Genomic DNA, 55,662 nt, shown 5'->3' with positions numbered 1-55,662 from the left:
GTTGAATGTAAAATCTGATATTTGGAAATTGATGTTTTCTAAATTATATAAGCAATACAAAACACAATACAAAATAAAGCTTACATTTTAATTGGTTTTGGGGTAAGGGACCTGGATATTGGATAGGGGACACAGGGGGCCCAAAAAAGGTTGAAACACTGACTTTTGTTATAAAGCATTAAGAATATTTATGGTGCTTATAACTATAATTATACAGCAGATTGATTATAATGCATTGTTAGAATGTTTATAATGCATTATAGACACAGGATTCATCGAGTGTTATCAAATTATTTATAGTTCTGTTCTCTAGTACGCCAATACCGATATATATCTGCAATGAGCAAATATCGGTTGATATTATCGGTCTGGCTCTACCATAGGCTGAGTCATATACTGTATGTACAGGAACATTAGTATGAGATTCGCGAACGACCTAAATCCTATCACTACTAAGGCACCATCAACATTTACAATCAGTTCACTTCCTTCATACACTGAAATATAAACAACTGTGGCAGTTTCAAGAGTAACGACTCTCCTCCTACCTTACTAGAAAAACTGTTTTCTAAATGTCTCTCAGTGAAAATGTTCAACCAGTGGTGGAAGAACTACTCATATTTTTCACTCACAGAAAGTAAAAGTAGCATGCAATACCACAATGTAGAAATACTCTGTTACAAGTAAAAGTATTCAAAATTAAGACTACAAAAGTATTGGCATCAAAATATACTTAAGTACCAAAAGTAAGTAGTCATTATGAATGACTTTATAATGTTTTTCAAAATCTTTCAAAATGTGTCTACCTTTTTCAAAATAGCCGATCTACAAACTCACAACGTGCCACGACACATTGTGAGCTTGTAGATCGTCTATTTTTTTAAAGTATAAAGTGTGGCCTAATTGGTTAATGTATGTTTTGTAATAACAATCTAAATCTGCAATCTCCCCGGTGAACCCTGATCTTTCATAATCCCGTCCAATCTGCTCGGCAGTCAGGTAACGGCGTCTACATCTGAACGTGCGTCACTCAAGCGGCTTGCTTCGGCTACTTGGCAGCCCTCTCCCTCCTCCGTAATCTATCTGATGAGCGGGATTACGTTCCTGGTTGTCCACGCGGCCTCCCTCGGGCGGCGACACTCAAGTCATATGTTCGGATCCCCCTCCAGAAGGGTCAGGTCCTGGGCAGTGCCCATGAACATGCTGCGGCCGCGCTCCAGGCGGCTCTTCTTGTCCGTGAGGCGGAAGGCCTCCATGAACTCGTCGATGTCGATCCTGCCGTCGCGGTTGCTGTCGATGGAGACGGCCAGGTCCGAGATGGCCTTGTCCGTGATCTGCATCTTCAGGTAGACGCTCAGCAGCTTCCACGTCTGCCGGAAGTCCTCCATGCTGATGAAGCCTTGGTAGAGGGAGGGAGACAAGAAAAGGTTATAGGAAATCCTCCAACCTCCATGGTGATAAAGCACTGGCAGAGGGAGAGAGAGAGAGAGAACTATAATAAAAGGATGTTGGGGACGGGGAATGCATAGAAAAGACAGGAGGGTCGGTGAAGTGAAAAGAATGATAGAGAAGAGAGGAGGGAGCACAATTTGTCACTGTCAGACAGAAACCTTGGTGCAGGACAGAAAAAGGAGGGGAAAATGCAGGATTGATAATTTAACCAAGTTTCAATCTTGTGTTTTAGTTTTTTTCTCCTGCTCTCACTCTACCATTATCCTCTCTCTTCTCAAGGAAACTACAAAAACAATGTCACCCACTTCTTTACCTGTGATGTGACAATAAAGCTGATTCTGAACTGCCCCCCTCACCCCCCATAAAATGATGCCCTATTTTTTCTTTTGTCATATGACACAGTGCCGCGCAAAAGTAGTGAAAACGGACAATCTACAAGCTCACGCACTGTGATAAGATGCTATTTTTGAGATTTCTGAACGTTTTCATCCATAATGACATGCCCAGACAGCAGGTTTAAAGTGGTTATGTCTGTCTTTGGGTTGTATACACATTCAACCAATGAAAAGTTAAGAAGAGCTTGTGACTAAATAATAACTACATTGGATCCACTGCAACACAGGTTTCCTGAAATGTCATGGTTTTGGACATGCAAGGGCTCCTCCTGACGGCAACAATATGCGTAGAGAATCAGGGGATGAGTGATAGAACGCGGACGAGGGATGGGAGGCAAGGGGGGGCTTAGTAGATCAGTGGGTTAATCTCTCTCTTATCTTGGGCGAGTCAGCAAGCCCACCAGCTGGCATTCTTACAGGTGGATTAACTGCGTCATGACATGAGCTCCATTTTCACAGCAGACGTATACTGTAGCAAGTTGGTCACAACATACCTATATGTGAGGCCAGTGGTGGAAAAAGTACTATTTTTTTACTTAAGTAAAAGTATCAATACTGCAATGTAGAAATACTCGGTTACAAGTAAAAGTCAGAAATTCAGAATTTACTTGAGTAAAAGTACAAAGGTATTGGTATCAAAATGTATTTAAAGTACCAAAGTAGAAAGTACTTATTATGTAGAATGTCCCATTTCACAAGTTTTCAAATGTATATAATGTATAAGCATCTTTTGAAAATAGCCGATCTACAAGCTCACAATGCGTTGCATCGCGATGCATTGTGAGCTTGTAGATTGACTATTTTCAAATGGCTGAGATGTATATATGGCTGAAGTGGGTAATGTATCTTTTGTAATAATAATCTAAATATACAAAGTAACTAGTAACTAAAGTTTTCAAATAATTGTAGTGGAGTAAAAGTATAATATTTGCCTCTGAGATGTAGTGGAGTAGAAGTAAAAGTAATGCAAATTGGAAATACTCCAGTAAAGTAAAAAATACCTCAAAATTACTATACTATACTATAACGTGTTTTTGGTAAGATGTTTTACCTGAGTTGTCCTTGTCCACTACTCTGAATATGGTCTCCAGGGTGGACCGGTGTTTGTACAAGGTCTCCAGCAAACTGTTTTCGATGTGCTGAATGGGACAACATAAGGAACATCACCAGACAGAACAAAGAGGATTTTAACCACCAAAACATTTTCAAAGATTTTCACAATTTATCTGCATAGAATGTGCAGTATACGGTATATACAGTATACTGTATAATTATGAATCATTTTTCTAAAATAGGCTAGCTGATGTACAAGATCATAACTTGTTGCATCACATCATCATTGTGAGCTTGTATCATACTTTCTATAACGACATGCTCCCCAAAAATAAGGATGCCAGGGTTAAAGTGGTTAATAACATAAATGTACGTAAATGTGCCCATGTACTCTCCTTGGCAAATACAACAAAAGAAAACAACAACAACAATTCTATAGACATAACATATTATCCAGTAACTATGTACACACAGTTAGGTATTGATTTGTCATTACATCTGTGCCTGGTTCTTTGATAGCCAGTTCATCGAACCACCGGTTGTAGTTCAGCATGCCATCGCTGGTCTTGCAGGTGGAGACCAGCTGAGTACGCAGCATTCTCCAGGGCAGGCCCAAGTGCATCACACTCTCCACCGCAGACGCCCAGTCGTTCAGAGACACCTGGCCTAATGTGCAGGGAAAGGGATTGACAGGGAGATAAGATAAGATAAATACATTAAAAAGAATCGAATCAGGAGGATTTCGGGATCCACGTGGGAACGGCGTGGCTCCGATGTGGATCTTGGATTTGTGGCCAGCCTGTGGCGTCAGTCATCTATGACGTCAGTCGTCAATGATGTATGACTCCAAATTATGGGGCAAGGATTCAGCCTGCTCAGAGCCCCATGGCTTCCATTATAAAATTAAAGTGAAATATACAGACAGACAGACCCTCTTCTAGACGGCTCGCCTCTGAGGAGCAAACTTTTGAACAGTTGCCCAAAAATAGGGACACCAGGGTCAAAGCGTCTCTAGACTAAAGTTTCACATGAAACTGTCGATGCGTTTCTGTACTACTGAGACAAAAGTAGGATCCAAAGGTTTTTGCTGAATGGGGATTACCAAATCATTAAAGTACAAGAGAGGAGTGCGCTCACATTACTTGCCCCCTAGACCCCCTGTCCTTAAAGGAATCAAAGCGGAGAGGTGTGGTTGAGAAATAAAACAAAGTAAAACACGATCTGCTGGAGACTGCTGGAGACTGAATGTGAAGGGGAAATGCACACGACACACCTGTGTTCTCTTTGTCTGACTTTTGGAAGGCACCCACGAGGTCGGACTTGTGCGCAAACAGCTGCTCCCGCAGGCCACTGAGGGCTGAGTGCTCTGTTCGCCCCACACTGTAGAAAAGAACCACATGTTCACATGTTTGTGTTATTTTGATTAGTTTTTTCTAGACCACAAATGTTAAGAATGTTATTTAGATAGCATGTTGTTTAGACAGATAGATGCTAGGCCTGATGTTTACCTGGTATCCTAGTTTCTCTGAGGCGGTACATTGTTCTCTTTGCACTATGTGACTAGTATTTACCCTGTTGTTTGTTGACATGCTTACTCTGCTCATTCTGATTTCACATCAGTAAGTCGCTCTGGATGAAAGAGTGTCTGCTAAATGCATGAGTATAAAGTGAGCATTAGTGTCATAGGACCACAATGGAAACAAGTCCCCAGGACTTTTATGTGATATCCTTTTAGCACACGTGTGTTCCGTGCTGTTTAAATTTTCAGGTAATAAAAAAAGAGTTAGGAGGTTTTTTCCATCATTGTTAAGAACAGCGGAATGGACCTCCAAGTTCACAATGAGGTTGGAGGTCAAAAGGGGGTGGAGCCTGGAGTCAGCAAAACCAGCTAACTCCACCCCCTTTGGGGTTTAGCAGACAGTTTGAGGATCCAATGGAGTTAGCTGGTTTTGTCAGAAGCGCTTTTTAATACTTTTCATCGGTTCAATATTTTTTTAACCAACACACAGACGTAAAGGGTGTTCATTACCACTGATTTATGAAAAAAAAGCTGGTTTCTGCCAGACAGCGACAATATACAAAATATATAACAATTAAAAAAGTGTTGTTCCAGTTTACCTTTGTCTGACAGTGAGCTCTCTGGTCATACTGCTAGCCTGGTACTGGACCACATGTGGCAAAAGGTCTGGCCCAATTCTGAGATAGGCCCCCCTGTTACTCCCCTCTTCATAGTAGTTGGATGCAGAAAACAAGGTAACGACCTGAAAGAAAAGAAGAAGAAAAAAAACACATGACTTTGACACTGACATGTTGTAACAGGTTACTCAGGGAGTGCATTTGGGACAAAATAGTTTCACCCAGACCAGTGTCATTTTATTTTGTGGCTTTTAAATGGTTACAGACCACGCATTATTTACTGATCAATCATGGAAATCATCAGGGTTGGATAAAGTACTTTAAAACCATACCTGCGTATGAAATCGCAGTAATGAGATGTCCATTGTTATACAGTCAGTATCTTTCTTTGTTTTTTTAAATGTAGTAAAGTCAAAGTGAAAGTGGTGGCGAATATTATAAATTATAGATCCTCCCAAAGATTACTTAAGTACTGTAATGAAGTACTTGTACTTTGCTACTTTACAAGGTGTACACCACTCTATTGCCAAGTATAGATACAGTACTACCACCATCATCCTACAGTACATGGACATGAACAGGACCCACGTTCACGTCACAGAATCCTGTGCACATCGCAGAACATGCATTCAGACAGCAGATACAATGCCTGATTTATAGTTGCACGGATGTCCTCCTGGACCAAAAATAGCAGATCTACAAACTCACAATGCATCGCAGGGCGGCATCCACACACAACTATGTATAAATCAAACCTAAGACTTGCAAGGAGTTTGCATGTTCTCCCTGTGTCTCCTAGGGTAGGTACCCTCACAAAAACATGCAGTAATCCTGGTCACTATACTGCCTCCCCCTGGCCAGCCGGGGCGCCTGATGGAGGGGAAATTAACTGGTTGGAATAACGTGTTCCTTCCACGCGCTACGTCCTACCAGGGAAACTCTCCCCTGTCAGGTGACAAGAAGGTCAGTTGGCTCTCATGCATTGAAGGAGGCATGAGCTCGGCCCTGGCCTCCCTAGGTTGGCATAGGGAAGGTAGTGCCCAGGATTACATAGACAATTGGCACTGGGTGTAAAAAATAGGGTTACAAAATCATGGGATAAAAATTTAGAAAAAAAGACTTGCAAGGGAGGGGGAGAGACAGCTTGTTTCCAAACACAGCGGCTTGCCTCCCTAGTTCCAGAACAGCGGTTCCCAAACTTTTTCACCTTTAGACCCAACAGAGAATTTTGGTGTCTCCCTGGGACCCAAACGTTAAAAAAAAAACACTATGAATGATTCACTTAAGTCCTATTTCAATAACAGTCTAAATAGAAGATCTACAAGCTCACAATATGTTGCATCATGACAAATGTTTTGAAAACCTTTTTTATCTTTTGGAAGAAAAGAAAACTAGAAAAAGTGCTCCTCGGAGCACAGGTCTCCGCCAGGTCAGGTACGTTATTCTGGCCTCCTGGTGGCGCTATAATAGGCCAATGTGAAAAGGGTGCCATTTATTCTTAGGTCTTTCACGGCAATCAGACACTGCATTCATGATTTGAGGCATTTGGTTCCAAAAATGTGTTTTGCTAAATTAGACCTGCTGGTGGCACTATAACAGGCCAATGTGAAAAGGGTGGCATTTCTTCCTCTGCCTAGTGGGAATGTGCGTGTGAAATGTCACGGAAATCGCAAGCTGCATGCATAGTTTGAGGCTTTTTGTTCAAAACGGACCAATCCTGCAAACTTTGGAAGCCAACCATAGGCAATAAGGATGGAATATGGGAAATCGGACAGATCCGTGTTGATCACATGACTATAGAGATACTGTGTACCGATTTGCATGACGTTTGGATAAAATCTGTAGGAGTAATGTTAAAAAATGGGTTTTGCAAAAATCGGCCTCCTGGTGGCGCTATAACAGGCCCATGTGAAAAAATTGGGGCAGAGGTTCTGAATTGGCATCCAGGGAGTGTGTGTGCACAGTTTCGGAGCGACCGGGCCAACGGTGCCGGAGATTAGCTGCTAACACACAGACAGGACGGACACACGGACGGACGGACACACGGACGGACGGACGGAGGGTAAAACATACTCTCTCGCCATGCCTTCGGCCTGGCGGAGACAAAATTTTTTTTTTACTTCTTGTGACCCATAAAAACCGAAATTGGCCCCACAGCTCTCTCTCTCTCTCTCTCTCTCTCTCTCTCTCTCTCTCTCTCTCTCTCTCTCTCTCTCTCTCTCTCTCTCTCTCTCTCTCTCTCTCTCTCTCTCTCTCTCTCTCTCTCTCTCTCTCTCTCTCTCTCTCTCTCTCTCTCTCTCTCTCTCTCTCTCTCTCTCTCTCTCTCTCTCTCTCTCTCTCTCTCTCTCTCTCTCTGTGCTCACCTTGCGGTTGTGGCAGAACTCATAGCCCTCTTGTTTACACTCGTGGGAGCGGATGATGAACTGGAGGTTGTGTCGGCTGAGGAAGTCCTCGGTGACGTCAGGGCCCCAGTAGCAGCCACCGCCCCTCACCTCGTTGGGCACACAGCCGTCCTGGCTCATGGGGTCGCTCCACAGCAGGTCCAGGATCTGGTGGCACACAGGATGACATGGACGAGGTTCCATTTGAGTTATGCGTGTATTAGCTGGACATGAACCGAACCCATATTCTGGATACCAAACAACCTACTCTTCAGCGAAAATTGCAGATCTACGAGCTCACAATGTGAGTGTAATGCGACACATAGAGATCTTGCTATTTTTGGTGAATAGATTTTATGTAGAAGGAAAGAAGAAGCAGGCCTAGTATAGATTGAAATTTAAAAATTTCAATCCATTTTTGAATTGATTGAAATTGGTTGACAGAAGTGTCTGTGAATGGCACAGAGGCTTCAAATTGGATGTTTCGGCTGTTGTCTGTTTTTGTGTGTACACAGTAAGTGTTAATTTAACAAGTGTTAATTCAACACTCAGGATGTTGTCCATATACATTTAAAAATGTATGCCCTTGCAAACTGCAGAACATATTTTGTCCTAAATGCTGCTGTAGACTGTAACCAGGTTAATGGGATGAAAATGGCTCAGTATGTACAATGTTTTTATTTTATTTAATCTAAAAGTACATCCAGTCACCTGTTTCCACTCGTCCGTGGTGCTGTCACATATGTCCGTGGACTCAAGGGACGGGTCCAAGGAGATGGAGGGGTTGAGCTGCTCCTGCGACTGGCTGAAACCGGGCGTTTTAAGGCCGGCCTGCCGCCGGCGAACCTCCAGTTCCTCCTCCACGGTCAGCTTTTGGACGCGTTGGGACATGTCCTGGAGCGATCGGTTATGGAAGCTGTCGCGGGCTCCTCCCAGGGGTTTGGCTTTGTAGTTGGGGTTGAGGGACGCCCGCCGGTCGGACATCTTGTCAGTAGACCACACGTCCGCGTCGTCTGTTCCGTCAGAGTCCACAGAGACGCCGGCCATGCTCTGGTACCTCTTCTTCGGAGGCCTCAGACAGGAGACGTACTGGCAGGTGATAACAGCAGAGAGCAGGACGGTTGTTTATTATCTCACACCTTAAACCACTTCCACCCTTATTTTATAAGATTTCCAAAGGTTTTCCAAACTTTTCAAACATTCTCAAAAATGTTCAAACATTTTCACGATGCCAAACATTGTGAGGTATTTTCGCCGTGCAACACTGCACAATGAAGTACAAAATAGGGCTTAACACATTCCCTGCCAGAGGGTTTTTTTTATTTTACTTCCCCCAGTGCCAGTGGTTAAATTAGTTTTACACAGGAGCCGAGATACAGGATTTTAAAGTAATAAGTTAACCAAGGAGTGAATGGAGCTAGAAATCTTTGGATCGTGATATCTCTGGTTCTGTGTGGATAATTTTTTTTTTTTTTTTTTTTTAAACGGTTATACTCGTGATTGGTATATTGATGGCAGTAAACGGGTGTATTTTTCATCAACGGTTATACTCGTGATTGGCAGGTAAAGTGTTCGGCCAGAATAGGGCGTCCCTATTCTGGACACGTCATGGCCATATCCATGTCAATATCTCGGTGCCTGGACTGCTTCAACGGAACAAGATCTGAAGGTCCGGATGGCACTTGCCTGGAATGCCTTGCATGGGATGAGGAGAGTGTGGAAATCTGACATGGGAGACGACCTCAAGAGGCAGGTGTTCATAGCTACAGTGGAGTTAGTGCTGCTGTGTGAGACATGGACGCTCAGAGTACAGCAGGAAAAGGCCCTGGATGACGTCTATAATGCTATGAATGGCACTTGGTGTCACATGGGCGGACAACATCAGAAACGTGGACCTCTACGGGGGCCTCCCACAGGTCACAGACAAGAGAGAGAAAGATGAGGTCGGCTGGGCACTGCGACAGGCACCCAGTACTAGTGGCGAGCAAACAGACACTGTGGGATCCAATACTACAAGGTACAGCTAGGAAGGGAAAGAGGTGCACCATCTACAGTGGAGCTAACAACACTGCAGAGCTCAAGACCTTGATGCTAGACAGGAGGGTGTGGAGGGCAGCGATTCAGGAGTCCAGGGTTGGTGTTGGCTAGCCCGCACTCTCGCATGCGTGCATTCTGGACATGTCATAATAGAATGTGAAAGACTTTCAGTGCTAGCTAGAAAAGATGCTATTTGGAATATTCCTGCACCATTATACAGTACATCAAAACACCGATCTGTTTCACTCCACTGTATGATTAAAACAAACCTATTGTCTAATGTTTCTATCAAGAACTGAATCAATCAACTAGAGAATATACAAATGTCTCCACTGCTACAGAAGGGACTAAGCACAATTTAAAGAATGTAGTGAGTGACACAATATGACCGTCCTATAATGATTGCTATAATAATGAGCTGTGAAATGTTTTTTAGTCCACAGCTGTTGTTTCATCACTTCCAATTACTCTTGACTATCCTGCATCCTGTATGAGTTCTCTCCTGATTGGATAAAATTGGTATCCCAGCCTGAGCATTTCTTTTTCTTTTTACTTAAGGGCCGGAGAGACAGGGAAACCCCTGTTACTGAACAAACAGCAATGAATGATACTATTGGAATACAGAGCTATTTAACGTAAATTTTACATAAATGTCACTTAGACCACCTTTAACAGGTGTTAAAAATGTTCATGTGAACTTTGAATGTGAATTCTGCTTTTTCTGCTAGCATTGACATGGAACTTGAAGAGAATGAGATATTGATACTGTATATACTCTAACGCACAGTACAACATCACAATCTGTGCCAAGTAATAGTGCAATACAAATTCATGCTTCAATATCTAATATACTATGTGCAATAAAAAATTATAAGTTCACACACTGGTTCTCAGCTCCACTTGTATATAGCCCTTCGTTCAACGTTTCGATCAAAAGATTTCATCAGCAATTAAATTCCTGTCAAACGAACAGCTATAAACACGTGTAGCAGAAAACCCTTGAACGGACGTCATTCTTTTTTATTGTTGATCTGCCGTTTTTCCAGCACCTGGACACTGAATAGGATGTGCATGCACTATCTCTCTTTTCAGTATCTATATAAGGGTCCTTACTTTCTGTCTGTCCAGTCTTGCGATGAGATTGAGGTCTGTGGTGTCTGAAATTCCTCCATGAAGAACCACCACCTTTTGGTCAATGATTGTCGCTAAGGGCAACCAGCTGAAGATCTTCTGTAACAACTTCAAGATGCGTTTGCCATGCATCTGCAGGGAGGGAGAGAGAGAGAGAGACAGACAGACAGACAGACAGACAGACAGACAGACAGACAGACAGACAGACAGACAGACAGACAGACAGACAGACAGACAGACAGACAGACAGACAGACAGACAGACAGACAGACAGACAGACAGACAGACAGACAGACAGACAGACAGACAGACAGACAGACAGACAGACAGACAGACAGACAGACAGACAGACAGACAGACAGACAGACAGACAGACAGACAGACAGACAGACAGACAGACAGACAGACAGACAGACAGACAGACAGACAGACAGACAGACAGACAGACAGACAGACAGACAGACAGACAGACAGACAGACAGACAGACAGACAGACAGACAGACAGACAGACAGACAGACAGACAGACAGACAGACAGACAGACAGACAGACAGACAGACAGACAGACAGACAGACAGACCGACCGACCGACAGACAGACAGACAGACAGACAGACAGACAGACAGACAGACAGAGAGATAGAGAGAGAGAGAGAGAGAGAGAGAGAGAGGGAGGGTGACGGTGAGACATAATGTTTTATTGACTAAAAAAGCTATGGATTGCAGTTTCAAATACTACGTGCGGGGTTTGTAGGCGATGTTGACTCCTGCAGTTTATAGTTTGTGATTCCTATGTCGGCAGCAAGGATAGAGTTTGCCACTGTGCTGCTGTGCATGAGTTTCATAAGCAGGATAAGGACCTTACGATTTCAAATCCATGTGATAGAAACTTACCCTGTATTTACTCAACACCTCCTTAGTGAAGCCATACCTAAAGCAGAGTACATAAAAGAAAAAGAAAACAAAACTGGAATGACTGAAATGGCAAGGCGAAGATGAATGTTTTCTTATTTGTGCAGTGAGATAGCATGAAAGGTAACGGGGACAGCACAAAGAGGTCCAGGGAACTTTTTTGAACCAAATTTGAACCTATAGGCTAAATTTTGTTTAAATGTTCAAACCTTTTTAAAAAATAGCTGAAATATAAGCGCTGTGAACTTGTAGATCGGCTATTGTCACCATACAACATCGTCGTAACAAAGCATAAATCTGTATTAAAGCTGCAATACGTAGCTTGTAACAATCCTTTTTTTTTCAAAACCGGGGCCACATTTTCTGCTGAGCCCGTTTGGGCAGAGGATATATTGTGCTTGTAAGCTTTATGCAATACCACTTGTCAACCAGTAGTGGTCCTACCTGACCACAGGATATACATGACTCAATAGAAGAGCAGGTCAATCAAGTACAGTACAACCAATGCAGCTGTACATGTACCATACAGATTGGTCAAAATGTTTTATTCTCTAAAAAGTTATGGTATGCAGCTTTATCCCATAGTGGTTGAAACTGGTTTGAAATGGTTTGATTTGTATATGGGCTGTACCTCAGGCCATCTTACCTCAGGTTGACCATATGGTCTTCATGGTTTCCTCGGTTGAGTTGCACTTCATGAGGATACAGTATCATGAACGAGAAGAGAATGAGAAGGATCTCTATGGAGTCTTTGCCTCTGTCCACAAAGTCCCCGTTAAATATATACGGCTTCTCCAGGGATGGTATGCCATTCTAAAGCAGACAACACAGGCAGGGCCGTATTAAAGGTCTGAAACTGTCACCTGACAGTGAGGAGTTTCACCAGGAGAACGGAACGCATGCACAGGAATACGCTGTTCTTCCAAGATCCACACCCCACTAAACATGCGCTTTGAACAACCTGTAGGAATCAGAGATCAGCTTCCCTAGCCAAGTCGGAGGCACCACAGAGGATTCAAACCTACAGTATAGTCTCCGCAGTGGTGGGCAGGAACTTTACCCCTGCGCCACCTGAGCGCCAATTTGCAGAGCTTTTGAAAGGATTATAGGATGTTATTGCTAAATAGTCCTACTGTATGTATGTTTTGTATCAGAGCAAAGCAGGCTATTCTTTTTTCTTACATGTTTTTTATGATTTCCATTAGGGCTGACCAAAAATGTATGCCTTACAAATGATACATAAAACAATTAGACATTGAGGTACTTTACATTTCATAAAGTTCCACTTAAAAGATTACAATATATTTACCTTGTAGAATATTAACAGCAAGTCATCCAGTTGCCCATGCAAGTCACCTAGAATGAAATAATTCATGAATAAATTGAACAACTACAACTAGACAGTATTATGTACCCATCTACTGTATATTACTCATGTCAAATATGCTGTGTACAGCAAACCTTTATTCAAAGTATGACTCCCCAGTATTATTAAGGGCCTCCCACACCAAGCACTATAACTATAACTATATCATTCACATCTTTATAGTTATAGTTACAGAGTTCGTGGTGGACAGCCAATTATTAATCAGCCTTTACTTCAAAACTCACCACAAATGGTGATTTCCTTAGTGTGGCAGGTAAAGACTCGGCTGATATTTGGCATCATGCGGAGCACCTTCCATGTTTCCAGGAGAATCTGGAGGACGTAGCGAGAGTGCAGCTGCTGCTGGGACAGAGGCTTGGTTAGGGTCAAAGACAAAGTCTTTCTATGCCAATGAGAGATGGAATAAAACCAAAAGACTGATTTATACTTTAGGTATTTAGTGATATGTTATTACCATAATACTGACATATGAAAAATAACCTGCTTGTCAGTTACTTTGTCATGGCCTGTTGTGTACCTTGTACCACGTGTGGCATCTAAAATGGTAGTTGCCACAACATGATTCAAAACTATCGACCACAACACATTTTGGATGCTGGTCGGTGTAAACTCATGAAGCACGCAGGTGCACCTACTCTCTTGTTCCTGAAGGCCTCAACAAGTTGCGTCACTTGTTCCACGGTAAGGGGGAATTCGAGGTGAGGCCCCGAGTAGACGTCTGGAACCTCTATGTTCTTGTAATCGAAGTGCCTCTCCCACTCTGGGTCCCGGCAAACATCGTTCTCTCGGAAGATGTGACAGATCAGGTTCCCTGGAAGGCCAACAATAGTTTCAGAGAGGTACTGTACGAATGCAGGCTCGAAATTATGAAAGATATTTCAACAAGAGAAACTCTTACGTTCATTGCTAGAGGGTGTGAAATTGTCCATAAGGTAGCCAAGGAAATTGTACAGCTGCATAAAGAACAGAGATGGTTATTGAGTTCATGGCTTATGAAGCCTGAAGTTGTACAGTACTTGGATGTGTATCGTGTTCTGCACCAACAATAGCAGATCTACAACGCGTCACCACACGACAAGTTGTGAGCTTGTAGATGTGCTATTTTCGGTGCATGACACTAACAGGCAATCAGACCATATTCTAGTTACTAGAAATCTTAGTCTTTTGCCAATGATTTTGGGGCCCACTTGTATACCAGTGGGCCCTGGCCCAGAGGTTGGGAATCGCTGTTCTAGTATCATTGAGATCTACTGTGGATTGTGTGTGTGTGTGTGTGTGTGTGTGTGTGTGTGCGTGTGTGCGTGTGTGCGTGCGTGCGTGGGGCCTTTCTCACCTTTATCTGCGACTGTTCGCCAGAGTACTCCATAGACTGGAAGATGTGCCAGGTGTACCTGCGTCTCACCTCTGTGCGCGCTACATACTGTCGGTACCACCGCTGGATGAGCACTGCAGACTTTATTGCTGCAACATAAGAGCACACAACAAGAGTCACACACAACATGTAGTTATGCCCACGTACTGTTATCAAATCCTGAGCGTCAATATAACTCAGAGAGTGTACAAATGTAACCAAATGGCAAACAGGTCGATTTGGTTACACTTGTAAAACAAATTGATAAATAAACACTCAATACTTTTACTCTGTATTCTATGGCTACAAGTATTTCCAGTTTGCTTTTCATCACTAAACTAATAATACATTTTTCTATGATGAACAGATTTGATTAGATTTATTTTTAAAGAAATCCTACGACAAAAAACAAGCTATAGCTATCTGGCACAGGCTATAAGCTCTGTTTATAAAGTCCCGGGTTTCCCGAAGGCCACAGAAATGTGTATCCAAGATTCGAACCTAGATCTTCTGCATGGGAAGGGACACTAAACCTTAACCACTAGCCTAAGAGGGAATCCCCCCTTGGCCAGGGGAGATATTAGGCTTTTGGGCTTCAGGTCAAATGAAGCTATGGGAAAATGATCCGCAACAGGAAATGGGTATGCCACCTTTGGGAAACCTGGGACTCCAATTTTGCACAGAGCCTAATAGGTCCTGTTTCACTAAACCCTGGCTAGCAGCCTAATACCCTGACCCACCATATTATGACATTAGCCAATCTAGAGCTCTGCTACACGCTACATGCTAGACAACAACAACACAAACAAGGTGTGGAGGTTTGGCTTACATGTGCATGCTAAATGCAGCAGATTATATGAGAGGAGAAAAACAAATCCACAGATTCTTAAATGAAACCCACACTCAAACACTGTAAATAAATCTTTGGTTATCAAGACATATTAAAATGGATTGTGTAAAAAACATGGTTGACAGTTGAGCATTTACCTGGGACAGGAGCTATGATGTATGTAAGAGAGACAGGGCAGAGAAACAAGGAATACCTTTGGTTAGAGGTTATAGGCTAAACATACTGGACAGTAGGTCATGACTCAAGAGGAGATCGTGAGACGGGCTCTCTCACAAAGTGTAACGCCTGGGATTCAAACCCGGGTCTCCCCCGTGGAAAACAAACATCTTAACCACTAGCCTTAAGGGGAATTCTCCCCTGGCTGGGGAGATATTAGGCTTTTGGTCACCAGGCAGAGGTTCTGAGCCACTACTGCTACACTCGCCCCCTTTTTACCTCCCCCACCGCGAAACCCACCAATGTAACGCCCGGGAATCAAACCCGGGCCTCCCGAGTGGAGAGCCAACATCTTAACCAGTTGGCCAAAAGAGGAATTCTCCATGACTGGGGGAGATATTAGTATTTACGTCATCAGGCAGAGGCTCTGAGCCACGACTGCTACAAAAGCATGTTCTATAATTCATGAAGATGCCACTCAATAGACCTCTCTCTGAATGAGGTTTTTGGCCTCTGTGTGTCCATGTTACCTTTTTCTTCTTGTTTGAAGAACTCTTTGGATTTTGAGACTCCACATCCCATGGCTGTTCCTGGTCAAAGCACAAAGCACAAACATACATCACATCAGCACAACGCTGGACGTGCGGTGCAGGCAAGGAAAAATGTCGGTGCAGCCTGTACAGGAGGAAAACAGGAGGCCGGAAGTTGTAATCCTGTTATCTGTCGGCTGACTCCTAACCTCCCTGTCCTCAATCCTTCAGGAGAGGGAGACCTGCATTTATACGGAGGCTTACACAAGGAAAACTATATAACCATTTTGATTTTGATTTTAGAGTACCCATATTAAGCGAAGAATGCAAACAGAACATGGTGTTCGTGGTGCCATTAAGTCTTAATGCATTAAGATTTGGGAGATCAACTTAAAACAAATGCAATCAGATTTATCCCACCTCCTTTCCTGTCACTTTCCTGTTCCAGGAAAGTGACATTCTTATTTACACAGACATCTCTGCAGGGGAAAAAATTTATAAAGGAAACACTGTCGTCATCATAAACTAGAAGATCCATAAGATAAAGTGTACTTACGTGGTCACTTAATCTGTCAAGTCAACACGTTCCCAAGTTCTTCGGCTCAATGTTCCGTCTCAATGACGCATTTGTTCTGTTTCATCTTCCACCAGTGACTGGTCTTTCGACCAGTCATTCTTCAGTTGTCTGAATGACAGAACTAGCAGGCTTCATGTGTGCTTCTCCTTTTGGTCTGTTGTGTAGGCTACTAAAGCTTGTTTGGTCTTTAGTCCTTGGTGTAGCGCAACACAGGCACAGAGCCACAAGTGGATTAGTTTGGCTAATGACTTGAAGCGACTAGTCTTGTCTTTATATAGGATAATGGCACTAGGCAAAACCGATGACAATTGACATAGGTTAAGCACCATTTTGGTCAGTTGGCCCTCACTGGACATTGCTTATTTTAGATTACAGCTTATTTTCTAAGTTGTTAGTGTTGTGTCTTTGTTTTTGATAAAACTATGAAGGTTTACCGTTTACCTAGACATGGTTCACATGACACTCGTTTCAGGGCTACTGTTTACCTAACCTAGAATATGGGGTCCCGTTCCCCGTTCACTTCACGCTTGAAGGAACCCCCCAGAGTACTGACATTTTGAACAAAGGCTGTTATTGACATAATTATGTTGTAGAAAGGATGTTGTCTACTTTACCTAGATGCAATTTGACCTAAACAAAGTCACCTTACATTGTGCAGTGTGATTTTCTTTCCTTTTTTTTCCTATGTGTGCAATGTTTTTGTTGCTAATCCAGCCCACTGACAAGCTCCATGTTTCCCGCAAGGCTATCATGAGAACTTAAATGTGTCATTAAAATCTAACAACAGTTAAAGGTAGGGTGAGTGATATTTCTTGGCTAAAATAAAAAATGTTTTGTCAAAAGGTTTATCATGCTCAATACTCTGATAGTCATTGAGTATAGAGTGGTTGTTCAGTAACAGTCTCTCCAGCTCTTAAGTAAACAGAAAATACATTTACAGGCGAGGTGCCAAATTCAGCCAATCAGGAAAGAGTACCCATTTATCAGCTTCAAATTTACAGAGTTCCAGTTTAAAAATTGTCTGCTCATTTATTTGTCATCACTTCCAATTTCACTTGTTTATCCTTTATCCTGAATGAGTTCTCTCTCCTGATTGGATAAAATTGGTATCCTGACCTGAAAATGCACAGGGAGTCAATCGACCCCTATTACCGAACAATAACACTCTATAGCAATGATTACTATCAGAATATAGAGCTATTTAACACTTATTTTCTGTTTGCTAATTACAATCACAGTGATGTATGTTATTTGCACAAAAGACTGGGGTGTTCTGTCTTATTGTCTAGGCTACTCAATTTATGTAGCCTATACATTAGTATGATAGTTTAGAAGCTTGGACCTGGCCCCCATGCAAAAGTATTGCCCACCATATGGGGTGGTCATGTAATGTAACAATATAAAGAACCTTGAATCATTCACTTTTAAACTTTAGACTATTATCAATAATGATAATAATAATAATAATTCAGAAATGTATTACTAGCTGATGATAAATCCTGAAGTAGGCTATTTTTTAACTTAAAGGAGTAGCCTAGTTCAATTACACACCCCATGATGAAGCCTTGAATTCATGGAGATTTTTTTTTGTTTTTGTCACATTCCTGAGCCAATAATTTGATGCCTGGTCACCAAATTATTCGCTCAGGAATAAGACAGAAAAAAAAGGCTTCATGGTGTGTGTAATTGATAGAAAATAAGTACATTTTTGGGTGAACTATTCCTTTAAACCGTTCTACAGACAGTGACGGTCAGCCTGCAACAGTACAGCTCTTGAACGTCTCCCACTCTGCGGACCCCGGCCAGCTGTTGTGTTTTGTAACCAGCCGATAGTGTTACACAACATTGGAGTATGATCCGCATGGCGGTGTCGGTGAGCAATACGTTATTTTAAAATATGCCTAAAAATCGTTTACTATAACTTTTAAGTAGGCATATCAAAATATTAGACCTTTAGCCCTGTAGTTTAAGTCCGTTTGGTAACGCATTTATTCAATGATCAGTAATCAGCTAGTGTAAAGTAGCCTTACATCTAGCCTTAGATATAGATCAAGACTCTCGTAGATGTATTTGATCGAGTCTGACTTTTACCTTCGTATCTATGAGAGTATTGGCGACCCCCTCACCAGTAAGTAATAGCCCTAACCTCGCATCACCCGTTATAATAAAAAGGCGTCACCAGACTGTCCAAGTCGGAGGAAAGCCTGGTAGGCTGGTATTCGTTCTAAAACTATCCGTGTATTCCGGTTTGGAAAAAAGGTAAAATAATGAATTGTGGTTCCGATGGTTGGTTCTGGTTGGCGTCGCATTCTTTATGTTCCCCACCCCACATAATGCGAATCAGTTAGTTTAATCTCGCCAGTCGCGCCACGAGTTAGAATAGAAAATGGACACACCAAACCATTATTATTATACCAAATGAAATGAAACGATTATACTAAACTAAAGTTTTAAACTAGGGGAATCATTTTGGAGATGCACGGCGCCGGAGGTTCCGGTTGTTGGTTCCGGCCACCTGATGACGTAACGTTCCGACCGGATCAGAAACCCAAAAATGCTATTGATCCCAGGTTAGTAAAGCCCGTATTTCTCCGAACATGTACAAATGCAACATATAAGGTGCTTACCCGCTTGCCCCAAATGTTAACTAGGTGTCCGTTGTATTTTTGCAATGTGGTAGTCCATATATTTCAATAAAGAAGTGTTTTAATCCCGTCTGTGGCCGATTCTGTCCAAGTTCCCAATGGGCGGTAGTGACGGGGCGCATCCGGTGAAAACCGGAATTACACTCTTGTAAACAGAAACTTATCGAGGGGGGAAATGGCGTTAGGCCACAGACGGGATTAAAACACTTCTTTATTGAAAAATATGGACTAATACATTGCACAAATACTCCGGACACCTAGTTAATATTTGGGGCGAGCGGGTGAGCACCTTATATTTTGCATTTGTACATGTTCGGAGAAATACGGGCTTTGATTCCAGGCCAAACTGGGGGGGGGGGTATGTAAAAATATAAAAATCGATCAAATATATCTACGATAGTCTTGATCTAAGGCTAGGCGTAAAGTAACTAAGTACATTTACTACAATTTTGAGGTATTTTTTACTTTACTGGAATATGTCCAATTTTCAGTACTTTTACTACTCCATTACATCTTAGAGGCAAATGTTGTACTTATACACAATAATTTGACAACTTTAGTTACTAGTTACTTTGTAGATTTTGAATATTATTACAAAACATACATTAACCGTTCAACCCAATATACATTTCTGCCATTTGAGTTCCGGACTTTTACTTGTAACAGAGTATTTCTACATTGCAGTATTGATACTTTTACTTAAGTAAAACATGTGAGTACTTCTTCCACCACTGATGATGGTAGTTTTGCTACACCTGTAGTGGATGGATTGAATGTTGTCCCGCGGGCTGTGATTTGGAGAGTGAATTTATATTCCGCAGCACCACGGTGTCGCCTGTCAAAAGCAACTCTTCCTTTTCGACAGGCCACACCCATGGCCACAACACGAATGTTTTGGTCGTGACGTGGGCGCGGCCTGTCTCCATCGTGTAGACTGTAAACTGTAAACAAGTTCCTGCATATAAACCTGATAAGACTGTTGATGGAATTGACATGAGGTAACAACCACAACTCCATTTACATGAATCAAAGTATAGAATAACAGTGGTGGAAAGTAAAGTAACTAAGTACATTTACTCAAGTACTCTATTTTTTACTTTACTGGAGTACTTTTACTTCTACTCCACTACATTTCAGAGGCAAATATTGTTCTTTTTATTTCACTACAATTATTTGAAAACTATTTGAAAATTATTTACAACTTTAGTTACTTGGTGGATTTTGATTATTATTACAAAACATCTATTAACCACTTCAGCCCTATATATACACACGTTACAAGCTCACAAGCTCACATCTTGAAAACAATGGGACAATCTGCATAATGAGTACTTTTACTTTTGGTACTTCAAGTATGTTTTAGTGCCAATACTTTTGTACTTTTACTCAAGTAGATTTTAAATACAAGACTTGTACTTGTAACAGAGTATTTCTATATTGCGTTATTGATACTTTTAGTTTACTTCCACTTTACAAAATCCACCACTGTAGAATATAGGCTACTGGTCAAATATTACTCCACTAGGCCTACTAGAACTACAAGTGAAAGTTACTCAGTCAAAAGAATAAACAAAAACAAAAGCTAACCCTTACCCTTTGTGATTGTTGAGATTTTAATTTAAATTTTCCTCTGAATTCTATTTCATATATTTGTTGAAATATAGAGTGAAATAGAGCCTGGCTTGCGAGGCTGTTGTTAATAGATTAATAGTGTGGTTAATAGTGGTTAATAGTGTCAACATATCATATGTTTCATATTTCACGTATTGCTTTACTGTATCTCAGTAGGCCTAGATGTAGATCACCAGGCAGTAAGTAGCATTGAGCAGCCTTCTTTATTGTACCGTAATAAAATTAAGCGTACCTGCTTTGAGTTGCGAAACTGGGTGGGAGCAGCCCCGCGGCTTGCTTTGCTTGGCTGCACAGACCCACATTGCTCACTGTACTGATTAACTTGCGCTGCAGCCTTGACTGAGTTGTATTTGTCCCAGAGTGTGAAGATGAAGATCGCTGTACTTGGAGCCACAGGGCAGACAGGACAGCATCTGGTGGAGCAGGCTCTGCAACAGGGACATGAGGTCACTGCCATAGTGAGGAACCCTGGGAAACTCACCGCGCGCCATGACAACCTCAAGGTACCACGGTTCAAGGTTCTTTATTTTGTTACGTCTTGTGTGCAGGTGCATACGGGTAAAGTGTACTTTTCTTCGGCTCCTCTGGCAGCAGCAGCAGCAGCACATTGACATGATAAACATCAATAGTGATAGGAAAACAATGATGATATTGTAAAATAAGTTTTTCTTATGCTAAATTCTTCTACTGTGCGGTTACTTTTTACGTTGGTTCTCTACTTGCTGGGTCCATCATGGTTTATAGGTGCTGAAGCTATATGCAGATCTTACAATTTCACTCTTGTGTTATGAGATGTAACAAATACAAATCTTGATTCTTTAAGTAATTACTCGCACGCAAGTGATAATAATAAGATATACAAAATTTAACTTTTCCTGGTTAACTGAGTGTGGGTTAAAAGTGCTTCTGTTCACAGACAAGTGCAGATTATACAGTAACTTGTAGGTTGGCAGAAACCTTGTCATTGTTCATTATTGCTGCACTAAACTTTATGATTTCTTTGCTATTGTTTTACTATTGCTGCTACAATGCTGAGTTGAGGAACCAAAGCCAAATAATTTTACTCTTACGTACTTATTCATAAGAGTACATTTGAAAAAATAAAAACAATTCTTGAATCCTACACTGCATTCACACTTTAAGTCATTTTAACCCATTAAAACTGGGAAAGCATCTGTGTCATTTTAGATTTTAGCTATATACTATATATATAGCAACATACGTTTTCAGAAAACAGTAGGATTTAGAAGGCATTTGTAGAATCGGCTTCAGGTCTTAATGGGTTGAAGCTAGCGACGTGAAGCTACAAAGTGACGCCTGGCACTTGTCACTGCATGAAGGGCATGCATGACACACCACAAATCAATGTTGAGCTGGCCTCGACTTTTCTTCAGTGCTCCAATGACGCAGGGAAGCGTCAATCAATCGTAATGTTTTTGTTTCACAAGTTAAACTCCCCTTCTCTCTCTCAGCACAATTCCTGTTCCGTTCCGTACAATTGAAGAAAAACTCATTATTGCCTTTTAAATCAGAATAAGAATCAACTTTATTGTCACATCATCATCATCACATGATTACAGGGTGTAAAAGAGTGGGAGATTTTTTTTTTGTGCCAGCTCTCAACATTTGCAGTTACAGGAAGAGTTAGAATAGGGAAAGAGTATAAAGAAGAAAGGAACAGGGGCACAGAACAAATAACAGGAAGGCACAGTCTAATCAAATATACAAAGTCCAATATACACAAGGTGCAAGACTAAAACATAGCATTGGATAAATAGCTCTACAGAAGGCAGAAATGCTTCTTGTACAGGTGGATAACATGTCCAGCATATGCAAAAGCAGTAGGTATATAAAACCAGGTTCATGTGCATGGACAAAGTGCCATGGTTAAAGGTTTCATGACGTTCAGTTTTACCACACATTAAAAGTCTTTGTCATGGTCCTTCAAACGTGTATAGAAAGTTTTAACAAAAAAATCCACTCCATTGATCCATGGCAGGTGTTTTCACATTTCTAAAGCCTTTTCAACTGCAATGAAAAAAGAAATCTTTGCCTGCGGGTGTCGCTGGTGAGGGATTTTGCCTGTCAATCATCGCCTCTGCTCCGCCCCCCCCAAAGGAAAGGATAGGGGAGGGGAGGGGCGAGGAGGAGAGTGGGCGGGATTAATCGGCTGTGACCTCACTGCCGAAGGGCCAAGCTCAGATTACTTTTCAGCCTAATTATTCAGAAAACCCCAGACCACAGAAAATCCACTGAATGTTCAAAGTTCAGATTTTTTGGGTGTAATTGAGGTCATAAAACCCCCCAAAAAACATAAAAAACAAAAAAAGTGAAAATGAATGTCATAGAACCTTTAAAGAAATGTAAAACAGACATTTTGATTGCACGACAAGAGTTACAGGCCTAAACATGGCCTGTTTATAGCGAAACCTTGAGGCCAATCTTCCTTGGCCTACTTGTAGTGTGCATGCAAAGTTTCACACCGATCAGTCCAGCGGTGGCTGAGATAAGCTGTCTACGGACCGACACACAATGACACAGACACATGATTGGACAGAGGCGAAAACAATATCTCCGCCTCCCGGCCTTTCAGCCCGGCAAAGATAACCAGTTCCTTGTGCTATAATTGGCACTAGTCTGAACGCAGCCTTAGCGTGTACGCTATGTACTGAACATTACGTTCAATTAGAATATCATGCACTGACACTGAGCCTTTTCTTGCACGGATTTATGAGGTGAACTGTGAACCTCCACCATTAACATTCCACCCTCATTTCCGCTCTGCTTTGCCAGGTTGTGGAAGCGGATATTTTCTCGGCGGACGGTTTGAAAACGCACATCAAGGGGCATGACGTTATCATGTCCTGCCTGGGCTTCCCTCCGTCCTTCCTGGCCGGGGTGACGGGCTACACCCAGTCCATGAGCGCACTGGTCAGCGCCATGCGAGAGGTCAAGGTCAACAGGATCATCGTTATGGCTTCCTGGTACACTGAGCGTGAGTAGGCCTGTCTTACATAATTTGCCTGATCGCAATTATTTGCAATGATCAGTTATTTTTGCATAGTCAGAATCATTTCCATTCATCTGCATGAATTCATCTGTTGAAAAATGTTCATACATTTTCAAACAATTAAAAAAATATCAGAAATAGCAGAGCTACAAGCTCACAACACATTGCGATGCAACGCGTTGTGAGCTTCTAGATCTGCCATTTCCACTATTCACATTTTCTTATGTGTAATATTATTAAATATGACCTATTTTTGGCCATATTACATTATTTATTGTGATTATTGGTACCGTTCATTGCCAGTCAATTCTTTATATGTTTACGTTATTTGTCATAACTGTGCAATATTTGTTTAAAAAGCCTAAAAGCCTAACAGATGTCATTTTTATTTAGTATGTTCCAATGTTCAATACCAAAAACACAAATATCATTTGTCGCAATTATCTATATGGCAGTTAATCGTCAAGTACAATGTCATGATACATCCCCTAGGCAGAGTCTCCCAGAGGCCAAACCAGTGAAAAGTTGCGTTATAAGATAATCTGTGTTAACTTTTCCCCAATATTTCCCATCCAGCAAACTCTGCAGCTCAGGCATCCTACCTGGTCCGGTTCGTCCTGCTGCCGATGATCCGCAGCATCCTCACTAACATGCATGAGATGGAGCACTTCCTGAACGGCATCCAGGACATCAACTGGACCGTGGTTCGACCGCCGGGTCTCAAGAACCTGCCTGCTACAGGTAGAACCTACAATATGTAACTTGTAGGAGAAAGAATATATATTAATATTAAATATATATAATAATCGATATATATATTAAATAATCGATTAATTCGATTAACTGTTGCGCCCCTATTTCACAGACCCACTGTACAGTTTCATGGGCCTCAGGCCCCATTTGGTCACAGTCTGCTAGTATTTCATTGACTTAAAAGGTCATCCACAATACATGCCTGTTTTCACTTTCTTTGCGAATTGTCTGTGAATGAATTGGTCTGCTAAAGACCAACCTTGCCTTGAGGGGTTCAAACAGTCTTCGCTTACTACAACGTAAAATCCGGAGTTTTCCTCTAACCCAGAGAGTGTAAAAATAGTAATTTTTTACACTCCCAGAGTTAAATGAACACTCTGAATTACACTGTGATCTTGTGCTTCTCATGTATCAGAAGAACAACTGAGGAGAATATCTCCATTTGACAGTGTTGGGCAAGTTACTCAGGAAGATGAATACGTTTCTAGCTTATTACTCCTTTAAAAAGTAATAATATTACTTTATAACTTGGTGTCAAGAGTAGCTAGTTACATTACATTATCACTATATCACTTTCGCTACCCTAACTTGCACGTACACGTTACGTCATAATTTTGTGAGAGAATCAGAATCAGAATCATCTACATACTACATGCATACATATGCAGTATGATCACAGTTATTTTTGCATAGTCAGAATCATTTCCATTCATCTGCATGAATGCATCTGTTGAAAAATGTTCATACATTTTCAAACAATTAAAACAATATCAGAAATAGCAGAGCTACAAGCTATAGCTCCAAGCTACAAGCTACAAGCTATATCTCCATTTGACAGTGTTGGGCAAGTTACTCAGGAAGATGAATACGTTTCTAGCTACTTATTACTCCTTTAAAAAGTAATAATATTACTTTATAACTTGGTGTCAAGAGTAGCTAGTTACATAATTACATTATCACTATATCACTTTCGCTACCCTAACTTGCACGTACACGCTACGTCATAATTTTGTGAGAGAATCAGAATCAGAATCATCTACATACTACATGCATACATATGCAGTATAAATGACAGGCTTAATGTAGTCTATCGTGGTCAAAAACGACTAACTTAGTAACTCAAAGTTACTTAATAATTGTAATATTATTATTGTTTTGTCAATTGTGATAAGTTACACTACTAGTTACTGGGGAAAGTAATTATGTTACATTATGTTAAGTAATGTTACTTAGTAACTGGTTAATGTCCAACACTGGTTATTGCTAATGTATTTTGTGGTTGTGTGCTCCACAGACAAAGAGTTCCTGACCCACGAGAGCTACTTTGTTCCAGACCCCAGTGGGCGGCCTGTCGGCATCTCAATGTCCAGGGGAGACGTGGCCCGCTTCATGTTGTCTCAGGTCAACAGCGACTCCTGGGCCAAGAAAGGGGTTGCGATCGCTACCCCATGAGCCAGGCTGTCGTCATGGCTGACACTGTGGCGTTTTAACGCACGTTTAATTTGTATGTTTTTTATCTTTGAACGTGTACATGCCTCATCGACGGTAATGGAAACCACTGCTTTAATCAGTTAAACCGAAGCGTCCCAATTCTGGGCATGTCATAATAGGCAAACATATGGCAAAAATGGGCGAATGTTCGGTTAAAATAGGCAATCTACAAGCTCACAATGCATCGCGACGCGTTGTGAGCTTGTAGATCGCCTATTTTCGACAAAAAAGATTTGGCGTAGAGGGAACATAGGAGGAGACCAAACATAGGCCCTGTGGGGACTCTGGTCAATAAAGTATACAGCGTTGGTTCTCAAAGTGGGGTCCGGGGACCCCCAGGGGTCCTTGAGGGAGTTCCAGGGGGTCCCCAGCTAATAGATAGTTAGGAACCAAATGGACCCTTATGGGTCTTTAACTCAGAGAGTGTACAAATGGAACCAAATGGACCCTAACGGGTCCATTTGGTTCCATTTGTACACTCTCAGATTTACATTAACATTGATTGTACAATATAAATTGGGGTCCCAGAGATAGAAATGCCATTAAATGGGGGTCCGTAGCCTAATGCATGTCAAACTGGGGGTCCTTGAAATTAAAATGGTCGAAAATCACTGTTAGAGCCGCAAACATCTTCTCTTATGGGGGTCCTTGGCATATTCTTTCAAATGGGGGTCCGCGGGCTAATAAGTGTCAATTTGGGGGTCCTTGACATGAAAAAGTTTGAGAACCACTGGTATACAGGGTTTAAGTGGTTAAGATCACCCTGCAGAGTGCAGAATGACATTTGAGTGTCTTTAAAGATTTTCACCACATGAGGGCGATGTTGCCACGTATGATCATCACTGTCTAACAGTTGAATGACTATGGTGTAAACATGACAGCTGGCTGTCCTATGCAGAGGATGGGAGGTTATACTGTATATGTGATGTACAGCTCTGCTTAGGTGAGTGATGATGACAGCATCATACGTGTATTTTATATGCTAGCATAAATTATAATATATGCTATACTCAGTATGCTGTATATATCGCCTTAAATAAGCGGGTCCAAACACAAGAACTTATTTAAAGCTGCAATCCGTAACTTTCATGTCCTTCATGCAGGATTCGAACCCACAGTCTTTTGCTTGTGAACCAACATTTCTACCGCTCTACTGCCAAGAGTTAATCCCTGCCTGGCATGGGGAGATGTTGGCCCTAAGAGCTTCAGGCAGTGCTACTTGTCAACTAGCAGGTGTCCTACACCTGACAACAGGGTCTAAATGACTTCATGGAAGAGTAGGGAGAGACCACCTCCAAGCACAACTGAAACGTTAAAATATAACGCTGGAATGATTCAAATAAGTTCTGGATTGCAGATTTATTTTCTGTCAATGACGTGCCTTTGTGAAATGACTAGGCCTGTCACAGTTATTACATGATCGCATGATTGCAATTGTTTTAAATAATCGCAATTATTTTTGCATTATCGTCATAATTGTTTCCATTCATCTGTATGAATTCATCTGTTGAAAAATAGCAAAGATAACCCACCTGCAAGCTCAGAACGCATCCCCATGTGAACACGTAGATGGGCTAATTTAGCTATTTTTGAAATGATGGGAAAGTAAAATTATTAAGTATTATGGCCTGTTTTGCAGTAGCACATTATTTATTTTGATTATTGATACTGGTCATTGTCAGTCATGTCTTTGTATTAAAGTTGTCATATCTGCCCAGTGTAATCTTTGTTTACAAAGCCTAAAGAGCAAACAGAAATGTAATTTGTATTTTGTGTTCCAATGTTCAATGCCAAAAACACAATGAAATCGTTATTTGCTACGGCAATTAATCGTCAACTAAAATGTCATGCTCGTGACAGCCCTAGAGATGGCAGCTGATCTTAGTGACATTTTTCGGTTTGTTGTGAAAACGAGGCAGACGGAATGCTGTTTAACTAACTCGTCTGTGACCTCTGCCCTACTATCCCACATTCAGGTGGAAAATGATACTGTACGTTTATGTTTACGGTAAAGTTGCAACGCCAGTTCCCTGACCGAGTCCTCTATATGATATCTGATATACAGGTCTTTCTTTTTTCGCCTTTATTTATACAGGTAAAATCTCTTTAATGAGGAAGCCCTGTTCAGGACAAGCAGCAGGACAAGTTGCAAACATACACACAACATAAAACAAAACTAACAATCACATAAAAACAAACTTAAAATGAAGTCAAGTGCAAACAGTCATACGGCAGAAGAAATAAATTTCATACCATTTAGGTAGGGAAGCAAGTGCACCACTAGGGTGTATAGGATGTATGTATGGTTGCATGTCAGGATTGTCAAGCTGCTGAAAGGTTAGCCTCGATCTCCAGGCTTTTATTGTTTAGTTTTGCTAAAAAATAAACAATAAAAGCAAGGTTGACCTGTGAAAGCCTGTGCAAATCTTTTAAGAGTCATCATTTTAATGATATTTTGTAACGCAGTTGTAGTACTTGTATCCTCTTTGAAATTAATATGTAGTCACCGTAAAAAAAAAAGATTCTGTTCATTCTTCAAATACTATTCAAATTGAATTAGTATTAACTAATAACTGATGATGCAAGTGCATATATAAGATGATTAATTTGTTCTACGACGGTGTCCATTTGGTTCCATTTGTACACAGTCAGAGTTACAGATCTGTCAGTACAGGGTCCATTTGGTTCCTAACTATCCACCAATTAGCTGGGGTCCCCATGGAACCCTCTCAATGACACCTGGTGGTCCCCAGACCCCCACTTTGAGAACCACTAGTGTGTAGGCGAAGTTACTGGTGCCGGGTGACTGTATTTAGCCTGGGGATGGGCTTGTTTATTTCCCATCCTGTTAATTACTCCTTGCCTGGTGTTTTTGGTAATGAAGATAATTAGGGGCCAATTAATAATTTAAGGGTTGATCTGTCTCTTTATTTTCTTAAAAGTAACTTGAGTACACGCAAGTTCCTAAAGTCAAATATCCTCTTGTTCACAAGGCTGTAATCAGAATGTCAAATGAATTTACACTTTATACCACTACTGAAGTTAGCGTATAGTAAAAGCACAACAGTCGTTTTCCTGAATCATTGTTTTTTTATTGACAAAGCATAATTTGATAGAACATGCATCGAAAAATTCACATTTAAATATTTCCCAAACTGTACATAGAGAGGCACTGTCGTTGCCCCTGCTTGTTGAGATTACATATTTCTTAAATACATAACAGCAATAGTTGTTCATTTCCAACATAAACTCCCTTTACTCAAAGCAACGTCTGAAGAATGGCTCCTCAAAATAGGATCGTACTTATTACTGCAAAAATATACAAAGATACTGCTGCATCAAAAATATAATATAGAGGCTTGTAAGTTAAATTTGTCTTGTATTGTGTTTGTACAGTTTATAGCTGTAGATGGCAGAATTTGGCTTTGAATATGTGGTTTATTTACAAAAAGTGCATTTCAAGTCACATGTACATTTACAACAACTTAAATATTGATTTGGACTGTATATCAAGAGGTGTTGCTTCCAGTTCAAGGGAAAATTGACACAAAATTGTCTACAAAAAGGTCAATCATTAAATAACGGCACAACTAGAGCTAAAACATTATCGTAATCAGGCCTCTTTACTTTAGTTAAAAAAAGAAATCAACATTAAATAGTATTTTTACATGCTGGAATACATACGGAGGTGCATGGTGCTATGCATAGTCAAGGCCCAGGCTTCTTCGCAGCTTTGGCTTTGTTCTTGTTCACCATTGCCCTACAATCCCTGTTCAGTGTTGTACAGTCTACTGTCTGTTATTCCTGGGTAACTGCGTACAGCTGGTCTATTTTCTCCTGGTACATTTTCACAACACAGGGCCTTTTCAGTTTCATGGTGGGCCCTGAGGAGACAAACGGGGAAGAAATATTATGTGTCAATTAGGGGTGCAACAGTTAATCGAACTATAGTCGATTTAATCAATTGTTAAAACTAATAATTGATAATTGGGCATGTAATTATAGGCAAAAAAAATCCAAAACTTTCAAAGAGTGAAAATAGCTCTCAACAAGCTCAGAGCTATTTTATTTTAACTATTTTTGCATGACACCATTGTGCGACAAAGTATAAAGGGATTAACACTGGGAGACCGCCAAAAAAAAAAGGTATTGCTCACAAGCTTTTATTGTGACTGTTCTCTCGAAACCTGGCCACAGCAGGACGTCTGGTCAATGCATTTCAATGAGAATGCGCGCAAATAAATCAGCGTTCGCGTGCTTACAGTATGCGTGCGTGGTGGGTTCCTAGTGTAAGAGGTTAATCGATTCATTGATATATAGACAATTATAAAAGTTCTTCTTTATCATTTGATTAAACGAAAAAGTAATTGATAGAATATTTACAAAGAAAATAATCGATAGATGCAGCCCTAGTGTCAATTCTCTCTCCGTTATGTTATGTAATGTGACTGGCAAAAAGTCAAACCCTGACGCTTACAAAATGCCACCAGAGCGGTTTAATGAGGTGAGGGCAACAGTTGAGTGTCTAATAGCAGAAACAAATGGAATGCCGCTTGGCACAAAACAAAGTCATGAGACAAAGCCTTATCTCACTGTCTTTGACTACCACATAGGTAATTCATTCAATGTTCAATTCAATGCTGCTAAATGCTAATTATTTTCTGGCCGGTACTGGATACTCTACTTTCACTTCCCGTTTCCATAAACAATTAAGTCCTATTTTATATCTCCGTTGCATGATGACGGAGAAAATAAGCAAGCTCACGTATGCATCGCAAAGCGACACATTGTCAACCAGCTGTTTTTGAAACATTTTCACCTATAAAGTCATGCCCACAAAGGGAGGCCGGGTTGAAAGTGGCTCATATACATAAAACAAGGGAGAAAAAAAAAAACCTCTTGTGACTTTTTTCAATAACTTACCCAGTTCCCCGCCAGAGACACTGAAGTCTTTATCCAAGATGACCCACTTTTGGATTTTCTGGGCGTTGGAGGCAGCTACGGCGTTGACACGCTCCATGCCTTCCTGGATGGCCTTGTAGATTGCCGGCTCCTTATTGAGTATGATCTCTGAGACCTTGGTTGCTGTGACACCGTGTTGTTGACAGTAGGTAAGTGCCTCGGGGGTCAGATCGTCTGTGGGCTCACCGTTGTCATCCACTACGCACTATGGAAAGAGAGAAGGGTCATTAACAGGGCCATTCTAGTGACTTATTTAGTAGTTGTATCTACAGTATGCAGCAGATATGTAAGAGAGTGTGTACCTTAAGAGTGAGCATCATGGAGAGGAACTTGAGCTTGTCACCGAGCAGCATGGCGTTACTGATGATAGCCGTCTCTGCCTTCACTGCGTCCTCCAGAGGAACCGGAGGGATGTTCTCACCTCCTGCTGTGATGATCAGCTCTGTCCAAACACAATTAACCACTTTAATACTGGTGTCTTTAATTTCCCTTCCTGCCATTTTTAACTTCTCTTGCTTTTCACCTTTCTTTTGTCATGAAATGCTCCTCCTGGCTGCAGTTTACTATACGGACAGTTTCTGTTTTACATTTACTATTGTGGACATTTGCCACAGTGAAAATAGCCGAACTACAAGCTAATAGCACGTTCCATCGAGCTTGTACATCTGCTATTTTTTAAACATTTTTTCTTTTTAAACATTTAAAAAGAAATGCCTATAATAACATGCTCATACACTAATAGTTGTCCTGCATAGCGTAAAACACACCAACATCTGCGGCACTGACAGCCGAGTGGTTAAGGCGCGTGCCACATATGGGCTCTGATGCAGCCTGACAGCGAGTCCCAGGTTCGAAACCCCACACCAACATCCGTGTAGCCATCCCCTTACCCTTGATTCTTCCTGTGATGTACAGGAAGTCGTCGTTGTCGTGCTTGCCCAGGTCTCCAGAGTGCAGCCAGCCGTCGTCATCCAGGGCCTCTGCCGTTTTGTCAGCCATGTTCAGATAGCCCATGAAGACGTGTCGCCCCCAGAAACAGATCTCTCCGTTCCCTTCCGCGTCCGGCTTGTCCAGCTTCGTCTTGCAGCCTTTCATCACTTTCCCGCAGCTGTGCAAAGACCAAGGTTATTATGGTTATTATTACTGAAAAGTGTGTTTATAAAACAAACTAAAATGTCCTTTCTTTGTCTTCGTGCTTAGTTTCTCTTTGACAGTTTATTTCATACATAAAGCTAGTATCTGGGGTGGATATGAAATCTATCTTCATTTGTTTCTGCTGTGCAAGTTTAAACTTTTAATACATTTGTTATGGTATGTACTCTTGAGTTTTTATTACCCAATATTTCTTCTGAAATTTCTTCTGATTTTTTTTTGACAAATAATAACAATAATAACAATAAAGAAGTCAAACTAACACTAAAACCAATTCAAAACAAAAACAGAATGAGTCGATACCATATCTAAGTGCAGATCATGGTTTTCTGTACTGTATGTTTGGAGCAACTGTTCATATCTGTTTAATCAGCATTCAGTGCGAGCCTCAAAGTTTTTCACATACGTTATCGACTACGTGCATCAGTCGGCACTCGGCACAGATCTATCGCTACACGTTACCAATGTCCTAGAATGCCACTAATATTACAGTACTTTACTTCATCATTACATTTTTTTGATACTTTATTTTGTACTTTTTATTCCACTACAAATATGTCACATTTATATTATTATTACAACAAAAGATACAGTAACCACTTAAAGGGATAGTCACCAAAAAAAATTCTATCGATTAATCACCCCATGGAGACTTGACCAGCGGACCAGTAGGCAGTGGTTCAGGTAGGAGACACAAAGGAGACTCTTTGTCTCTCCTACCGGAACCGCTGCCAGTCATCAAATTATTGGCTTAGGAATGCGACAAAAACAAAAGAAATATCCATGAATTCAAGTCTCCATGGGGTGACTAATCGATAGAAAAAAAGTCATTTTGAGAGTGAACTATCCCTTTAACCCCTATTTTATACTTTTGTACTGCAAGTATATTGACGCCAATGCTTTTGTGGTTTTACTCAAATTGTGCACTGTATGTTTGTACTGATGAAGGTATAAGGACCAAAACGTTGTTCAGTAATAAATAGTTCCAGACAGTGACTTTTCTCATTGTGTATTTGGACATTCCTTTAGTCCTGCACACGTTTAAGGTGTGCAAGTAAAAACAAATCTGAGTACTTCATCCACCTCTGAATGCCATACTGACCTCATAAGGCGGTAATTGTCAGCCCAGGAGATGGGTCTGCGGCCCTCAACTTTCACTCATGCCGTATAACTCGAAAAGCTGCATATTTAGGCTCATGAAGTAAACCAACTTATGTAAAAAATCTGAGTACTTCCACCACTAACCTCATAATGTGGAAATTTTCAGGGAAGGAGATGGTCTGCGGGCCTGAGCTTTCACTCATGCCGTACAACTCGAAGAGCGGCATATTCAGGCTCATGAAGTACTCGAGGGTGTCCTTAGTGATGGGAGCAGCCCCTGTAAAGCAGGCTCTGCAGCGGTCCAAGCCCAGTGCCTGGCGCACCTTTTTGAAGACCAGATTGTTGGCCAGCATGAAGCCCCAGGGCACCTGGTGTTCCCTGTCACCCAAAAACAAACAAAACACACAAGTCAGATTTGTACATAATGACCGGGAATGGAATTTAATCACACCTGTCCACAACAGAATACTGCTGCTGGGGACCAATTGTGTCCTTTCTGTGAAATTAGCATGCAAATCAACGAGGAACTGAACTCTGATGTCAGATTACAACATACAACGCACAGACCAAATACTGTCATGTTAAACGAGCATACCGGTGGGTCTGGCATGTTTAGCCCATTGACTACAAATCAAGCTATACAGTACCTGACATTACTGAGAAACTTTTAACACACAAACTGTAATATTTAAAACCATTGTACAAACTGGTTCATATATATGACACCTTTAGATCAAACGTAATGATTACATGGACATTATTGCACTTTGCCCTCTGCCCAAGATCCTCGTCGTCTGAATGTTGCCTCACCCGATCATGGCACTATAGTTGTACTGCAGCCCAATGGACTTGGCCCAGTCTGCTACTCTCTTCCTCATGGGAGATGACTTGGCACCTATAGCTCTCATCTTCTCTTGCATCTTCTCCCACACCCGGGGGACGCCCAGGAACGACGTGGGCCGCACCTCTTTCAGCGTGGTCCCCAAGGAGCCCTAGGACATTCATGTACATTACAATATGATTAGGTATCCCATGTTTTAAACCCGAGTTTTCCTTGGTTGCACATCGTGCACTGATATTAAATAGCCAATCTACAAGCACACAGCATGCGTTGTGAGCTTGTAGATCAGCTATTTTTGGTGAACGACACTGGCACGCAATTATATTAAGTATAAATCAAATATCATCATGACTTCAAATCACACTACAATCTTTCACAGAAAATGTCTTTCACAAGAAATTGCGCGTTGCAGAAATTTGTGAACTTTCTTTTTTATTAATGCTTTTGTCTATAACGACATGGGATGTCGGGATACCAAGTTGAAAGTATATAGTATATAAATATATATATATATATTTTTTTTAGGGTAAAGAATTTGCCTTTGTATTGGGAAATGAGTGCACACAATGTACTGATATAATAAATTAAAAGATAATAATTCATAACAGTATAGTTGTTTGTACTGCAGTAATAACATGTGGTTGTCACAAAATCCCAAGGCACACCTAAACTTGTCTCATGACACACCAGTGTGCCTCACCACACCGTTTGGGAACCACTGTGTACGGTTTTATCTCCGTCTCACAAAGGGATGAAGCCTGGAAAAGTGTCTAACCGAAAGTACAGGAAGTAAAGGGCAACATGATATCCAGGCTAAACTACCCGAACTTCCAGTACTTCTAAATAGAATACAAGATTTGTGTTGTTGAAATGTTTCAAAGATATATATTTTTTTTTTTTAAAGATAAAAAAAAGCAGATCTACAACATCTGATCAACATGTCGCGATGCGACGCGTTGTTAACTTATAGATGTATATAGGGTTAAAGTCGTTAAACTGATTTTGATGCTATTTAACTCATTTTGCTGGGGACCCCACGTTGAAAACCAGTGCACTACTAGATGCATGTTGTTGAGCAGCCTTACCTTGAGGGCATCCGGCTCAGCGAAGTGAGTGGTGGCCGCAAACCTCATCGAGATCCACATGTCATTCATCTGGGCAGCGACATGGCTGAGGGGCAGGTAGCTGACGAGCATCTCCTCACCGTAACTCAGGTCCAGGGAGGAACCTGCTTGAAAGGAGGTCCAGGTGATCTGCATATGAAGGGGCAGGAGAGGAAGTGTCAGAACATGTCTGGTCATTATTCAGTCAAAGTGGTCTGACAGAAACTGGCGTTTCCATCTGCTCACCAACCTAGATTTCTGGTTACCGGTCTAGTTAGTTACATATTGTCGTTCTTGAAAACAATTAACAAGTTTTATTTAGCGTAGCCAATTATTTCTACCCCTTTTTTCTCCCAATTTAGTCGCTATAACCCTCCCCACATATTTTTGTGTTGCCACTTCTGTTGTACCCAACTGGCTGACCTGCCATAAAAAGCCAATAGTTAGTTCAGTCAGTAAACATAAAATCATTTAAAGAAACATATTTAATGGTGATTGTCTTGTTACTCACATTGTCATGGCTCAACATGACTCCTTTAGGGTTGCCGGTGGTCCCAGAGGTGTAGATGAGAGAACAGCACTCATTGGCCCTCAGGCTGTCAATCACAGTGTTGAGCTGCGCGTCGGGCACGTCCTCACCCAACTTCATAAACTCTGCCCACTGCAGAGACACACAAGTCAACTTAGTACCAAGGTTATTATGGTTAAATAAAACTAACAAAATAATTAAAACTAGATGCGGAAAAAACTACGAATTTATGTATTTTAGTACTGATATAAAAATAAAAACAAGGCTAAAAAAACTCAATAACTCAAACTGTATTGTGTGTTTACAAAACTAACTATAATCATAGAGAAAAAGTCCTAAGTTGTAATTTTTAGCTGTGCCAGTTTTAACTGTAAATATATTTTTAAATGGTGTGAGCTTGTATTACAAAAAAACGAATATAAAACACTTTTTTCAGATCTTTTTGAAACTCAACTAAAACAATAAGCCTTTTTTTTTAATAAACAATTAAAATTAGAATCTGCCATAACCTTGCTTACTACAGGCCATGGCACCTCAGGCTAAGCCGAGTTATGTTTGCAATGCGTTGCCAATTGTGCTGTTATGATGTCAACACGCAGTTTAAAGCAGAAACGTCAGTGGCATTTTGATGCTGACACAGATAGTATGCATCAGTATGCAAACAACTCGTCTGCAGACTGTCTGGCAACGTTCCAAACGTGACTGAACATAAAAGCCTACCGTGTACAAGTTGGGTAGCTTCTGTTGCAGCTCATCCTTGTACTGAACTATGGCTTTCAGGTGAGGTAGCTGATCTTTAATCTGAAATGACATCACGAGTTGGAATGAGTAATTTACAGTGAAGGTGTACAAGTGCAATGAATCATAATACTTAACATCCTCTGTGTTTACATATGGATAAATGAACACTGAGGATTTTACTGTGTAGCCTACGATCCTCAACTAGGGCTTAATGATATATGATTTCAGCATCGACATCACAATGTACACCAATGTAATATTCACATATTGTAAATGATGCAATTGCAAATGATCGATTTTGTCTCATGTTAGTTCCCTAAAGTGATAAAGCAGCTTTACTAGTGTAATGTAATATTTTGAACTGGAAGACAGTGACATGAGCCCTCCTGTATCCTTTCCAGACAAGCAGACACCACCCTTCTTTCAGCAAATCACATAGGAGCTCCCTGCTTTTGCAGAGTGCATTATTCATATTGTGTGGATCATGTACTTTGATGGGGTGACTCCTAGTAGTCTCGTGTAGACAGATGATCAGAGATCCACGCCTACGGATACCTCTGGGGAAATCTATTGTTGTAGTGTATTGTTATTGTTGTATTGTTATCTTAACACAGCCCTGCAGAATAGGTCCCACCAACATTTTGACGCTTGCACTACAAATAAAACTGTTGATTCTTGATCCTTGATTCAATAAATGGGCTAGAACTAGTGCTAGCTAACTTACAACTTCTGCCTTGAAAGCCAACCCAGATACCATCCCGATATGAAGGACCACCCTAAAGTATTTTTTTACATATGCGAATTCTTTCCACCCACATTTAGCCAATTCACTGAATTTAGATGTCGCCATACGTATCTGTAGGTGGAGATCTCTGATCATCTGGCTACACGATACTAGTGACTAGTAATTGGAAACAATGTTGAGTCAACCAGAGTATGGAGAAACTGACTTATTTCTCTCTCATCACCATGATCATTGCTAGTCTGGAATGACCAATTCTTTCCAAATAGAGCCACTGAAGTTAAACGCTGAGTGAAAACACACTACAATGTTAATTGTTACCAATATCATTCAGGCCAAGTATTTATCATCAACTACTATCTCTTGCAACACCAAATGCAACTAGTGGGAATGTGTCTCCAGACCTGTAGGATTTTGATAAGCTGTTTGTGGTTCTCCACGACCAGGACGTTGGCCTCGCAGTTTTGGGCTACATACTGGCAGGCCTCGGGGGAGTTGGTGGTGTAGATGCCGGCAGCCAGGCCCCTACAGCACAAATCAAGAGAAGATATTTAGAGTGGAGCGAAACCAGGAGAGGGCCTCGTATAGAGCCCTGAGGGACTAGGGTTTAAGTGGTTAATTCATGCATCTGTCAGCACAGTAACGTTACAGTAGAATGTGTTCTGTAATCATCTACGAAGGGCTTGATTGGTTAATCATCGAAACAAATAAACAACTAAACATGACATTGTTTTTGGATATTAGTGCATAAATCTTGAATATACTGTATGTTGTTGGTAATTATTAGAAGGTAGCGGTAAAGATAATGTACACCACAGGTTGTGGTGGGGTGCTGGGAATACATACAAAAGTATTGGACTGTGGCTCCACATGCAGTAACTTTTAATGGTTGACATTTCGACCCACAGGCCTTCCTCAAAACCAACAAAAGGTTTTTGTTTTGGCAGGTCTGTCGGCCGAAATGTCACTCACTTATTAGAATGCATAAAATGTTTTACTGTTGTTAAGTGACTTGAGTCTATAAGCTCAGTGCAGTATGTTAATGACATTTACAGTGTCTGAGGATAACAGCTACGTTGCGTACTAGAGGGCCACTAATATGGTATAACTACAATGGTTTTGCTTAGCTTCACCTATGGGTAAATGTTTACACTCTCAGGGACCAATTAAAGCGGCAATCCATAATTTATTTTTGTGAATAAGACATTATTTTATCTGTATGGTACAGTACTGTATGTTATATAATATAAACAACACAACTGTGGTAGTTGGCGGTGGTCTTCCAAGCTCTTCTATTGTGAAATGTAGACTCTGATTACTACTGATTGACAAGAGGTATTGCATGATGCTAAAACTGTCATTTCCCCCCTGCCCAGTGCAGGAGACCCTGCGTTGGGCAGGAGACCCGCCGTAAGACCAGCTTTAAAACTATGGATTTGACTGTGGATCAGGTGAAACAATGGCAATAACTTTGACATACTGGGATGTAGAGTGGATTAGGGGTGCAACAGTTAATCGAACTAATTGATTTCATTGATTATAAAAAAAACATCTATAATCTATACATTTATAAAATAATCATTTAATAATCAATAGCTATTTTGGGCATGTCATTATAGGCAAAAAAGTATATAAAAAAATCAAATGCAAGAAAGAGAAAATGTAATCTTACCCAGCCAGGATGCAGCCCACGTCTGAGATGAACCATTCAGGACAGTTGAATCCCAGAATCCCGACACCATGGTAGCGTTCCAGTCCCAGCTACAACCAGAGATGAGGAGTTTTAGATGTGTTTTTGTTTTATTGTATGCATTTTTAACAAGACCTGGTGCAGTGCCTCGGTTACTTTTGACCTACATCATGCTTCAGGAGATACCCTAGCATCACGGGGCACGGACATGACCATGAAACCAGAGAAGAAACATAAGCTGTCAAAATCCTCACACACCCAAGTGTTGGCTTTCAACAGCCCCATTCTCACACCATGAAGGAAATTACAGGTAGTTTCTGTCCAACTATGTAAAACACTCTCACACTATAAAAAAAAAAAAAAAAGCTGCAGAAGAACAAAGAACTACGAATGACAGAAAATCAATGTTGTTGATCAATCTTTGATGTTGAACGTTATGGGGGATATTAGGAAAGACTACTTAATCCCAAAACAAGGCAATAGTCTCACTTAGATAAGAGCTGCAGAAACCATGCTACTGTGGAGCTGTAAAAAAAATAAGATAAACAGAATAGCAACATGTGTGTAATAATTCCCATAAGAACACTAGCATCCTTGTTCTGGGAACATTCACTGAAAACAGTATAGTCTACAAGCTTGTAGACCGCCTATTTTCAGCAAAGACATCTGGTGTAGAGGGGGAAAAAGTGGACCAATGTACAGAGCCAACTCAGGTCAAGTTTGGACATTCACTAAAAAGTCGACTTCCAATTAAGTCGACGTAATTAACACAACAAGTCGACTCCCACCAGGAGAAGTCGAACTTTTTTTTGTGTTTAATAATAAAATAAATAAATATTATAACATTAAATCATTATATTTGCTCCATATGTGCACGTGTACACAATTCAAACTGTAGGATTGGTTATTGTCGAGGACAGAAGTGATTGTTTCCCTTTCCAACTGTGTTCCATTGGCAGTTCTCAGCCATTAATTAAGGAACTCTTTGCAGCCGTGCTTCTGCCACTGATGTGCCGTCCGGTCAGCTGCGCTCTGTCCCAGTGATTGGCTGAACTACACTGCGTGTGAGAAGTAACAGAAGCTGCACACTTTATCGTGTTGGATAAATGCATCTAACATTATGTGTAGGCCTATTATACATGGAATCTATAATATTAAGCGCGACTACCGCACGACCACCCCCCCGCGACCTTTTTTTGTCGTCGTCCCCCGCTCCTGCAGCCTAAATATAGAGGATTTAAATGGTTAACAATCATACCTTTAGGAAGCTCTTGGCAGCTGCTCGACACTGATCGTAGTACTGTCTGTAGGACACGGTCTCCCACTGGCCCTCCTTCTTGAAGGCCAGCGCCGGATGGTCAGCGTAACTGGTCACCGTCTCCAGGAACATCTGGTGGCAATTCACAGCGGTCTCTGACCCTGGACCGGAGCCCTCCATCCTCAACTTGACTCCCTTGTCTTTGGTGATGCTCCATAGCTGATCGGCCGGGCTCAGACTTGCTGCAACATTCGGAAGAGGGATCGCCTTAGGTTCCACATGAGCACAGCAGTTGCATTTACCCGCCATCAGCAAAAAGCCCACTGAAGTCCAAGTTAACTAACGCCAACACAACAACCAACAACACTAACAACAGCAGTCAAGTCTAGAACTGACAGAGAGAGTCAAGACTGCACGGACGGTCTAAGGCTGCAGACATCTCTCTATATGCCGAGCTTCCACCTTGTGGGTGTGTATTCAGCAGGGCTGTCTCAGCGTGAATTTCAGGTCCTTTAGAGCTGCAGGGGGCAGGTTTGTTTCAGGTTACTCGAGATAAAAACAGGAAGCTATGGAATGTACCTTACTACCAACCAATCAGGTTTGGTCAGGAAGATTGACACAATGGATAGATACACACGATTTGGAGCATGTCAGTAAACACACACACGTCACACACATTAGAATAACTGTGACACAAGGTCACATTTATACTGTATATGTATATTTCATTGGCAAAGGCATGCTCAAATTTGTTTCCAAATATTCAAATTTATTTCAATTTTTCAAGATCTGATTATCCAACATACTGTGCTGTAGATAAAGCCCTCTGATAAAATGTAGGAACTTGCATATGGTCACTCTCGGGCGAAACCTTTCCAAAACCTGCGGTTCAGGAAATGTAAAAAAGAACCTGTGTTCAGATGGATCCAATGCAGAATTATTTAGACATAATCTTTTTCAATACATGCCCAAAAAGTTCAAGTGGTTGCATTGCAGTTTGGTAATCTTCACTACTTATGCGCCACACTATCATAAGAAGAAGTATTAGATAGGGCACACATTTATGAAAAAAACATAAAAAGATGAAATATGGAGATACAAGGTTTCGCCCGAGAGTGACACGCTCTCCATTTACCTGCCCCCTTGCAAAGTACACAAAACCAGTTTTCACTCATCTACTAATGCTATAATCATCATCATCAAACAACAACAAAATATTTGTTTGTGTCTTTTGTTCTGTGTGGACTTTTGGAAGACTTCTTGTCTGCGTTGAATTAGTATTATTAAAAATATTGCAAGAGTCAGGGGAATTATGTCCAAGCAAGACCTAGAAACACATACACATGCTCCAACTGATTCAGAATTCTGCTGCTAGAGTCCTGACCAAAACTAGAAAATATGTCCATATTACACCAGTCCTAAAATCCTTACATTGACCACCAATCTCGCAGAGAATTGATTTTAAAATGTTACTGGTCTATAAATGTCTGTGACTCTGGGCCCAGCTACATCTTAGTCATACTGGAACCATATGAACCCCCTAGAACCCTTAGGTCATCTGGGGCTGACCTAATGATTGTTCCCAAAGTTGGAACAAAACATGGTGAAGCAGCATTTCACCACTATGCACCACAAACCTTGAACAATATTCCAGGTTACATTAGACAATCCCCAACCATAGCCGTTTTTAAGTCCAAGTTAAAAAACATATTTATTTAACATTGCTTACTCTACCCAATGATGGCTAAGAACAGCTACTGTAGGTCTTGCCTGGGCTTTAAATGAGCTGTGCTGTCACTTTTTATTATTTTTTTGTATCAAAGGTGGGAGTATTTGTTTTTAATTTTTATAATCTATATGCTCCTTTATCTTATTTTAATTGTATCTATTATATTCTCCATTTCTTTTTAAAGTGCATTGTTGCACTCTGTATTTTTATTCTGTAAAGCACTTTGAATTGCCCTGGTGTATGAAAAGTGTTGTATAAATAAAGTTGCCTTGCCTAAAATGTTGGTATCGGTATGGGTGAGAATGGCACTCTATGCCATACCGTTACCACATCATTTATCATGTGATGATATTTCATTCACAATCATATTTCGAATGTTTCACTTGATGTTGCCCTTACTGTACTATTTACATTATTAATTTACTAACCACTAACCACCATAACTCTGAGAGTGTTCAAATGGAACCAAATGGACCCGTAACCCAGTGAGGGTCCATTTGGAACCCCCTCAAGGAACACTGAGGGTCCCTGGACCCCACTTTGAGAACCACTGTCCTAGATTATTTTTAATTTACACACTGGTATCGGACGGTACTCGGTATCAACCGATACGCAAGTTATGGGTATCGGAATCGGTATCGGGAAGGAACAATTGGTATCGGTACATCTGAAGTACTTTCTAATATTTAAAAGAAAATTGCTATATTTAATCTAATCGATTAACCACATAAGCGATATTTTATACTTTGCTGCACAATGGTGTAGTGCAAAAATAGTGAACATAGCTGATGTTAAACGCTGAGCTTTTAATTTAAGTGTGAGCTATTAATCGATTATTTGATAGCATTATTGATTATCAATTAGTTTGATTAACTGTTGCAATGCACCCCTACCGTTCGGTGTATCTTCAGCCTGTGCTGTGTCCGGCGCTGCTGTCTGGCAGACTCCTCCGTTGGTGAGTGGATCGGACACCTTTAGGGTAGTTAGGCTGTAATGCACATCGAAAAGGTTTGAAATCTAACATTCGTTTATGTCAGATCCTCATTATTTAACAAATTGCCTGCAGTGATGATTCTTGAAAGATAAAATGTCTCAGGAAATGTCACTTAAACCCTATTTTATACGTTGCTGACATATGGCAGATTTTTTTTTACAAATCTTTAAATAATTACGCCGAAAATAACAGGCCCAAAATAGTGATGCTGGGGTTTAAGAGGACTAAAACCCTAAACCCTCTATATTCTGACAGTAATCATTTCTCCCCCAGTCTCTCCCGCAGTTTTAGTAAAGAGAAAATAAATGTTCAGGTGGGATACCAATTTCCTCCAGTCAAGAGAGAGACCCCATTTATAAGCTTCTATTTGAAAGCATTCCAGTTCAATTTTTTTTTGTTTCATCACTTCCAATTTCACTTGTTTGTTACATTATACTGTATGACTTCAGATTGGATGCAACTGGTATCCTGACCTGAAAATGCATCTTATGTTTAAATAAAAAAGCTGGAGAGATGCAGAGACCCTTGTAATTACTGAACAAACACAATACATCAGTGATAACAGTCAGAATAAATGTTCACACTTATTTTCATAAAAAAACATGTCACCTACAGCACATTTAAAAGAGTCAAAACAAACTCTTGGCTCTTCATGCACATGATGTGAAATGCAATCTACTCACATACCTCTCAGTGATATCTTCCAGAATGCCGTTGCTGATAACAGAATGTTCCTGGTCGGACATCTTCTAAGCGCTGCAATAAGTGGAAAAGCAAGCTTTATTTAGATGTACATCAGGTGCAGTTTTAGTTACCAACCATACAAGATTCCTTTTCACAACCGTTTCATCACACAAATCAATTGCTCCAAATAAAACGGCAACATTTATATGACACAGACATTCTCAGACAGGTCATTCATTGCAACATCTCACTGTCAATGGCATAGTCGTGTCATTCTAATCATTAATCACGTACTACAGCCGTAATCCATCATGTGTTGAAACCATGGATTTATATGACACAGACATTCTCAAAGAGGTCATTCATTGCAACATCTTTGATTGATGTAGTTTATTTAGTAAGACATGAGAACAGTAGGCCTACATGACAGTACATAACAGTACATGGAAGTACAAATTCACAATACAAGGTCTACTAAACTGGAACTCTCACTGTCAATGGCATAGTCGTGTCAATATAATCACGTACTACAACCGTGCTCCATCATGTCTTGAAACCATGGACGTTAGGACAAAAGAAATTGGGCCATCTGAATGGGTAATGATGACCTTTGTCCCACACGCCAAAGAGATTTTAATCAGCCGCCTAAACAATGTCATCTAGAGTTGAGTGGTTAGTTTAACCACATGGGACTGGTTCTCAAACCTTTTCATGTCAAGGACCCCGAAATTGATATGTATTTGGCCGCGGGCCCCGATCTGAAAATGTTTTGTGCAAGGGACCACATAAGAAAAGACACTTTCAAGATTTTTTAAAAATGATGCGCTGTGAACTTTTGTATTATGCTATTTTTTTATTATGTATACAATATGGATAAATGTGTTAATATGTGATGCTATATTATCAAATGTTGCTGGGGACCCCCTGGAACCCCCCCCCCAAGGACCCCAGGGGGTTCCCGGACCCCACATTGAGAACCACTGCTATAGCGTCCCTATTCTGGGGGCAAACATTTGGCAAAAATAGCAGATCTTCAAGCTCAGAGGACAGCGCAATGTGAGCTTGTAGATTGGCTATTTTTGGCAAAGAGATTTGGTGTACAGGAAAAAAGGAGGGGGCTTGTCTAGATGTATACTATATATACACTTGTAAGGTTTAAGTTGGTAAAATGGGAGCCGACCAATTACACAACATAGTCAGAAAAGGGCCATTATAAAACTAAATGTAAATCATATTGAGATGAAGATGTTAAAGCCTCACTATGTAACTTTTTTTAAAGAATACAATTTAATGTTGTCCAATCTGTATGGTAGAGTATATGTAAATATCATATAACTTATACAATTGGGGTGGTTGTATTTTGTCTGATTGTCTCCCTGCTCTTTTATTGAGACATTTAGATTGTGTCAAAGGTCATGTCTCACCTAAACACAGGATCTGCCAAGAATTTTGACCTGATGGTCAAGATTCAATTATCCCCTGAGCAAGCAGGCCGGCTCTATTATCTCAATGGTAAACATTGCAGCACTTAAGTAGAAACCAGGTTCAAATCCCAGGTAGAAGAGGAAAGTTTCATGGACCTGCTTTAAATATGATCTTTGTGATTTCTATGATGCAGACAGTGAAATCACGCCATCTAGTGGGTAAATGCAGCAACTATGGAAACGCAATACAAGCTACACAGACACAAAACTAATCAATTCAATTCAGCATAAGATGAGGGATAACATGAAATGTTACAACAAATGAATGATATACGTTTTAACTGACATCATGCTTAATTTGATAACTTGATAACAGCTGTAGAGATGCAGAAAGACAATCTGACCTCTGTTATAAACAGCAAGATAAGTGTGGTCAAGATTTATGTGGGGCAAAGTTCATTCTAATTACAAAACTACAGTGTAGCAATATGAAGAGGCTATAAAATAGCCTTTGCTCAGCCTTATGCAAACTGCTTTTAAAGTGCTTTTCATCGACCTTCACAATGACAAATTCCTCTTTTCTAAAGGATTCAGGCTAAGTTGCACATTACTTGGCAATAAGACTTGTCCTTCAATCACTTTCAAGTGTCCCTATTTGGAGCATGTCATTCATTATATATTTTCACTATTTTCTTTTTAATTCTGAAAGTACAAAATAGGGCTTAAGTGGTTATGGTAAGGACGCTGTTGCCAATATTAGGGAAAATATTCTTTTCTAGGATTCAGGCTAAGTTGCACATTACTTGGCAATAAGACTTGTCCTTCAAGCTTCAACCACTTTCAAGATGTCCCTATTTGGAGCATGTCATTCATTATATATTTTCACTATTTTCTTTTTAATTCTTAAAGTACAAAATAGGGCTTAAGTGGTTATGGTAAGGACGCTGTTGCCAATATTAGGTTAAATATTCTAATATGAAAAAACATTCAGTGTTCAAGTAACAAGGTAATGAAAGTCTGTAAGCTTACGTCCTATTTGAAATAGTATTTTCCAGCAATCTGTATGATACTCCAGTCCGTAGTACCAGAAGATAACATCCAACAGTGCGAAACTGCACGCTTCCGCAGTCACCTGTGTTTGTTTAGCTTTTAACTAGACCCCCTGGCTGACTCGAGGAGGGGGGCTCTGAAGAATGAATGTGACTCTGTTGACCAAACAATAAAACACGAGGGAGCTGCACACTTCAAACCTGTGTTTGGACATGTAGGTCATTTGTGTTTGTCCCAAATACATTTAACATTTAAGATACCAGAGACTGAAACAAGTATTCCCCCCCCCCCTTCACCATGTTAAATCCCTCTCACTCTAATTAACTGCAACTGCAGCCTATGAAATTAAACATAACTAGCAAAGTAAAGCCTTGTCAATTAAACGCAACAAGACATTTCTGGACATTATATTCAGAATAGACTCTATATTAGAGTAGACGAAACATTATACTCAGAGTAGACTCACAAGAATGCCCCTCACTGTGTCCACACTGCCATACAGCATGGCTACACATGCATATTCGTCACTGTCGGGCAGAAACCTCTTATCTCCATATTCTAATATATTCTAACATATTGTGTTTTTTCGTAACGCCCTACAACATACTACAGCGTCACACAAAAGCATAAACATTTGCAGATCTACAAGCTCTGCTACTTTTGAATTTGAATCCTGAAAAGTAACAGTTTTGACATTATGAGGTTCCCACCCTATAGAGACGATATGATAATATTACAAGGTCAGCCGTTGTCTGAAACCCTCTTGCCACCGCAGACTTAATGTTAGTACACGACACCTGCTGGCATACCTACGGTACCAGCAGCACCACATAAAACCATGAAAACATAAGCCTCACAAGAAAATGGAATGAAGCAAAACAAAAGTATTGGCATCAATACAGTATATACATTTTCCAAACTGTCAAATCTTTAAAAAAAATATATACGATCTACAAGCTCACAACTAGTCACATTGCAATGCATTGTGGGGTTGTACATCGAATATTTTGTCGAATCTACAAAGTAACTTAAGTTTTCAAATTACTTTTAATTTTTTTTAAGTACCTCAACATTTTACTTACTGTAAGTACAAGACTTGAGTAAATGTACTTAGTTACTTTCCACCACTGCCCTAAAGCCAGTTTAACTGGAATATCATCAAAATGTCATGGAATAGAATTGCCTACCTTGTGCAGAGGTAAAGAGACGGTGCTGAATAACATCAAGTTGACAACGGCTGACAGGTGCAGGTGGGCAGTACTGTGGATCAACCTCTGCCTGCCTGGCACGGGACAAGCAACTGTCGCCTCCGAGGAGCAGATCAGCCTATAGGGGGCTTTGTGTGAGGTGACAGTCCCACTCACTCACTCGCACCCACCCAGGTCAGCCCAGAGTCATGGAAAGTTATGTAATGCTATGCTCCCCTACTGAGGATAAACCCACCGGTTAAAGATCCACCAACACACTTGACCAAAGGTAACCTTCTCAAGACGCAAGAGACCAAAGAACCAGCACACATAGTTTTTTTAAAACTTTTTTTTCTTTTCTACTTTTATCAAGCTGGTCATATCAGTTGAATAGATCATAAAGCCAGATAAACTCTTTGTTTTTATCAGGTCAGATGAGACTTTAACCCTCAATATGGTTTTTAATGCGGTTAGAAAATTGTGCAAGCACTTACATAATAGGGCCGGATGTTAGGGATATGCTTTTTCTTTTGTTTATATCCCGCTCTGGATATAAAATGTCTTTAAAATATCTTATTTAATCCTTTGGCTTGACTGGCACCAGCTGGTGTTTGTTTGTCTGACAGCTGTGGAAAGGAACGTGAAGTTGTTTTGTGGTAAATACAGGTGAAAGTTCAACCCAGTTCTCAAGTGACACTAACCTAGATCATTTGCGGCAAGGTCATTTATTTAGTCGTACCACATGGTCACCCCATATGCCTGGTCACAGTCATTTGGCTACGCTAGTGTGTGGACACGTGCTAGCTGTAAGGCCATAGGCAAACACTGTAGTACACAGCAAAAGCCTCAGTGGTAGTTTAACACTGAATAGAGTACAAATGGAACCAAATGGACTTAAGGCTCTATTTTGTTAAATTTTTCTATTCCCGGAGCTAAAAATACTTTTGATGTCATGCAGTCCGTGGCGTGACCCGGGGGGGGGGGTCTGGGGTCTGACTGGCCACCCCAGGTGCCACCCACTCTGAGAAGTGAGAGCGCACCAACTCTGAGTGAAAACGGACATGCCTGGCTTTCCGAGCATCTGAATGACAAAAATTATGGTCTTATGCAGTCTTTGCAAAATGCGATAGTTGTGCCTTCTTTGACAGCCTGCTCTGGACTAGAGTATTCAAACATGCATCTACATGTAACAAAACAAGATTATAATCATGTTTAACTCATTCAGTGCCACATGACGTCTAAGACGTCATGGCCCTGAGCGCCCTGAGCGCCACATGACGTTTCTTTTTTTCCTTTTTTTTTTTTTTGAAAAAAAGGTTCAGAACCCAAGATATGATGATTTGAAGATTTGCTGCTCCATTCACTTCTTGTTTAACTTCTTACTGAAAAAGGCTGTATCTCGGCTCCTGAGCACTTTTTTTTAACAATGAATTTTGGCTGTGGCACTCAGAACCAAACTTCCATAAATAAGAATGGCACTGAAAGAGCAAATTAGCTGATATCAGAATGCTCTGAAATAAGAGCAGATTTTTTCTCTCTCTAAATTTAGAGTAGCCAATAATTTAATAATTAAAATAATTTTTCGTTATGCCAATTAATTCCTGCCCACACACATTTCTGTGTTGTCACTGCTGTTGTGTCCTACTGACTCATCTGCCAGTAAGGAGCCCCCACCGGGAGGACGTAGAGCCTTCGTCCTACTCCTCCCGCCCAACACTCCCTGCTGACAGGTGCCGCCCCAGCCCGTAGGAGTATGTGCAATGACCGATACCACCCTCCCCACCCATCCTCCCCCGAACACAGGCCAATTGTGTTCGCATAGACGCCCGAAAAAGCCGGATCCACCACGGTGGATTCGAACCCACAACCTCTGTGGTTGTGGGTTCAGATTTGAGCATATTTACTAATGCACCAAAATATTACCCTTGTACCACTCTATGTTCATTATTATTTATCATAAATTAAACACTGGAATGTGACACACTGTAATGTTAATAATTAAAGTAGATACCCCAGTCAAAAAAGTAGATATAGCTAATAGAGGAGACCAAAATGGTAATTATTCCGACGCATAATTCATTCTACCCCCCACTTGGGCGACCCCAGTCAAAAAAGTCTGGCCCACTTTAAATTCAAAGACAGTTCTATAAATTGTCCTATAATTCGTAATCACTTATTCCCCCCCTCTATCCTAGATGCTGCCTTCGCACAATGGAAAGACAAAGGCCTTGTCAGATTCTCAGATCTTTATGAGAATAACATATTCTGTAGTTTTGACAGGCTTAGTATCAAATATAATTTGCCCAGAAACAATCTTTTCCGATATTTTCAAATTAGAGACTTTGTTAAAAATCATTATCCCTCTTTCCCTGAGAGACCAGGAGATCGGCCATGGGACAATCTTCTGATACTGGACCCTGGGCAGAAGGGCCATATTTCAATGACATACCATTCTCTAGCCCGTCTAAATATGCTTCCTCTGGTTAGGAATAGGGACAGATGGGAAACCGAACTGGGTGAAACCTTTCCTGACGAATGGTGGGATGGAGCTATTGATCGGATTAATTCATCAACATCCTGTGCTAGACTAGGCCTTATTCAATTTAAAATGTTCCATAGACATCATTACTGCAAATCTAAACTTGCCACGATATACCCTGGAATTGATGATAAATGTGACCGTTGTGCCCTATCACCGGCTAACCACACTCATATGTTTTGGTCTTGCCCCAAATTGGTACACTTCTGGACAGAAGTCTTTGAAATTCTGTCTGCTATTTTCTCGGTCCGTCTGGAGCCTTTACCCCAGATAGCTGTTTTTGGTGTTCCACCAGACTTCCAGCTTCTAACCACAAAAAAGTCAAATGTAGTAGCGTTTACCACACTGTTAGCAAGACGCAGGATTTTGTTAGGATGGAAATCCCCAAACCCTCCTTCCGTGGCTATGTGGCTTAAGGACGTGATGAGTTTTTTTAAACTAGAAAAGATTAAGTTCACAACCAGAGGGTCAACAGACAAAATCTGGCAACCATTCATTTCTTATTTTGAGAGCCTGACAGTGCTTCCAACAGGCTAAATTTCATATATTTTTTCTTTTTTTTTGGACCAAAATGGGGATCTAGACCTCTATATGTCTGTGATGAGATTTGTGACATTCCCGCTCTGTGTTGCCTACAAGGGCCTGTGGCGTGTCTGCATCTGAGCAATCCATCTTGTGTGTCTATTTTTGTTTTTGTCTATTTTTTGTAAAGTTTTTATTTTTATTTTTTCCTGCTTTTATTTATTTTTAAATTATATTTATTATTTATTTTCTATTACATTCCACTGTCTAAACCAAATTTTAAATCATGTCTATATGTTTGTTTGTCAGGTACATTTCTTTATTCCACTGCATTTCTTACAGATTTTTTGTCTTTAAAAGGAAAGGAAAATGTGACAGCAATAACAATATGGATGGAGGGATGGGGAAAGGGAGAAAATGAAAAAATGTCTGACAGACTTCATGTCTACACTGTGAACCTAATAAAGATATTTGTAAAAAAAAAAAAAAAAAAAAGTCTGGCCATGCAGTTGGACCATTTGGTTCCATTTGTTCACTCTTCAGAGTTAAATTAATACTAAGCATTTTAATGAGTTGGAAAATGCACTAAAAATACTTTTGATGTCATGCAGTTGGACTTGCAAGTGATACATTCACAAAGATATTAGTCTTGCGTAACCAGACAACTATTACACAATCGCTGAATGCTACGGAAGCATTCGAAAATAACAGTCCGGCCACGTGAGACTACAGACATATCAACTAAACAACTACTGATCAAGTTCCCTTTCATACAGAAAAAGACAATTAATCAATTATTCTGCCAGTGTTGGGATGGAAAATGGCTAGAGCCCATATTAAGTTTTCATAATGAATGAGACTGTATTCTTTATTTGTTGATTTGTTTCGTTGACATCACTAACACAGGTGTTTCTTGTACATCTGGCATTTGGTAATATTTCCGCATTCATCGGAAAGATTTAGTCAACTAGCTTTTCATTGTACAGTGAATCGGGTGAACAAATTCAATTTGTGAATATAATACAACTTTGTCACACCAACAAGAAAGGAATCGATCTATACATGCATAATTCATTTACATATTAAAAATAATATATAAATGTTTGCAAAGTACACATGTACAGTATGCACACACAGAGAACAGAGCAGAATGTCTCTATATCTCTGATACACTCACAGACATAGAGGTAATTATCCTGGAGGCCATGTCATCTGCCTGCCTCCCATGACATGGATGTGAAGGTGGTACACAGACTGAGCACCATGCTTCCCGTCATTGATCACTGCACACAACAACAAAAACACAAAAGTTACACAGTCAAATCCTCAGTGTTAACTGTGTTAAGTGTTAACTGTTTAATGGAACAAATCCTTGAGAGTACAAAATCCTTGAGAGTGCACAAATTGAACCAGATGGACCGAATATTTCACATCAAAATAATTCATATAAATGATGCCTCATTCATACAGGTTGATTATGCATTATTCGCAGTGTGGAAGTTCAGAATAATCAACCTTGCTCCAAATAAATAAAGATCCGGTTGCTTTATTGCCGCAGAATATTCACGTTCTGTGTGAATGTAATCAAAACACAAGCAACAGTAAATAAAAAAATATATAATAATGATAATAATGATAATAATAATAATAATAATAATAATGCAAATAAAATTAATAACCAGGTTTATACAGTGTACAGACATTAATGTGAATATAATACAGTTCCCTCTCCAGTCATCACACTCTACTACTACAAATAATACCTTACCCACTCTGTAGCCGTCGTCTAGAGATTCTTTCTTGGCTACATTTTTGGCAACAACAAGGAGGTGTCCTAAGAGCTAATGGTTGAGAAAAAGAACAATATTATGAGGTCTGAACCAAATCATTTTCCATTTGCATAGTAAATATTCAAATATTCAAACGAGGACAGTGATCAATAGGGTACAACAATATGATCACTGAAGAAAGACATGCCATTTAGACAGTAAAAAATAAATAAATAAAATAATAATAATAACCTCTGCATCATCATCTTTAGCCTCACTAATTCTTGGAATAGGAACCCTTGGGATGACAAGGAAATGGACAGGGGCCTGGGCGTTGACATCTCTGAAAGCCAAACACTGATAAACACAAAGCAGAAGCAATTAACTTTCATAAAACATGCAAGTTATTTGGCTACAGACCAACTACTCATACAGTGCCTTGGGAAGGTATTCACCCCCCTTCACTTTTTCCACATCTTGTTAAGTTACAGCCTTATTAAAAAATGGATTCAATAAATAAAATAATGCTCAGAATTCTACACACAATGTTGCATAATGACAAAATGAAAACGTTTTTTTTAGAAATGTTTGCAAATTGTTAAAAATACAGTGGGCTCTGGGTGGGCCACTCAAGGACAATCACAGCCTTGTCCTGAAGCCACTCCTGTGTTATCTTGTCTGTGTGCTTAGGCTCCATGTCCTTTTGGAAGGTGAACCTCTGCCTCAGTTTGATGTCCAGAGCGCTCTGTAGCACGCTTTCATCATGGATCTCTCTTAGCCCTGAAACATGACTGTCATACCATGACAGTCATGGTGCCGAGTCCCCCTGGTCTAAAGTTGTGTTAGATTTTTTCACATTGCCATCTCTCACATAAACATAAACGTTCAGATTTCAAATATAAAGTGCTTACCACCGAGCCACGGATGTTACAAGGCGATGCGGACCGCGATGAGTACCCGTATCTCCCGTATTGTTCAATAAAAAGCATTTTAATCCCATCGCCGGCCATTTTCTTTTTTCTTTTTTTTTTCTTTTGTAATGTATCAGAGTGCAATACACCTCCCAACCATTAGTGTCGCATGGTTGAAAGTATCGGAGACAATTTGGAGAAAATGGCCGGCGATGGGATTAAAATGCTTTTTATTGAACAATACGGGAGATACGGGTACTCATCGTGGTCCGCATCGCCTTGTAACATCCGTGGCTCGGTGGTAAGCACTTTATATTTGAAATCTGAACGTTTATGTTTATGTGAGAGATGGCAATGTGAAAAAATCGAACACAACTTTAGACCAGGGGGACTCGGCACCATGACGCTTGTATACAAGCGTCATGTGAACCATGGCTAGGATCTCTCTGTACTTTGCTGCATACATTTTTCCCTTGATACTGACTTGTCTCCCAGTTCCTGCGGTTCCTGTGATGAGCAGTGCCTGATTTTGTCCAGACATTACACTTGGCTTTCAGGCCAAAGAGTTCAATCTTTGTTTCAACAGAACAGAGAATTTTTCGGTGTCTTTTGGCAAACTCCAAATGGGCTGTCATGTGCCTTTTACTGAGGATTGGCTTCCATCTTGTCCTTCTGGAAGGTTCTCCCATCTCCACAGAGCAACACTGGAGCTCTGTCAGAGTGACCATTGGGTACTGGGTCACCTCCATGACCTAGACTCATCTCCCTCAATTGCTCAGTTTGGCCAGGTGACCAGCTCTAGAAAGAGTCCTGGTGGTTCCAAACTTCTTGCATTTACAAATGATGGGAGGCCACTGTGTTTGTTGGGACCTTCAATGCTGCGGAAAGTTTTTTTGGTAACCCTCCCTAGATCTGTGCCTCGATACAATTTTGTCTCATAGGTCTGCAGACAATTCCTTTGACTTCATGGCTTTGTTTGTGCTTCGACATGCAACTGTTAACTGTGGGACCTGATAGAGATAGAGACATGTGTGTGCCTTTCTAAATCATGTCAAATCAAAATAATTTACAATAGGCAGACTCCAATCAAGTTATAGAAACATCTCAAGGATTATCAGTGGAAACATGAGGCACCTCAGCTCAATTTTGAGTGTTTTTTAGGCTGTAACATAACAAAATGTGGAAAAAGTGAAGGGGGGTGAATACTTTCGCAAGGCACTGTAAGTGTTGATGACCTTTGACACTCCTAAAGGGAACACATTAATAATAAAAAAAAAAACATTTCAGTGCACATTAATATGTTTATGATGCTTACTAGTAATCAGATTTTTTGCGCGGACCGCTCTATTCTGCTTACCTTGTCATCCTCATAAATGATGTTTGCGGGAATACTTTTGTCAATTATTTTGGAAAATATGGTTGGAGCTGGGGACCCATACTTCTTACTTGCCTCTTCTGCCAGGCGCACCTCGTCACTTTTGGTGCATAACTGTCTCTATGGAACATGTACAGTAGAGGAAATGTTTTGAGTTCATTAATGTTCATACAAATGGAAAGTTACATCATTGTAAATTCAATCCAGTGGTGGAACATAATCTAAGTGCATATAGGCCTACTATGTACTGTAGCCTACTTGAATTACATTTTCTGCTACTTTAAACTTTTACTCCACGACATTCCAGATTGAAATATTGTACTTTTTACTAGTTCCACTATATTTATTACAAGTTATTACTTTGCAGATTCAGATTATTAATACAAACATATAGATGGAAAAAATATATTATGATACAATATCATACTTGTTCTGTCAGCAGGTGTACAAGCTAGCCAATATAATATACAATATATAGAAATAAACTATAATTAGCTGCAATATTAAATCGATATGCATCAATCATTTTAATTCAGTCATATTATTCTGAATGGCCATTCTGCATAATCATGAGTATAGCCTAATTACATTTTTGGTACTTTAGCAATCAGTATATTTTGATTGCTAATGCCTTTATACTTTTATACTTTTCAACTAACTTCACTAGCAATCAGTACATATTGATATCAATACTTTTGTACTTTATCTTGATTCCCAGACTTTTACTTTTACTAAAGTAAAAGATTGGAGTACTTTCCCCACTGTTGGCGGTGGACACTGACTAGTGACTACCTGTATGTCTGATCCACCGGGACTACAGTGTTCAGCCTCAGTCCATGAAAACAGCAGGTTTATTACTATTATCAAGAGGAATACAGCAGTGCAGTTACAGTTACAGATTACTGTTGGACCAGGTACCTCTGCTCCACATGCACGACGGACAAAAACACAGCTAGTCCTGAAGAACTGCGTCCGTGGAATTACACGAAGAATCATTATTATTACTGTGTACTGTCTGCAAAGCAAACCCAGAAGTCACGGTTAAGAAAATGGGGAGGTTTACTTATTTTACTACTCCCGTGTGGGAGGAGGTTATATATGCTGAGGGTTTTATGGTTTTATTGTGGTCCAAAGCTGAAAACTCCGCACTCCGGGTTGTTTCAAGAAACAAAACGTGCGCATCCCCACATTTAGCCTATACTGGGATCAATTTACTTTGCAGGTTGCTGATCCGGTCTGGGTCTCGAGCGGATACGGAAACGGTGTTTGGGTGTACATGGGTATGCACATTGCCGGATACAGTAGGCGGGCTCTGAACCGGATTACACGTGTTAATTGAAAATAGAAACCAGTCTTTCCACTGTTACTGCATAAATCTGGTGACGTCCAACCGGAAAGACCGAGGCCTATTCAAGAGCACCTGTACAAAAATATTTTAGATGCTAAAATATCAGTGGTGGAAAAATAACTCACATGTTTTA

At 40.5% G+C, this 55,662-nt stretch overlaps 4 protein-coding genes across 4 annotated transcripts; 1 reads left to right on the top strand and 3 right to left on the bottom strand.

The window, feature by feature from the left end:
* Positions 1–755: 755 nt before the first annotated feature.
* ppef2a (protein phosphatase with EF-hand domain 2a) lies at positions 756–16,796 on the bottom strand (the record flags this gene model as incomplete). Its single annotated transcript, XM_080433623.1, has 18 exons — positions 756–1,399; positions 2,899–2,986; positions 3,397–3,566; positions 4,174–4,280; positions 5,019–5,161; positions 7,400–7,585; positions 8,129–8,506; positions 10,568–10,717; positions 11,479–11,515; positions 12,143–12,309; positions 12,806–12,852; positions 13,108–13,222; positions 13,519–13,694; positions 13,782–13,836; positions 14,217–14,344; positions 15,771–15,830; positions 16,191–16,249; positions 16,789–16,796. 18 exons carry the CDS (start codon positions 16,794–16,796, stop codon positions 1,146–1,148), a joined length of 2,328 nt encoding a protein of 775 aa, XP_080289749.1. The 3' UTR covers positions 756–1,145.
* A 1,318-nt stretch (positions 16,797–18,114) lies between these two features.
* Positions 18,115–26,180, top strand: LOC308089650 (flavin reductase (NADPH)-like). The gene is made up of 5 exons (XM_080434508.1): positions 18,115–18,220; positions 20,984–21,127; positions 23,418–23,619; positions 24,211–24,375; positions 25,682–26,180. The coding sequence occupies exons 1-5, from the start codon at positions 18,200–18,202 to the stop codon at positions 25,837–25,839; spliced, it is 690 nt and encodes a 229-aa protein (XP_080290634.1). The 5' UTR covers positions 18,115–18,199; the 3' UTR covers positions 25,840–26,180.
* A 2,758-nt stretch (positions 26,181–28,938) lies between these two features.
* LOC308087903 (long-chain-fatty-acid--CoA ligase ACSBG2-like) lies at positions 28,939–40,469 on the bottom strand. Its single transcript, XM_080432142.1, has 12 exons — positions 39,998–40,469; positions 38,722–38,810; positions 37,454–37,574; positions 36,287–36,367; positions 35,549–35,698; positions 35,020–35,187; positions 33,904–34,085; positions 33,238–33,471; positions 31,731–31,948; positions 31,143–31,282; positions 30,802–31,045; positions 28,939–29,762 (listed from the first exon to the last, which is right to left on the bottom strand). Exons 1-12 carry the CDS (start codon positions 40,304–40,306, stop codon positions 29,677–29,679), a joined length of 2,022 nt encoding a protein of 673 aa, XP_080288268.1. The 5' UTR covers positions 40,307–40,469; the 3' UTR covers positions 28,939–29,676.
* A 10,507-nt stretch (positions 40,470–50,976) lies between these two features.
* On the bottom strand, positions 50,977–55,235 carry hint2 (histidine triad nucleotide binding protein 2). Its single transcript, XM_080433167.1, has 5 exons — positions 55,100–55,235; positions 54,164–54,301; positions 52,148–52,252; positions 51,895–51,967; positions 50,977–51,409 (listed from the first exon to the last, which is right to left on the bottom strand). The coding sequence occupies exons 1-5, from the start codon at positions 55,175–55,177 to the stop codon at positions 51,318–51,320; spliced, it is 486 nt and encodes a 161-aa protein (XP_080289293.1). The 5' UTR covers positions 55,178–55,235; the 3' UTR covers positions 50,977–51,317.
* Positions 55,236–55,662: the final 427 nt, after the last annotated feature.

This window comes from Gymnoscopelus braueri (genome assembly GCF_963280865.1).
Source record: "Gymnoscopelus braueri genome assembly, chromosome: 7".
NCBI classification, from domain to species: Eukaryota; Metazoa; Chordata; class Actinopteri; order Myctophiformes; family Myctophidae; genus Gymnoscopelus; species Gymnoscopelus braueri.
The sequence above is the reverse complement of the archived record's forward strand: the minus strand, read 5'-3'. Positions and strand labels throughout refer to the sequence as shown.

Bases quoted from the DNA above. Each gene is read 5' to 3' on its own strand.
- LOC308089650 (XM_080434508.1), top strand. From the start codon at position 18,200: ATGATCCGCATGGCGGTGTCG. The intron at 18,221-20,983 runs GTGAGCAATACG...TATTTGTCCCAG, and splicing joins TGATCCGCATGGCGGTGTCG to AGTGTGAAGATGAAGATCGC. The intron at 21,128-23,417 runs GTACCACGGTTC...CTGCTTTGCCAG, and splicing joins CGCGCCATGACAACCTCAAG to GTTGTGGAAGCGGATATTTT.
- LOC308087903 (XM_080432142.1), bottom strand. From the start codon at position 40,306: ATGGCGGGTAAATGCAACTGCTGTGCTCATGTGGAACCTAAGGCGATC. The intron at 36,368-37,453 runs GTCTGGAGACAC...ATGTCATTTCAG, and splicing joins AGCTTATCAAAATCCTACAG to ATTAAAGATCAGCTACCTCA. The intron at 31,283-31,730 runs GTAAGGGGATGG...GTGTTTGGACAG, and splicing joins CATCACAGGAAGAATCAAGG to AGCTGATCATCACAGCAGGA.
- hint2 (XM_080433167.1), bottom strand. From the start codon at position 55,177: ATGATTCTTCGTGTAATTCCACGGACGCAGTTCTTCAGGACTAGCTGT. The intron at 52,253-54,163 runs GTAAGCAGAATA...TGTGTTTATCAG, and splicing joins TCATTTATGAGGATGACAAG to TGTTTGGCTTTCAGAGATGT. The intron at 51,968-52,147 runs GTTATTATTATT...CTCAACCATTAG, and splicing joins CTAAAGATGATGATGCAGAG to CTCTTAGGACACCTCCTTGT.